Here is a 72,089-nt window from a genome sequence, read left to right as displayed (position 1 = left end):
ACACATGGTTTTTTAACCTTTTCCAGCCTGATGAGCATCAACAACTCTCCTTCTGAGCTCATCAGAAATTTCTTTTGTTCATGCGATGAAACACTTCTACAAACTTGTTTTGTGAAGATCAGACTTTAATAGATGCCTGTTCTTTAATTAGAACAGGTCATGCACTCACACCTGATTGTCAATTTCACCTTCAAATTATCTGCTAATCCTAAAGGTTCAGAAATTTGTGGCACTCATAGATGTGATATTGAATCATTTTCCTCAATAAATAAATGAGCAAGTCTAATATTTTTCACTCATTTGTTTGACTTGGTTATTCTTTATTCTACTTCGGATGTGGTTCTAGGTCAAGTTTATGCAGAAATATGGACAATTCTGAAGAGTTTGCAAACTTTTAAGCAACTGTAAGCAACAGAAATATATAAATTTAGCCTATTGTAAAATGTATTGTGTTTTGAAGTGCAAGCCCAATATGTGTTTGGATCAGTACAAAAATATGGATAATATAGTATTTAGAATTAGGGTCACATTACCTACTTAACCATGGATGTGACCTACACACTCAAATGCCCATGCAAAAGGCAGAGGACAAAACACCCCTAACATGAAATCAAAATTGATGGATTACAATTCTTAGGTATACAAAAAGTGCAAGAAAGCTGTAGAAAAGAAGACTACATAAGTTACGTGGTTGACTTGCCTTTTGGGGTACTCTTTCGGGATGCTCTTTATTATTAGAGAGACTAACAAATAAGCTTGAGTATTTTATGCCAGGCGACACTACTCCTGTTTTCTACAAAAAGTATTTGCAACTTACATATGTTAACTTGGCTGGCATGAGAAAAAATTTGCATTCTTTTCTGTTTTGGAAAAAAAGTTTATTTGAATATCTTTTACTAGAAAGCCAAAGGAAATGCAAATGCTAATGGCGCAGCAGATCAATTAGGTACACAGACTTATATTTTAGACCACCTGTTGGAACTAAGTCTGATGCACAGTCAGTTTACATATGACAGAACAGATTAATAATGAATGGCAAAGCAGTGGAACAAGATGCACAGGGTGATTACATAGAGCCTGCACTGTCTCTGCAGTCTCTCTGTGCTCTCCCTACACTGTCCCAATCCAATATTCTACAATTAAAAGATTGTTAAAACACTGTCCCTAGCATTTGCCATGTCTCACAGTAAAATGGTGGAGTCCAGGCAGGATTAGGCTTTTTATAGGGCTGTGACATCATAGGCTTTAGCTGTCTGTATGACTTTATGGGTCATATCTCGTTACTGGCTTCTTACTTTCATTTTGTAACACCTGCAGCTGCCATTTTAGGGAAAAAAATTGTTATTCATGGCAAATCAAAGTTTTCCTAAAATTCGATTTAATTGGTTTCACATCAATTTGCTCAACGATAGTGATGACCTATGCTCAGGATAAATCAATATCAAATCAGTAGGGGTCCAACACCCTGCTCACCCACCTAACATCTGTTAACAGCAGCTGCTGGCTCTAGAACCACCACTGAAAACAGAGCTGGAAGCACAACTTCATTCAAAGTGTAATGGCCATGTTGGGCTGTTGCAGCTCAGCTCTCATTGGGACATTATACGATAAGTAGCCTACAATTTGAAAGTGTTACAATAATAGTGCTGTCTCTGGATGAAAAGCAGATCTACAGTCGTGGCCAAAAGTTTTGAGAATTACATAAATATTGGAAATTGGAAAAGTTGCTGCTTAAGTTTTTATAATAGAAATTTGCATATACTCCAGAATGTTATGAAGAGTGATGAGTGAATTACATAGTCCTTCTTTGCCATGAAAATTAACTTAATCCCCCCAAGAACTTTCCACTGCATTTCATTGCTGTCATTAAAGGACCTGCTGAGATCATTTCAGTAATAGTCTTGTTAACTCAGGTGAGAATGTTGAAGAGCCCAAGGCTGGAGATCATTATGTCAGGCTGATTGGGTTAAAATGGCAGACATGACCTGTTAAAAGGAGGGTGATGCTTGAAATCATTGTTCTTTCATTGTTAACTATGGTGACCTGCAAAGAAACGCGTGCAGCCATCATTGCATTGCATAAAAATGGCTTCACAGGCAAGGATATTGTGGCTACTAAGATTGCACCTCAATCAACAATTTATAGGATCATCAAGAACTTCAAGGAAAGAGGTTCAATACTTGTTAAGAAGGCTTCAGGGCATCCAAGAAAGTCCAGCAAGTGCCAGGATCGTCTCCTAAAGAGGATTCAGCTGCGGGATCGGAGTGCCACCAGTGCAGAGCTTGCTCAGGAATGGCAGCAGGCAGGTGTGAGCGTATCTGCACGCACAGTGAGGCGAAGACTTTTGGAAGATGGCCTGGTGTCAAGAAGGGCAGCAAAGAAGCCACTTCTCTCCAAAAAAAACATCAGGTACAGATTGATCTTCTGCAGAAAATATGGTGAATGGACTGCTGAGGACTGGGGCAAATTCATATTCTCCGATGAAGCCTCTTTCCGATTGTTTGGGGCATCAGGAAAAAGGCTTGTCCGGAGAAGAAAAGGTGAGCGCTACCATCAGTCCTGTGTCATGCCAAAAGTAAAGCTCACTCACAATTTTGCTCACTCACAGCCATGAATAATTAGAAAATATAAGGTACAATTCCTGTTCAGATATTTTACCCTCTAGCACTGCAAAATCCAGGACACAAGTGAGTAGAAATAGTCCACACAATAAAATAGGAAAAAAGGATTGCGCTGCAGGAGAGTATGCTTAATAATTAAAGTCCAAAAATTATTTGTGTTCTATTGTCTATGAAAATCTTCAGTCAAATAGGTTCATCCAAATACATCAAACACAGCTGCGGTGTGGAAATCTGAAATAAAATAGAAACCGCACTATGGTGTAGTAACTTCTCAAAAGGAGTGTCACCTGAAAACAGGTTATACTCACAAGACTCAGATGATATTAGGCGTAGAAAGCAGGCTCAGCGCTGTCATCCAACCAGGAACTGCACACCTTGGATGTCGTTCACTAGATCACACGGACGGACAGGGTGCTTAACCGCTTATGTGAAATCCTGCACAAGCACAAGCAGGATCCCAAAAATGTGCACCACTTTGGCAGGATATCACCGAACTCCGCACTCTTCAAGGTCTCGGAGAAAAGATGTCAACCAATAGTGAAGTACGTACCACAGTGTTGAATAAAAAGGATTTATTATACTCACAAAGAAAGCAAGTTTTGGAGCAAGTTAAAACACACATACCCCACATCCCCTGACGAAGCCACCGAGCGTGGCGAAACATGTCGGGAGGGGTGGTATGGCGTCTTGTGTTTTAAACAGTGTCAGGCATGTTTAGGGAACAGCATCCAAACAGTACGCTGCAGAGGCAGCACTAGACATTGAGGAGTGGAGTAAAGCGAGCCACAGCTATCAAATAGTGACCTCTATGGAGATAATAGAGTAGTCAGAAACAACAAAAAGCGGAGTGTACAGCTCAGAGAGAGTGATCTGAGTGAATCAGAGGCAGCCCTGCAAATAGTTACAAGACTAGCAACATTGTTTAACTAATGTTCTACCTGAGCATAAAGGCTGAACGATTATAGGACCCCAGCAGGAGTGTAAAATCTGCCACTACACCGCTTGTGCTTATAAACAAAGTATCAGCACGAGGATTGCAAGTGTTAACATTACCCCACAAAAATAAGTGGGAGGAACTGCACCCCACAGGGGTTACACTTAATAAAAGGCGAACGCAATTACACACTCTAATTGTGTCCCATGCAATACCTGACACTGACAATTTTAATAGGTTATTTTTCTGTAAAGTGTTTGTTTCTTTCAAAATGAATTTTAAACTAATAATTAATAAATAAATATTTTTATTTTCAGTTAGGGACTAGGGATGAGCGAACTCGAACTGTATAGTTCGGGTTCGTACCGAATTTTGGGGTGTCCGTGACACGGACCCGAACCCGGACATTTTCGTAAAAGTCCGGGTTCGGGTTCGGTGTTCGTCGCTTTCTTCGCGCTTTTGTGACGCTTTCTTGGCGCTTTTTGAAAGGCTGCAAAGCAGCCAATCAACAAGCGTCATACTACTTGCCCCAAGAGGCCATCACAGCCATGCCTACTATTGGCATGGCTGTGATTGGCCAGAGCACCATGTGACCCAGCCTCTATTTAAGCTGGAGTCACATAGCGCCGCCCGTCACTCTGCTCTGATTAGCGTAGGGAGAGGTTGCGGCTGCGACAGTAGGGCGAGATTAGGCAGATTAACTCCTCCAAAGGACTTGATTAACTGATCGATCTGCAGCTGTGGATCATTGAGCTGCTGATCCTCAATTGCTCACTGTTTTTAGGCTGCCCAGACCGTTTGTCAGTCACATTTTTCTGGGGTGATCGGCGGCCATTTTGTGTCTTGTGGTGCGCCAGCACAAGCTGCGACCAAGTGCATTTAACCCTCAATGGTGTGGTTGTTTTTTGGCTAAAGCCTACATCAGGGTGAAGCTGTCACACCAAGTGCATTTAACCAGCAATAGTCTGTTTATTTTTTGGCCATATACTACATCAGGGGCAAGCTGCGCCTGTCACCAAGTGCATTTAACCCTCAATGGTGCGTTTGTTTTTTGGCTAAAGCCTACATCAGGGTGAAGCTGTCACACCAAGTGCATTTAACCAGCAATAGTCTGTTTATTTTTTGGCCATATACTACATCAGGGGCAAGCTGCGCCCGTCACCAAGTGCATTTAACCCTCAGTAGTGTGGTTGGTCAAGCTGTGACACCAAGTGCATTTAACCAGCAATAGTCTGTTCATTTTTTGGCCATATACTACATCAGGGGCAAGCTGCGCCCATCACCAAGTGCATTTAACCAGCAATAGTGTGGTTATTTTTTGGCCATATCCCAGTCTAATTCTGTCACTAAATCCATACCGGTCACCCAGCGCCTAAATACTAGGCCTCAAATTTATATCCCGCTAAATCTCTCGTTACCGCTGTCCTGTTGTGGCTGGGAAAGTTATTTAGTGTCCGTCAAAGCACATTTTTTGTTCTGGGTTGAAATACAATTCCCAATTTAGCAATTTAAAAATTTAGTGGTTTCTGCTGTATCAGAGCTATTTGAAATCTATCCCTAAAAGGGTATATAATATTCAAGGTGCACATAGGGTCATTCAGAATAACTTCACACACCCGCTACTGTGCATTTCCAAGTCTAATTCTGTCACTAAACCCATACCTGTCACCCAGCGCCTAAATACTAGGCCTCAAATTCATATCCAGCTAAATCTGTCGTTAGTGCTGTAGCTGGGCGAGTTATTTAGTGTCCGTTCAAGCACATTTATTGTTCTGGGTTGAAATACAATTCCCAATTTAGCAATTTCATAATTTAGTGGTTTCTGCTATATCAGAGCTATTTGAAATCTATCCCTAAAAGGGTAGATCATATTGAAGGTGCACATAGGGACATTCAGAATAACTTCACACACCCGCTACTGTGCATTTCCAAGTCTAATTCTGTCACTAAACCCATACCTGTCACCCAGCGCCTAAATACTAGGCCTCAAATTTATATCCAGCTAAATCTGTCCTTAGTGCTGTAGCTGGGCGAGTTATTTAGTGTCCGTTCAAGCACATTTCTTGTTCTGGGTTGAAATACAATTCCCAATTTAGCAATTTCATAATTTAGTGGTTTCTGCTATATCAGAGCTATTTGAAATCTATCCCTAAAAGGGTAGATCATATTGAAGGTGCACATAGGGACATTCAGAATAACTTCACACACCCGCTACTGTGCATTTCCAAGTCTAATTCTGTCACTAAACCCATACCTGTCACCCAGCGCCTAAATACTAGGCCTCAAATTTATATCCAGCTAAATCTGTCCTTAGTGCTGTAGCTGGGCGAGTTATTTAGTGTCCGTTCAAGCACATTTCTTGTTCTGGGTTGAAATACAATTCCCAATTTAGCAATTTCATAATTTAGTGGTTTCTGCTATATCAGAGCTATTTGAAATCTATCCCTAAAAGGGTATATAATATTCAAGGTGCACATTGGGTCATTCAGAATAACTTCACACACACACGCTTCTGTGCATTTCCAAGTCTAATTCTGTCACTAAATCCATACCGGTCACCCAGCGCCTAAATACTAGGCCTCAAATTTATATCCCGCTGAATTTGAATACAATACATTGGGCCAAATAATATATTTGTTGTTGTGGTGAACCATAACAATGAGAAAAACATCTAGTAAGGGACGCGGACGTGGACATGGTCGTGGACATGGTCGGACATGGTGGGTGACGTGAAGCCTCATTCTCTGCTATGACATGCAGACTGATTCTCTGCTGTCATGAAGCCAGATTGTCTGTTACGGGACCTCTCTGCTCTGCCTGTGTGCTAGGCCTAAATATATGCCAATGGACTGTTGCAGTGGTGGGTGACGTGAAGCCTCATTCTCTGCTATGACATGCAGACTGATTCTCTGCTGTCATGAAGCCAGATTGTCTGTTACGGGACCTCTCTGCTCTGCCTGTGTGCTAGGCCTAAATATATGCCAATGGACTGTTGCAGTGGTGGGTGACGTGAAGCCTCATTCTCTGCTATGACATGCAGACTGATTCTCTGCTGTCATGAAGCCAGATTGTCTGTTACGGGACCTCTCTGCTCTGCCTGTGTGCTAGGCCTAAATATATGCCAATGGACTGTTGCAGTGGTGGGTGACGTGAAGCCTCATTCTCTGCTATGACATGCAGACTGATTCTCTGCTGACATGAAGCCAGATCCTCTGTTACGGGACCTCTCTCCTCTGCCTGGGTGCTGGGCCTAAATTTATGAAAATGGACTCTTACAGTGGTGGGTGACGTGAAGCCTGATTCTCTGCTATGACATGAAGACTGATTCTCTGCTGACATGAAGCCAGATTGTCTGTTACGGGACCTCTCTCCTCTGCCTGGGTGCCGGGGCCTAAATATCTGAGAATGGACTGTTCCAGTGGTGGGTGACGGGAAGCCAGATTCTCTGCTATGGAACCTCTCTCCAATTGATTTTGGTTAATTTTTATTTATTTAATTTTTATTTAAATTAATTTCCCTATCCACATTTGTTTGGATTTACCTACATGTTGCTGCCTTTTGCAGCCCTCTAGCCCTTTCCTGGGCTGTTTTACAGCCGTTTTAGTGCCGAAAAGTTCGGGTCCCCATTGACTTCAATGGAGTTCGGGTTCGGGACGAAGTTCGGATCGGGTTCGGATCCCGAACCCGAACATTTCCGGGATGTTCGGCCGAACTTCTCGAACCCGAACATCCAGGTGTTCGCTCAACTCTATTAGGGACCCCTACAGGGATTTTGGTCCCAACAGACCATTGATGCATTATTATTAATAATATCCCGAGGGTTCCTAAAAGGGACTTTGGTTAATAAAAAGTTAAAACAAGTACACAGTGCCCTGAACGCAAGTTTTGGAGCAAGTTAAAACAAGTACATACTTGTTTTAACTTGCTCCAAAACTTGCGTTCTTTGTGAGTATAATAAATCCTTTTTATTCAACACTGTGGTACGTACTTCACTATTGGTTGACATCTTTTCTCCGAGACCTTGAAGAGTGCGGAGTTCGGTGATATCCTGCCAAAGTGGTGCTCATTTTTGGGATCCTGCTTGTGCTTGTGCAAGATTTCACATAAGCGGTTAAGCACCCTGTCCGTCCGTGTGCTCTAGTGAACGACATCCAAGGTGTGCAGTTCCTGGGTGGATGACAGCGCTGAACCCGCTTTCTACGCCTAATATCATCTGAGTCTTGTGAGTATAACCTGTTTTCAGGTGACACTCCTTTTGAGAAGTTACTATACCATAGTGCGGTTTCTATTTTATTTCAGATTTCCACACCGCAGCTGTGTTTGATGTATTTGGATGAACCTATTTGACTGAAGATTTTCATAGACAATAGAACACAAATAATTTTTGGACTTTAATTATTAAGCATACTCTCCTGCAGCGCAATCCTTTTTTCCTATTACAGCCATGAATAAAGAATGGCACCAAAACACCCTCCAACAGCAACTTCTTCCAACAATCCAACAACAGTTTGGTGAAGAACAATGCATTTTCCAGCACGATGGAGCACCGTGCCATAAGGCAAAAGTGATAACTAAGTGGCTCGTGGACCAAAACGTTTACATTTTGGGTCCATGGCCTGGAAACTCCCCAGATCTTAATCCCATTGAGAACTTGTAGTCAATCCCCAAGAGGCGGGTGGACAAACAAAAACCCACTAATTCTGACAAACTCCAAGAAGTGATTATGAAAGAATGGGTTGCTATCAGTCAGGAATTGGCCCAGAAGTTGATTGAGAGCATGCCCAGTCGAATTGCAGAGGTCCTGAAAAAGAAGGCCCAACACTGCAAATACTGACTCTTTGCATAAATGTCATGTAATTGTCGATAAAAGCCTTTGAAATGTATGAAGTGCATGTAATTATATATCACAGAAACAACTGAAACAAAGATCTAAAAGCAGTTTAGCAGCAAATTTTGGCCACGACTGTATATTTCTAATTATAGACAACTCCTTTAAGGCTTTAGGAGATGTTTTAATTGAAGATTTGCATGTCCCTTTTATCTTTTTTTATTATAGAAAGGTTTTCTTTTTTATTAGTTGGCCATTTGTTATATTTGGAGTTTTTATGTTTGCTGATATGTCTCCTGCTTTAGCTTTGGCAAGCATATTGTTTTTGCTTTATATTTATGTTTAAAAATAATGCAAAAATGTATGTTTTTATCTGATTGTGAAACATAAGCAATAGGCTATTGTGGTGTAGAGTTTGAAACAAGTAAAACTGATTATATTTCCATTACCTTCCTAAAAGATCAACATAGTCATAACCCTCTCTGTCAGAAGTGATTGTGAAACTCATTACTCACGCAGATTCCACATGGACTGATGTGAATAATGGTGGGAATAGACTTGACATCTTGCTTGACTAATGTTTTACCTTTACAATCTAGATTGAGCAACAACGACATTGGCATCATACAGCAGACAGCACAAAATTATATTTATAAAGTGAATATCAGCTCATCTGTTTACATTATTCAATTTAATGCAGCTATGTTCTATTCATTTCATGTTATTAATGTGGTGCCTTAGAGATGCTGAGGATTAGTTATGAAAACTAATACAAAGACAATGTGGAAGAGTTGACACTAGCTTTCATTTTCTATGGCTAGTTTCACACTAGTGTTAAGGAGATCCAGCAGGCTGTTCCGACAAGGAACATCCTGCCAGGTCTCTTTGGATCCGGCATTGCAGCTACATGGATGCCGTCCAGCCCCATTAACCATGCACACAATTATTTGTCTGGCCAATTCTAGTCATATTTGCCGAGCTGTGGCTGGATGTCAGCTGGCCCCCATTATAGTTAATGGGGACAAATGGCTTCCATGTAGCCTCTGGCAATGCCGAATCCAGGGACACCTGGCAGTCTGGTCTCGGCTAGAACAGCCTGCCAGATCTCCCGAATGTGAAACTAGTCTAAACTGCTCTACAAATTGAGAACCATTTTATTTTTTCTATTAAAAAAACTAAATTTAATAAATGCAATACATTCGCCACGGGCCTGCACAAGCACTGCTTTACTCACCCATTTGTTGCCTTTCCATTGGCCCATCCACCAGAATAGTCTATGGTTGCCTCTTGTAGACTAAGGCCTCTTTCACACAGGCGTCATGGATTTGGGCCGGATAGGATGCGGGTGCGTCGCGCCAAAATACGCGATTCTTCTGCACGAGTGCAAAACATTTTAATGCGTTTTGAACGCGTGTGAAAAAAATCGGCATGTTTGGTACCCAAACCTGAACCCGGACTTCTTCAGAGAAGTGCGGGTTTGGGTTAGGTGTTGGATAGATTTTATTATTTTCCCTTATAACATGGTTATAAGGGGAAATGATAGCATTTTTAATACAGAATGATTGGTAAAATAGGGCTGGAAGGGTTAAAAAAAACTATAAAAAAGAATTTAACTCACCTCATCCATTTGTTCGCGCAGACCGGCTTCTCTTCTTTCTTCTTCTTTGAGGAAAATGACCTGTGGTGATGTCACTGCGCTCATCACATGGTTTGTCACATGATCCATCACCATGGTGATGGATCATGTGATGGACCTTGTGATGAGCGCAGTGACGTAAAAAATTTTATTTTATTTTTTAACCTGTAATAACCTTTTTAACTGTCTGTAATAAGAATGCTATTATTTTCCCTTATAACCATGTTATAAGGGAAAATTATAATGATCGGGTCCCCATCCTGATTGTCTCCTAGCAACAGTGTGTGAAAATCGCACCGCATCCGCACTTGCTTGCGGATGCTTGCAATTTATACGCAGTCCCATTCACTTCTATAGGGCCTGCTTTGCGTGAAAAATGCACAAAATAGAGCATGCTGCGATTTTCACGCAACGCACAAGTGATGCGTGAAAATCACCGCTCATGTGCACAGCCCCATAGAAATGAATGGGTCTGGATTCAGTGCGTGTGCAATGCGTTCACCTCACGCATTGCATTAATGTCCTATCCTCAGGATAGGTCATCGAATAACAGATCGGCGGGGGTCCGATGCACTGAACCCTCACCGATCATCTGATTGAAGAGAAGATGCGCACCATGTCAGCGCAGCCTTCTCTTCAGAGTTTACCTGCTCGCCTTCGTAACAGCAGCGTAACTACAAGAAGCAGTGCCATTCACATTATTAGGACAGCTCGTTTCTATTTGCGCCTTCTCTTCAACCAGCTGATTGGCATGGGTGCCTGGCGTCTGACCCCCATCGATCTGAAATTGATGACCTATACTGGGGATAGGTCATCAATAAAAATAACTGACAACCCCTTTAAGGCACCTTACCTTATAGGAGGGTTCCTGAACAATAGGTTATCTAGCTTGCTAGATCCCTCTAAAGGTGTGCTGTATATGTTTGTCTACCTGTAAAACAAAACAAGTGATGCAACAGCTCACTGCATATCAAATAAAAGTACAAAAATAGCATAGTAATTGCATGTACCATGCTACTAGGTTAGAGATGCTTGGCAAATCATCTTGTACAAAATTATTTGAGCCCGTCTGCCGCATGTCAAGGCGATCTCTGTAAGACAGGTTCCTAACACTAAATACTACCTGTTATGTGCCATGACGGCTACCATACAATCCAGGAAGTGTAGGTTCCACATGCATGCCGGGCCTGCTTTAATTTCTGTCATTTTTGGGGGACATTTTTGCAGTGTCTTTTTACATATACCCATGCTGGGTGAGAGAAATATCCCTCTAAAATGACAACTTTGTATAATTTTTTTTGAAAAGTTGACTTTTAGAGATATATTTCTCTCACCCAGCATGGGCATATGTAAAAAGACACCCCAAAACACATTGCCCAACTTCTCCTGAGCACGGCGATACCACATGTGTGACACTTTTTTGCAGCCTAGGGGCGCAAAGGGGCACAAATTCCTTTTAGGAGGGCATTTTTAGACATTTGGATTCCAGACTTCTTCTCACGCTTTAGGGGCCCCTAAAATGCCAGGGCAGTATAAATACCCCACATGTGACCCCATTTTGGAAAGAAGACACCCCAAGGTATTTCGTGATGGGCATAGTGAGTTCATGGAAGTTTTTATTTTTTGTCACAAGTTAGTGGAATATGAGACTTTGTAAGAAAAAAAAACAAAAAACATAATTTTCCGCTAACTTGTGACAAAAAATAAAAACTTCTATGAACTCACTATGCCCATCAGCGAAGACCTTAGGGTGTCTTCTTTCCAAAATGGGGTCATTTGTGGGGTGTTTGTACTGCCCTGGCATTTGAGGGTCTCCGCAATCATTACATGTATGGCCAGCATTTGGAGTTTCTGCTATTCTCCTTATATTGAGCATACAGGTAATGAGATTTTTTTTTTCCGTTCAGCCTCTGGGCTGAAAGAAAAACTGAACGGCACAGATTTCTTCATTTACATCGATCAATATGGATGAAAAAATCTCTGTCAAAAAAAAAAATAAAGGAGGGGAAAAGCGTCTGCCAGGACATAGGAGCTCCGCCCAACATCCATACCCACTTAGCTCGTATGCCCTGGCAAACCCGATTTCTCCATTCACATCAATCGATGTGGATGAATAAATCATTGCCGTTTTTTTTTTTATATACAAAGTGTTTGCCAAAGCATATGAACACCACTGCCCCCTCAGCTCATAAGCATCGGCAAACATATCTTTTTTACTGCAGAGGAGAAATCTCGTCTTGCAGCGCAACGCAATAAATTTATTAACATAAACTTTATAATAACTTTTGAACAGAACATTAACTTTTATAAACTTTGGAAACAGAACATTAACTTTTTTGCTTACCGGTGTTTTTTTTTTTTTTTTACCTTTATAGGACAAACCTCTCCTTCCCCATGGGACAATGTGCAAAGCGCAAATCACCCAGAGATGTGGCGAAGTACATTATGCACTTTGTCTCAGGTGAAAGGAGAGGTTTGCAGCAGCTCTGTGTGAATGGGCCCTAATAGCCCTGTGCGCCTGTCCTGTGAGATGCAATCCCTATGCTAAGTGTACCTACAGACGTGGACAAAATTGTTGGTACCCTTTGGTCAATGAAAGAAAAAGTCACAATGGTCACAGAAATAACTTTAATCTGACAAAAGTAATAATAAATTAAAATTCTATAAATGTTAACCAATGAAAGTCAGACATTGTTTTTCAACCATGCTTCAACAGAATTATGTAAAAAAATAAACTCATGAAACAGGCATGGACAAAAATGATGGTACCCCTAGAAAACACAGAACATAATGTGACCAAAGGGACATGTTAATTCAAGGTGTGTCCACTAATTAGCATCACAGGTGTCTACAACCTTGTAATCAGCCATTGGGCCTATATATATGGCTCCAGGTAATCACTGTGTTGTTTGGTGATATGGTGTGTACCACACTCGACATGGACCAGAGGAAGCAAAGGAAAGAGCTGTCTCAAGAGATCAGAAAGAAAATTATAGACAAGCATGTTAAAGGTAAAGGCTATAAGACCATCTCCAAGCAACTAGATGTTCCTGTGAGTACAGTTGCACATATTATTCATAAGTTTAAGATCCATGGGACTGTAGCCAACCTCCCTGGACGTGGCCGCAGGAGGAAAATTGATGACAAATCTAAGAGACGGATAATCCGAATGGTAACAAAAGAGCCTAGAAAGACTTCTAAAGAGATTCAAGGTGAACTTCATGCTCAAGGAACATCAGTGTCAGATCGCACCATCCGTCGTTGTTTGAGCCAAAGTGGACTACATGGGAGACGACCAAGGAGGACACCATTGTTGAAAACGAATCATAAAAAAGCAAGACTGGAATATGCCAAACTACATGTTGACAAGCCACAAAGCTTCTGGGAGAATGTCCTGTGGACAGATGAGACAAAAATCGAAGTTTTTGCCAAGGCACATCAGCTGTATGTTCACAGACGAAAAAATGAAGCATATCAAGAAAAGAACACTGTCCCTACTGTGAAACATGGAGGAGGCTCTGTTATGTTCTGGGGCTGCTTTGCTTTGCCTTGTCTGGCACAGGGTGTCTTGAATCTGTGCAGGGTACAATGAAATCTCAAGACTATCAAGGAATTCTAGAGAGAAATGTACTAGCCAGTGTCAGAAAGCTTGGTCTCAGTCGCAGGTCATGGGTCTTGCAACAGGACAATGACCCAAAACACACCGCTAAAAACACCCAAGAATGGCTAAGAGGAAAAAATTGGACTATTCTAAAGTGGCCTTCTATGAGCCCTGACCTCAATCCTATTGAGCATCTTTGGAAGGAGCTGAAACATGCAGTCTGGAAAAGGCACCCTTCAAACCGGACACAACTGGAGCAGTTTGCTCATGAGGAGTGGGCCAAAATACCTGCTGAGAGGTGCAGATGTCTCATTGACAGTTACAGGAAGCGTTTGATTGCAGTGATTGCCTCAAAAGGTTGCGCAACAAAATATTAAGTTAGGGGTACCATCATTTTTGTCCATGCCTGTTTCATGAGTTTATTTTTTTACATAATTCTGTTGAAGCATGGTTGAAAAACAATGTCTGACTTTCATTGGTTAACATTTATAGAATTTTAATTTATTATTACTTTTGTCAGATTAAAGTTATTTCTGTGACCATTGTGACTTTTTCTTTCATTGACCAAAGGGTACCAACAATTTTGTCCACGTCTGTATGTGTGGTACTTCCAGAAACACTCCCCCAAGCATAGGGCAGGGTGGTCAGGGCAGTCAGGACAGAAATAGCGGGTGTCACGCCTTATTCCACTCCTGCTACAGACACAACATTTTTTTTCGGAGTGGCGGTTGGTTTGAGGTACCGGCAACGACACTGGGGAAATGTCGCTCATGTAGACGGCTCACTACACTGGTGGTTGGGGCCACGGAACCTCCTGGATACAAAACTATTATATACAACCAATTGAATCAAATATACAGACACCTTCTTATACCAGCGTCTGGTTCTGCGGGAAAGTAAATAGGGAGCCAACATCTGGTCATTGAAGTCCACCCCTCCCATGAGCGAATTATAGTCGTGGACACAGAGGGGCTTTTCAATGACACTGGTTGCTTGTTCAATTTGGATCGTCTGTGTGAATGGAGGAGAGCATGTAAACATCATGCTTGTCTCTCCATTTCACCGTGAGCAGTTCTTGGTTACACAAGGCAGCCCTCTCTCCCCTTGCAAGACGGGTGGTAACGAGCCGTTGAGGGAAGCCCCGGCGACTAGGTCGCGTGGTGCCACAGCAGCCAATCTGTCCTAGGAACAAATGCCTGGAGAGGGGCACACTTGTGTAGAAATTGTCCACATAAAGATGGTACCCATTGCCAAATAAGGGTGACACCAAGTCCCAGACTGTCTTCCCGGTCCAGGGTCTGATCTTTACCCTCATAGATCCGAAATTTGTGGGTATAGCCTGTGGCCCTTTCACAGAGCTTATACAATTTGACCCCATACCGGGCGCGCTTGCTTGGGATGTATTGTTTGAAGCCAAGGCGCCCGGTAAAATGTATAAGGGACTCGTCTATGCAGATGTTTTGCTCAAATTTGGTGTTAAAGTGGTCTATGAGGGACCAAATTTTGTGGAGCCGGTCAAAAGCTGAGTGGCCTCTGGGACGGGAGGTGCTGTTGTCGCTAAAGTGCAGGAAATGCAGGATGGTCTCAAATTGTGTCCTGGACATGGCAGCAGAGAACATGGGCATGTGATGAATTGGGTTCGTGGACCAATATGACCGCAATTCATGCTTTTTTGTTAGGCCCATGTTGAGGAGAAGGCCCAGAAAAGCTTTAATTTCGGAAACTTGGACGGGTTTCCACCGGAAAGACTGGGCATAAAAGCTTCCCGGGTTGGCGGCTATAAATTGAGTGGCATATCGATTTGTTTCTGCCACAACTAAGTCCAACAGCTCCGCAGTCAAGAACAGCTCAAAAAACCCCAGTGCCGAAACGATCTGAGCTGTCTCAACCCGAACTCCAGACTGGGCGGTGAAAGGGGGAACTACTGGTGCAGCTGAAGTTGGGGGCTGCCAATCAGGGTTTGCCAACACCTCAGGGACTCTAGGGGCTCTACGGGCCTGCCTGTGCGGTGGCTGCGTGCCACTACTGCACGTGCCACCGTACCAGCTTCAACTGCCCTTCTGGTGCTCGCCACTTCACCATGTTCTACGGCAGTGCTGGTACTAGGTCCAGGATGGGCTGCGCTGCTGGTGTATGCCTCACCACGTAATTCAACAGCGCTAGCCCCACTCTGCTGCCCTTGAAGTGGATCCTGCGCAATCTGTGGTCTAGCAACACGGGGCCGGGTACGCCTGGTGGTATCAGGGACCTCAACCTCCTCGTCCGAACTTTGGGTCAGACTGCCACTGCTTTCTACAGGTTCATATTCTGACCCGCTGGATTCGTCAGATGAGGGTTCCCATTCCTCATCCGACTGGGTCAGAAGCCTGTAGGCCTCTTCAGAAGAATACCCCTTATTTGCCATTTAGACTACTAAATTTAGGGGGTATTCCCTGAGACTACCCAAGAAAAAAAGCAAGCCTGTCTTACAAATGGGAGGCTAGCGAAGTACCGGAGGCCGCTGCGATTGATAAAATATATCAAAACTGATTTTTTTTTTATCGCCGCAGCGCTTGTAAAGTGATTGTGCAGTGATAAAAAAAAAAAAAATTGTCACTGCGGCGGGGCGGGCGTGGGTGAACGCACATGTGGGCGACCGATCAGGCCTGATCGGGCAAACACTGCGTTTTGGGTGGAGGGCGAGCTAAGGTGACACTAATACTATTATAGATCTGACTGTGATCAGTTCTGATCATTTACAGATACCATAACAGTACAAATGCTGATTAGCGATACGCTAATCAGCGAATCAATGACTGCGGTGCGGTGGGCTGGGCGCTAAACGATCGCTAACTACCTAACCAAGGAGGCTAAACTATCCTAAAACTATCAGTCAATACCAGTGAGAAAAAAAAAGTGACAGTTTACACTGATCACTTTTTTCCCTTTCACTAGGTGATTGACAGAGGCGATCAAGGGGTTAATTGGGGTGATGGGGGGTGATCTGGGGCTAAGTGTAGTGTTTGGTGTGTACTCACTATGATGTCTGCTCCCCTGCTGGAACCAACCGACGAAAAGGACTAGCAGAGGAGCAGAGAAGCCATTTAACACATTATATTTATAAATATAATGTGTTAGATGGCTTCTGATTCGATTTTTTTGAAAATCATCAGCCTGCCAGCGATGATCATTGGCTGGCAGGCTGATGACGAAATTGTGCTTTAACTTTTGCCGGCCCGCGATGCGGATGCGCGGGCTGGCTCTGACCGAAATCTCGCGTCTCGCAAGATGACGCGCCGGCGCGTCCAGGAGGAATTACAGACCCATCTCTGCGTGCAGGCGGTCCTGAGGAGGTTAATAAATACATTCTGAAGAGCAAGCACGTGTGCTGGGATCATTTCGTATCCATCATATGGGGATTGCTCCTTTCCCGTGCAGGCATTGAAAAGGTCGTGAGCTGTCTTATTTGGGAACTGCCATTACAAAAAGGGAGCAAAAGGAATTTTATCATTGAGTCCATATGGTGTTTGTGTCTTGAGCTTCACTATTTACTTGCTTTCTACTCATTCCAGACATTTGAAGATATCGCCTCCTCTTAGGCTGGGTTCACACCTGAGCGTTTTACAGCGCGTTCAAACGCGCTGTAAAACGCTCAACACATAAAAACCAATGCTTCCCTATGGCCCTGGTTCACACTTGAGCGTTTTTACAGCGCGTTTGAAAGCGCTGAAAAACGCCCTACGCTCAAAAAAGTTCTTGAGCTTCTTTGGGGCGTTTTGTTGCGCGTTCCCGTACATAGACTTTCGGGAACGCGCGACAATGGGCGTTCGCTTGTCTCTGTATGCGCGATTGTAAACCCCTCTACAATCGCGCATACAGAGCGCTCCTTTCAGAATGCTCAGGTGTGAACCCAGGGTAAGGCCTAGATTTACTCTATCGATCCCACGAAATTTCCTCCCAGACTCCACCAACATACTGATAAGTACAGTGTGGTCCTATAGAGTTGACCCTGGTGTGTGTGTATGTCTGAGATAGCATACTTTGACAATATATGAGCAGCAGGAATAAATAAGCAAAAGCAAATTAACTTTACCAAATTATTATTCGGTCTGCAGGATTTAAAGAAACTTCAACAGGATAATTTAATCCAGGTGACTTTTGTTCTTATAAGCTAAAAAAAAAACTGAAATAATGAAGTTGGCTGTGGGTGAACAGGAAATAAAATGTTCTACTCACAACTACTTTTTGAACTAAGGTTTTTTCAGCCATTATAGTGCATAGTGGCTCTAACTTCAGAACGAAGTACAGTATTTCTTATACATCTCATAATGAATATGTGTTTTTTCATAGCAACAGGTCTAGAAGCATTTCCCAGTACTTTCTTTGTAATTAACACTTGTCCTGAGAATGCCAGTACAAGACTGTATGTAACTCAACCATACATTGTTGTTGTGGCTCTCTGCTGGACTCCAAATCAAAATCTGTGGCACCTGTCATTCATTACGGTCTTACATTGTATATTCAGAAAGTATTCCTACCCCTTCACTTTTTACAAATCATGTTAGTCTAAAATGGATAATCTCACGTTTACATTAGTTTTTGCAGTATAATCAGTAATTTACTGCAAAAACTATGTTCATAGTTATCTTTAACAGCAATTACAGCCTTGAATATTCTTGGAAATATCATTACAAGTTGGTATGCCTGTATTTGCAGATTCTCTGAGGCACTGCCAGGTTGGAGATGGTTGATCCGGTTAAAAGGGTTCTCTGGTTTCTAGAAACTGATTATATATACTCAGGAATTGTAGCTGCAATACACTGGCATGACCACTACACAATGAACAGAACCTTCTGCTATTGGCTCCATCCATTGTTTTGCTGCTGGTGTAAGTATAATTCCCCCACCCATCTGATATTGATGACCGGTCCAATATATATAAACCAGAGAACCCTTTTAAAGTCCAGTTTCTAGCTAGGCCACTGAAGGACATTCACAGATTTATCACAAAGCCACTCATGAATTGTCTTGACCATGTGCTCAGGATCCTTGCCTGGTTGTAAGGTGAAACTTCACCTTAGTCCAAGGTCCAGGTCATCTGAAGAAGGCGTTCATCAAATGTCTTTCAGCTTTGCTCTTTCAATTTGACCAGGTTCCCAATAAAACTCCAAGCAGACTGTCATGTGTGGGCATGGGGAGACCAGAATAAGATGCATCTGACAGAAGTTTAGCTCCTGTGGGGAGAAAAAACATTGTTTATGTTCAAACACAAAATACCTGATCCCTCTCTAAAATATGCTTTTGAGGGACAATGGGGAAGCCTACATACACATTAAACTGCTAGCGGATCCCAATAAAATTAGTGAACTTGAACGATTTTGATCTATGTGTCATGTATATGGTCATTTTTAGGACATTTTCTTTTTGAAATTGTAATAATAACTTTAATAATTTTATTACTAAAGTCATACACCCATCAGTGCTGCTATTGCTCTGAGAAAGACTTTGAATGGGACTGAACTGCGCCTAGTTCACATGACTGATGAATATGAAGTCACTGGCCTAGGAAGAGGCATGAGTGCTCACTGGTGCATTGCAGCCTATTCAAACAGCTGAATGGTGGGAGTGTCAGACTCCTGCCAATCTGATATTGATGACCTATCCTGAGGATAGGTCATCAATGTCAAAATCTTGGACAACCTGTTTAAATTGACTTAGTCTGCTATTACAAAACCATAGTGGACCAATTTCCTTTGAGTTTAATTCTAGTTCAGATTTAGTTGTACTAACACCTTGTTTTGACCTCTGGCTATTTTTCTAGGCTCTGATTCAATCCGGTTCCAGTACTGTGCCTACTTTTACCTCTGGGTATGCTTAATTGTTCTGCTACTGACTTCTGTTCTAGTTCTGCCGTTACAGCTGCAGCTCTGTTAGTCTGCCATTGATCACAGACTGCTGGTATTTCTCCTTGGGTGTTAAGTTTATAGAAAGAAGAATTTCACAAACAGCTTTATTTTTAAAACATAAATTCCCTATTCATTTTTATGGCATCATCTTTTAGTGTCATTGCATTGTGAGAGTTTGTTAGCCTACATGAAAAGAAGGAAACCATTCAAATATCATGGAGTGACCGACTGGAAAAGCTGCAGAATCAACCATGTGCCACCAATAATCCATAAAAAGCATGATTAATTGCACAAATATATGCAATCAAATATTTACCTTTTACTACTACCTATGAATAGCACTTTAGAAATTGAGTTTTGGGATATCTTTATAACAGAACTTTATTCCCACCCAAAATCCCCCTCTCGCGCGGCTATTTGTGATGTATAGAGTATTCACCACCAGTACTGCATTATTTAAAAGAAGTCACAGTTAACAGCGTTACTAAGCATACATTTTTCTATTACAGCCCAAACAAGTCAGCAGAGATGTAGGTCCTCAGGCAATAAAGGGAATGAATTATTGAACCTGTTCCTTCTTCTCCACTTGCACGGTTTATAAATAGTTCAATATGAGAGATTTCCAAATATGATAAAAATCATTCAGAGTCTTACAAGTATTATATTTTGGTGTAATACTGCAGATACTATATGAAAAATGTGAGTACACTGCAGTCTATTACATTAACTGTATGTTTTCTATATGTTCTAGAATACAATGTCCTATTAAAGTCATTGATAGGGTTAAAATTCTGACTCGTGTGAAAGATTGTAATTTCCAAAAGAGGCATTATAGATCATCATCACATTTATAGTGTTGATTACTTTTTCAACTCTGTTTAATTAACATGGTATCACTTGCGTTAAGTGAGAGAATTGAAGTTTCACATACGATCTCAAAATAGCACAACTCCATTAATGCTATGGGAAGGATTTTGCCTTTAGGTGAGTTGTCACACCACATTGGGTGAGAGTTGCGTACGTTGATCAAATGTGGCGCTTCTTTAATTAGGTTTCATATACCGTACAGTATGTTACCGTACTGTATCTTATGTACTGTTTTTTCTCCTAAAATGGTCTGATGACAGTACCCAGATCAGCCCAAGGAGTGTGGTATCTGCTGTTGCTGCCTATTCCGAGATCTCTAATGTCAGTGGTGGCGAAGTGTGTCTGGAGCAAGCCATCCATCATGCACGGTCTTATCTTGCGCTCCCAGGACGCCTACACATGGCTCCGCAGTGTGGGCTTTTATTAACATGTCAGCTGCTAACAATAGTGTTGCCATCTGCAGCCTGTGCTGTCAACGCATAAGTCGCGGAAAGCCCGACACTCACCTAGGGACGACCACCTTAAGAAGGCACCTGGCCTCCCATTACCAAGCCCAGTGGGAGCAACGCCGTCAGAACCCACAAAGCCACACTCCCGGCGCTCCACGTCCTGCTTCTTCTCCTTCTTCTCTCTCCTTCCATTTGTCCTCCACTCCACCATCCACCGTGCAGTCATTGCATTCATCTGGCACAAGGCAGACTTCCGTGGCCCAAATTTTTGAGCGCAAAAAAATGATGACGCTGGATAATCCTTTTGCCCAACGGCTGACCGCTGGCTTGTCGGAAATGCTAGCCCACCAACTACTGGCCTATAAATTGGTGGACTCGGAGGCCTTTAGAAAATTTGTGGCCATTGGCACACCGCAATGGAAGGTGCCCGGAAGGAAATATTTCTCCTTGAACTATATGGCTACGTTCAGCGTCAAGTAAATATATCTCTGGCACACAGTGTCGGTGCCAAGATACATCTGACCACAGACACGAGGTCTAGCAAACACGGGCAGGGAAGGTAGATAACCTTTACTGTCCACTGGGTGAACCTTCTGACGGCCGCCAAGCATGCAACCCGTGGCACCCGTGTGGATTTGGTGTTACCACCACGGATTGCATGCAGGCCTGCCTCTTCTTCTCCTTCTCCTACTCCATCCTCCGTCTCCTCCTTGGCTGACTCCTCCTTTTCCACTGCTACCGCCTCTTCCACTGCACCCATCAAGCTTCCCGGAACCTATTCGACGTACCAGGTGACACGTTGCCATGCTGGGCTGCGGCTGTTATGCCTGGAACCAAGAGCCACACTGGTCCTGCCGTCCTTTCAGCTCTGCTATCACAGGCCGATCAGTGGCTAACCCCGCTCAATTTGACAGTTGGTAAAGTGGTGTGCAACAACGGATGCCAATCTGCTGAGCACACTGAAACAGGGCAAAATGACACACGTGCCGTGCGTGGCACACATCCTGAACTTAGTCGTGCAGTGATTCGTTGCCAAATACCTCGGGGTCCAGGATGTCTTGCGGCAGGCCAAGCAAATCTCTGGCCATTTTAGAAGATCTAACACGGCCATGGCTCGCCTTGATGACATTCAGCGGCGATACCACTTGCCCATCAGACGTCTGATTTGTGACTGCCCGACGCGCTGGAACTCCACCTTGTATATGCTTGATAGGCTGCTTCAGCAGAAACGTGCCGTTGACGACTACCTGTATGAACTCTGAGGCAGGACAGGTTCTGGGGAGCTTTTTTTTTTTTTTTTCACCACGCCAGTGGCTGCTCATGCGCGACGCAGACTTCTGCGGCCATGTAATGAGATCACCAAACTGGTCAGTCACAGCCAGGGCACCATCAGTGACATCATACCTTACGCCTTCTTCCTGGAGCGTGCATTGCGTTGTGTCATTGATCAAGCTGCAGGAGCTGGAAGATGAGGAAGTCGCAATGCTGAATAAATTCCCAGGGGGGGCTACACCATGGTGCCTGGGGGGAGGAGGAGGAGCAAGAAGAGCAGGCTTTAAATATTTATGGGATCCCTGTTGTCTGGGGATAAGGAGAGGAGACCGAGGACAACATTCTCCTGGACAATGAGCAGGAGCCAGGCTGCTCCACCGCTTCCTTCATGCTCCAGTGTTTAAAGAGGGACCCCCGTATAAAAAGCATAAAGGGCAAGAACTAGTACTGGGTGGCAACGTACTTAGATCACCGGTACAAACACAGAATGGCAGACATGTTACAAGCATCACAGAGGGCTGTCATAATGCAGCATTTTCAGGCCTTGCTTCGAAAGATGCTGCATTTTGGTTTTGCTGGCGCTGGCAGAGGAATTTCCACCCACAGAGAAACAGTTGAGAGCACCAATCCTGCAATAAGAGGCCGGTTTGAAGATGTGTTGGTCACTTCAGATTTGAGATCATTCTTGTAGCCAACCCATCAACAGCCGCACTCCGGATCCAGCCTCAGGGAACGCCTAGACCGACAGGTGTCAGACTACATTGGGTTAACGGCCGATGTGGATGCTTTGAGAAGCGAGGAACCCCTGGACTACTGGGTGTGCAGGCTTGACCTGTGGTCAGAGCTGGCAAAATTTGCCAAGGAACTCTTGGCTTGACCCTCGTCGAGTGTCCTGTCCGAAAGGACATTCAGCGCAGCAGAGGGGATCGTGACCGAGAAGCGCACTTGCCTAGCTCATGACAGTGTGGACTACCTCACATTTTTAAAAATGAATGAGGCATGAATCTTGGAGGAATTCAACACCTGTGACGACCACGTTTAATTTAATTTCCTCATGCCAGCCCACACATATCCGTCCCCACACAGAACACATAATGGTCCCTGTCTTATGTAAATACAGCGGCATAAAAGGCCTTTTATGTTCAGTGAATGCCTAATGTTTGGGACCTCGGAGGAATTCAACACCTGTGACGACCACGTGTTATCTAATTTCAACTATTATCATTAGGGTTTTCTTTTTTCAAAAGGGGGGGATTTCGTTAGCCAGGTTTTTAATCCAGTTTTATATTTTTTTATTCTTTCAAACATATGGATTAGACATGTATTTGTACTGGCCTGCAGTAAAATTGATATCATAGTAACATAGTACATAAGGCCGAAAAAAGACATTTGTCCATCCAGTTCGGCCTGTTATCCCGCAAGTTGATCCAGAGGAAGACCCCTCTCTAGTAGCTATAGCCTGTAATATTATTAAGCTCCAGAAATACGTCCATGGCCCTCTTGAATTCCTTTATTGTACTCACCATCACCACCTCCTCAGGCAGAGAGTTCCATATTCTCACTGCTCTTACCGTAAAGAATCCTTTTCTATGTTTGTGTACAAACCTTCTTTCCTCCAGACGCAGAGGATGTCCCCTCGTCACAGTCACAGTCCTGGGGATAAATAGCTGATGGGATAGATCTCTGTACTGACCCTTGATATATTTATACATATTAATTAGATCTCCCCTCAGTCGTCTTTTTTCTAAAGTGAATAACCCTAATTTTGATAATCTTTCAGGGTACTCTAGTTGCCCCATTCCAGTTATTACTTTAGTTGCCCTCCTCTGGACCTTCTCCAGCTCTGCTATGTCTGCCTTGTTTACAGGAGCCCAGAACTGTACACAGTACTCCATGTGTGGTCTGACTAGCGATTTGTAAAGTGGTAGGACTATGTTCTTATCACGGGAATCTATGCCCCTTCCGATGCAACCCATTATCTTGTTGGCCTTGGCAGCAGCTGCCTGACACTGGTTTTTGCAGCTTAGTTTGCTGTTTATTAAAATTCCTAGATCCTTTTCCATGTCAGTGTTACCGAGTGTTTTACCATTTAGTATGTACGGTTGACTTGCATTTTTCCTTCCCATGTGCATAACTTTACATTTATCAGTGTTAAACCCCATCTGCCACTTATTTGCCCAAGCCTCCAGTCTATCCAGATCCCTCTGTAGTAGTATACTGTCCTCATCAGTGTAAATTACTTTACACAGTTTAGTGTCATCTGCGAAAATTGATACTTTACTATGCAAGCCTTCTACAAGATCATTAATAAATATATTGAAGAGAATAGGGCCCAATACTGACGCCTGAGGTACCCCACTAGTGACAGTGACCCAATCTGAGTGTGTACCGTTAATAACCACCCTCTGTTTTCTATCACTGAGCCAGTTACTTACCCACATACAGATGTTTTCTCCCAGTCCGAGCATTCTCATTTTATATACTAACCTTTTATGTGGTACAGTGTCAAATGCTTTGGAGAAGTCCAGATATACGACATCCATTGATTCGCCGCTGTCAAGTCTAGAACTTACCTCCTCATAGAAACTGATTAAATTAGTCTGACATGACCGATCCCTCACGAAGCCATGCTGATATGGCGTTATTTGCTTATTTCTGTTGAGATGCTCTAATATAGCATCTCTCAGAAAACCTTTAAACAGTTTACCCACAACAGATGTTAAACTTACTGGCCTATAGTTTCCAGGGTCTGTTTTTGGCCCCTTTTTGAATATTGGCACCACATATGCCATGCGCCAATCCTGTGGGACATTCCCTGTCAGTATAGAGTCTGCAAATATCAGAAATAAGGGTCTGGCTATGACATTACTTAATTCCTTTAGGATACGGGGGTGTATGTCATCCGGTCCTGGCGATTTGTCTATTTTAATCTTTTCAAGTCGCTGATGTACTTCTTCCTGGGTCAGACAGGACACTTTTAATGGGGAATTTATTTTTGCATTCTGCATGTCATCTGACAATTTATTTTCCTCAGTGAATACATTGGATAAAAAAATATTTAACAGCTTTGCTTTCTCCTCATCGCTCTCTGCGACTTCCCCCTCATTACTCTTTAAAGGGCCGACACCTTCAGATTTATACTTTTTAACATTTATATAATTGAAGAATATTTTAGGGTTAGTTTTACTCTCTTTGGCAATTAATCTCTCGGTCTCTAGTTTGGCCGCTTTTATTTGTTTTTTACATGTTCTATTTTTTTCCTTATAGTTTTTCAGTGCTTCCGTGCTCCCCTCCTGTTTCAGTGAATGATATGCTTTCTTTTTGTCATTTATTGCTTTCGTTACAGTTCTATTTATCCACATTGGTTTCTTTTTATTCCTTAACCTTTTATTACCATACGGTATGTACCTCTCACAATGAGATTTTAGGATGTTTTTAAAGATATCCCATTTTGTGGCTGTATTTATATTTTTGAGGACTTTGTCCCAGTTAGTATGGCCTATGGCCTCTCTTAGTTGGCTAAATTTAGCTTTTTTGAAGTTTGGTATTTTTGTTCCTCCCTGTAGAAACGCTCTTTTGAATGATAATTGGAAGGTTATTACTTTGTGGTCACTATTTCCCAGGTGTCCCCCAACCTGCACGTCTGTTGTTCTGTCCGGCCTATTGGTTAATACTAAGTCCAGTATGGCCGTCCCTCTAGTCGGGTCCTGAACCAGTTGGGAGAGGTAATTGTCTTTGGTTATTGCCAAGAACCTGTTTCCTTTATAAGATATACAAGTTTCAGTTTCCCAGTCTATATCTGGGTAGTTGAAGTCCCCCATAATAACCACCTCATTATGATTTGCCGCCTCGTCTATCTCGTTTAGTAATAGATTTTCTGTGGACTCTGGTATATTAGGTGGTTTATAGTAAACTCCTATTAGTAATTTATTGTTGTTTTTAGCTCCATGTATCTCTACCCACAGTGACTCCACATGTTCATGTCCCTCATTTATATCTTCGCGGAGTGTGGGCTTTAGACCGGACTTTACATAGAGGCAGACCCCTCCTCCTCTCCGGTTTTGACGATCCTTTCTAAACAGACTGTAACCTTGTACATTAACCGCCCAGTCATAGCTATCATCCAGCCATGTCTCAGTTATTCCCACTATGTCATAGTCCCTGGTTTAAACACTCCTCCAACCTTCTAGCCATCTTTCTCCCCAGCACAGCTGCCCCTTCCCCATTGAGGTGCAGCCCGTCCCTACGATAGAGCCTGTAGCCGATAGAAAAATCGGCCCAGTTCTCCAGGAACCCAAACCCCTCCTTCCTACACCAGTTCTTGAGCCACTTGTTAATCTCCATAATCTCCCGTTGCCTTTCTTGTGTGGCTCGTGGTACAGGCAGTATTTCGGAAAATACTACCTTTGAGGTCCTTGCCCTCAGCTCTTGACCTAAATCCCTGAAATCATTTTTAAGGACTCTCCACCTACCTCTAACTTTGTCATTGGTTCCGATATGGACCATGACCGCTGGATCTTCTCCAGCCCCTCCCAGTAATCTGTCAACCCGATCCGCAATGTGTCGAACTCTAGCGCCAGGAAGACAGCACACTGTTCGGCGATCACGGTCTTTGTGACAGATTTCCCTATCTGTTCCCCTAATAATGGAGTCGCCCACTACCAGCACCTGTCTGGCCTGTCCTGCGCTCCTGGTTCCCTGCTTACTGGAGCTGACATTCCCCTGACTGGCAGAGGAAGTGTCCGGCTGCAGCAGTGCCGTCCCCGGACTGACATCCCCCTCATCTGCCAAACGTGCAATGACCGTCTAATATACCTCCAGCCACATAATCACTTGGTCTTTTATGAACGTTGAATGAATAATTTTTGGGGCCTGTAGTCCACTAGCCTGCAGTAAAATTTATCTCCATTGACCGTCTAATATACCTCCAGCCACATAATCACTTGATGTTTTCTATCTGGTGAATAAATCATTTTTGGGGCCTGTAGTCCACTGGCCTGCAGTAAAATTGATATCCATTGACCGTCTAATATACCTCCAGCCACATAATAACTTGTTCTTTTATGTAGGGTGAATGCATAATTTTTGGGGCCTGTAATCTAACTGGCCAACAGTAAAATTTTTATACAGTGAACGCCTAATGTACCTCCAGCCACATTATTAATTGTTCTTTTCTGTACGGTGAATGAATCATTTTTGGGGCCTGTAGTATCCATTGAGCGTTTAATACCTCCAGCCACATAATCACTTGAACTTTTCTGTACGGTGAATGCCTAATTGTTGGGGCCTTGGAGGAATTCAACATTTGGGGTTTATTCAAGAGGGGGGATTTCATTAGCCATGTTTTTAATCAAATTTTATATTTTTAGTTCTTTTAAACATATGTATTTGACATGTATTTGTACTTGCCTGCAGTAAAATTGATATCCAATGACCGTCTAATATACCTCCAGCCACATAATCACTTGTTCTTTTCTGTATATTGAATTAATAATTTTTGGGGCCTGTATCCACTGGCCTGAAGTAAAATTGTTATCCAATGACCATCTAATATACCTCCAGCCACATAATCACTTCATGTTTTCTGTCCAGTAAATGACTAATGTTTGGGGCCTGTACTCCCGTGGCCTAAAATAAAATGGTTCTAGGCTCCAGCAGGCCACATTTCTGACAGTTTCCATTTAAGACGCATAAAATGGCTCCTGATTAAAATACATATTTTTTAGTGGGAATTTTTGCCATTGATACCGCTCTAGTATATCACTGTCCATGTTGTGGGATGATTTGTGCACTTCTTGTAAGTATTTGGCGGCTGCACTAATGACCTGAAGGTTTTTCAGGTTCGCTTGCCACAAAAATGAATGGGGCCCGCCGTGAACTTGCTTGATTAAGTTTGCGCGATCGCGTTCGCGAATCGTGACGGACGATGTACGTCCATCAATAGTGCCAAATTTAGGGAGAGCTGTAGCTTTCGAGTGGTTTACTGTGGGCCTGGGGGAGATGGCCTAACTTATTTATGCTGGAATGTGTGCATCCATCTGCAGTTTGCACTAGTGATAAGGGCTGGTCACCATCCAGTGGGACCTTACTTGGAATAGGTTGTGCCCGGCTGGTTGATAGTCTGATATTTACTGGCACAAAAAGTTGCACTTTTTATCAAACATAAAACATTGGCTATTGCAAAATTTTTTAAAATACATATACAGGAGGACATTTACTGTTCTATTTACAGTCTACTTTTGCAGTATAATAAAGTCATAGATTTTGTTGAACACAATATTTGCATCAAAATCTGCACCTTTTCCCCTTTGATGCAAATTTTTAAAAGTGGTGAGAAAAGGAGGTGTCTCGAGAGCGGAAGGAGGGATTTTCACTGCAGGTCTACCACATTTATCATTATTCCCGCCAGACAGAAAGCTACGGCAGCTAGGAGGCTGCTGTAGATTTTAGACTGTCACACGGAACGGCACCTCTACATAAATTTGCCACAGCTTCCCATGGAGCAGAGGACATCCAAACCGGCGTGAAAAACATTGGTTTTTGATAAATGTCCCCACAATGTGTTTGTACCAGTTCCACTGAAATAAATGTCTTGTTTCTGCAGGAAAACCAGCAAAAAACAGCTTTAAAAATGGAACAGATTAAATATCACAGCCTGCTGCTTCAGTTTTCATCATCATGAAATTGCCTTACAGTCTAGAGGATTATATAAGAACAGCTCACACAGTCAGTAACCTATGACTGGATTTTTATTATCTATTTCAGCTGTTTACCTAGGGGAATCCCACAAACATGATCTTGCTACTAAATAGGTTGAAGCCAGGCTATGCGAGCTTAACACTAACTGACTAAATATATGTAATAGACATTAAGCAAGCCTACCATATTAGAAATCAACTTCTACCTTTCCAAACATACATAATCATTTTCAGAAAAATTGAAGCATATCCTATGTGTCTGAGCGAATATATTTTCTTTTATTAACAACATTGATTGATATGTTAAAACTGTATTTTAATAATTCAGTATTTCTAGATACAGTACAGACCAAAAGTTTGGACACACCTTCTCATTCAAAGAGTTTTCTTTATTTTCATGACTATGGAAATTGAAGATTCACACTGAAGGCATCAAAACTATGAATTAACACATGTGGAATTATATACATAACAAAAAAGTGTGAAACAACTGAAAATTTGTCATATTCTAGGTTCTTCAAAGTAGCCACCTTTTGCTTTGATTACTGCTTTACACACTCTTGGCATTCACTTGATGAGCTTCAAGAGGTAGTCACCTGAAATGGTCTTCCAACAGTCTTGAAGGAGTTCCCAGAGATGCTTAGCACTTGTTGGCCCTTTTGCCTTCACTCTGCGGTCCAGCTCACCCCAAACCATCTCGATTGGGTTCAGGTCCGGTGACTGTGGAGCCCAGGTCATCTGGCGCAGCACCCCATCACTCTCCTTCATGGTCAAATAGCCCTTACACAGCCTGGAGGTGTGTTTGGGGTCAACTAAACGCAAACCGGATGGAATAGCATGCCGCTGGAAGATGCTGTGGTAGCCATGCTGGTTCAGTATGTCTTCAATTTTGAATAAATCCCCAACAGTGTCACCAGCAAAGCACCCCCACACCATCACACCTCCTCCTCCTTCACGATGGGAACCAGGCATGTAGAGTCCATTCGTTCACCTTTTCTGCATCGCACAAAGACACGGTGAATGGAACCAAAGATCTCAAATTTGGACTCATCAGACCAAAGCACAGATTTCCACTGGTCTAATGTCCATTCCTTGTGTTCTTTAGCCCAAACAAGTCTCTTCTGCTTGTCGCCTGTCCTTAGCAGTGATTTCCTAGCAGATATTCTACCATGAAGGCCTGATTTACACAGTCTCCTCTTAACAGTTGTTCTAGAGATGTGTCTGCTGCTAGAACTCTGTATGGCATTGACCTGGTCTTTAATCTGAGCTGCTTTTAACCTACAATTTCTGAGGCTGGTGACTCGGATGAACTTATCCTCCGCAGCAGAGGTGACTCTTGGTCTTCCTTTCCTGGGGAGGTCCACATGTGAGCCAGTTTCTTTGTAGTGCTTGATGTTTTTGTGACTGCACTTTGGGACACTTTTAAAGTTTTCCCAATTTTTCGGACTGACTGACCTTAATTTCTTAAAGTAATGATGGCCGCTCGTTTTTCTTTACTTAGCTGCTTTTTTCTTGCCATAATACAAATTCTAACAGTCTATTCAGTAGGACTATCAGCTGTGTATCCACCTGACTTCTGCACAACGCAACTGATGGTCCCAACCCCATTTATAAGGCAAGAAATCCCACTTATTAAACCTGACAGGGCACACCTGTGAAGTGAAAACCATTTAAGGTGACTACCTCTTGAAGCTCATCAAGAGAATGCCAAGAGTGTGCAAAGCAGTAATCAAAGCAAAAGGTGGCTACTTTGAAGAACCTAGAATATGACAAATTTTCAGTTGTTTCACACTTTTTTGTTATGTATATAATTCCACATGTGTTAATTCATAGTTTTGATGCCTTCAGTGTGAATCTACAATTTTCATAGTCATGAAAATAAAGAAAACTCTTTGAATGAGAAGGTGTGTCCAAACTTTTGGTCTGTACTTTAGATAAGGAGATATCCAGCAACCAGATGGGAGTCCACGTCACCTTTATTTCAATGGATAAAAAAAATACAGCGGGGGAGATTTATCAAACTGGTGTAACGTAGAACTGCCTGTGTTGCCCATAGCAACTAATCAGATTTCTCCTTTCATTTTCCAAAGGAGCTTTGATCAATGAAAGGTGGAATCTTGCTGCTATGGCCAACTAATCCAGTTTCCTTTACCCTCAGTTTTGATAATATATCCCCCATTGTACTTTATGGTAAGGTAATTTTGAGTCAAAATGTTTTACCTTTCTTTATAAAAAAGAAATCCAAAATTGAAAAATTCACTACTTTCTAAATTAGAATTTGTCTGCTTTTACAAATAATGATACAGTACCTCATAAAAATTTTATCAATTAACAATCACCATACGTCTACTTTATGTTGGCATCATGTTGTAAATTTCATTTTATTTTTTTAGGACATTAGAAGGCTTAGAATTTTAGAAGAAATTTTTCATACTTTTACCAAAATTTCCAAAATCCACCTTTTTAAGGACCAACTCAGTTATGAAGTCACTTTGTGGGGCTTACATTGTAGAAACCACCCATACACCATAAATAACACAATTTTAGAACCTACACCCCTCAAGTTATGACTAGGTTTGAGCGAACCCGAACTTTAAAGTTCGGGTTCGTACCGAACTTTTGGATTTTTAGACCCCAGGCCCGTACCTGAACTTTTCAGTAAAAGTTTGGGTTCGAGTTCGGTGTTCATCGATTTATTGGCGCTTTTTGAAAGGCTGCAGAGCAGCCAATCAACAAGCGTTTAACTTGTGTGCCCTTAGAAGCCATCACAGCCATGCCTACTAATGTCATGGCTATGATTGGCCAGTGCAGCATGTGACCCAGCCTCTATATAAGCTGGAGTCACGTAGCGCTGCACGTCACTCTGCTCTAAATAGTGTAGGGATAGGATTCTGCTGTTGTGAGGGAGAGAATAGGAAAGAATCTTTAATCAGAAGTGCTTGTTAACTCAGCGATCTACATAGATTTAGTTTTGTGGGTGCAGTGCACAATCTTTTTACCCTGCCCTAAATCCAGTAACACAGAAAAAAAAAAATTATTCGTCTGTTAGGTGTGTGGCGGCGGCCATTTTATTCAAGTTCAGTGCACCAGCACAGCATATGTGCATTTGTGACATTCAAATCCAAGCTTGAAATACTGCAATAATAATCTGGGTTTAAAAAAACACCAATTTTTGGCAATATCCTACATCTGATGCCTTTGCACCATTTGTCAGTGTGAAATACAAGCTTGCAATACTGCAATAATTTTCTGGGCTAAAAAAACACAAATTTTTGTCAATACTGGGGCCTATTCTGCAATTTTTTGTGTGAAAAACAAGTTTGAAATACTGCAATAATAATCTGGGTTTAAAAAAAAACTACAAATTTTTGGCAATATCCTACATCTGGTGCCTTTGCAGCATTTGTCAGTGTGAAATACAAGTTTGCAATACTGCAATAAAAAAAAAACATTTTCGGCAAAAAACTAAATTTAAAGCCTTTGCTGCATCTGTCAGTGTGAGATACACGCATTAGATACTGCTGTTCTATTCTGTTATAAAAAAACACCCAGTTTGGTCAAAAACTAAATTTGCAGCCTTTGCTGCATCTGTCAGTGTGAGTTACACGCGTTACATACTGGTGTTATACTGGTGTTATAAAAAAACACCCAGTTTGGGCTAAATACTACATTTGCAGCCTTGGCTGAATCTGTCAGTGTGAGATACAAGCTTGAAATATTGCAATAATATTCAGGGTTAAAAGAAACACCCATTTTTGGCAATACCCTACATCTGGAGCCTATGCTGCATTTGTTAGAGTGACATACAAGCTAGAAATACTGCAATAATATTCTGGGTTTAAAAAACACCCATTTTGGGCAAAAAACTTAATTTGCTGCCTTTGCTGCATCTGTCAGTGTGAGATACAAGCTAGAAAAAATGCAATAATATTCTGGGTTTAAAAAACACACCCATTTTGGGAAAAAAACTGAATTTGCTTCCTTTGCTGCATCTGTCAAAGTGAGATACATGCGTTAGATACTGCTGTTCCATTCTGTTATAAAAAAAAAAACATTTTGGGAAAAATACTAAATTTGAAGCCTTTCCTGCATCTGTCAATGTGAGATACACACATTAGATACTGCTGTTATATTCTATTATTAAGAAAACACACATTTTGGGCAAGAAAAATTTGAGAAATATGAGGAGAGTGTCAAATATGGGACGTGGCCCTGGTCGTGGTGCTGGTCGATCTGTGCCAGCTACACGCACAAGTAAAACACCTTCCTCAGGTGTGAGTAGGTGACAAAACCTTCATTGTTATTTGATCAGGCCTAATGCGGCTCTACGAATGGTGAGGCCAGAACAAGTATAGGCGATAGTAGATTGGCTTTGCTGACAGTGCCTTCTGTTCCTTTACATTGTCTCTCACCCAGTCTCCTGCTGAGAGATCAGAGTTGGCACCTGCAGCTGATGTCCATCAGTCTTTTACCTCACCACCCTTGCAAAGTCTGAGCCCCCAAGTCATGCAGCAGTCTCTTCTGCTTTTTGATGACTCTGCTAGCAGGGTTCCCAGGGTCATCCACCTAGTCCTGCCCCAGAAGTGAAAGAGATTGAGTGCACCAATGCCCAACCACTTATGTTTCAAGATGAGAACATGGGAGGACCACCGCAGAACGTCTCAGATGATGACGAAACACAGGTGCCAACTGCTTTGTCTTTCTGCAGTGTGAAGACCGACAAGGAGGGCAGGGGTGAAGACTGGGTGGAAGATGATATGGAGGACGATGAGGTCCTCGACCCCACATGGAATCAAGGTCATGCGAGTGACCTATGTAGTTCGGAGGAAGAGGCGGTGGTCGAACAGAGCCAGCAGCACAGCAGAAGAGGGAGCAGGGTGCAAAAGCGTGCTACTTCCTGCTACTTCCCACTGCAGCAAGGGACCGAGCACACCAAAGCCAGCTCCAAGGAGTTCCCTGGCGTGGCAGTTCTTCAGACAATGTGCTGACAACAAGGCATAAACGTTCTAAACCTGAGCACAACCTGCATGACCAGAAATCTAAGTGCAAAGCACGAGCTGCAGTGGAGTAAACACCTCAAAAACAAAGAAAGGTCTCTGGTTCCTCCTGCTTCCTCTTCTGCTGCAGTCTCGGCCTCTTCATCCACCTCTGGAGTGACAGTGGCACCTGCCACCCTGCAAACAGAGGATCTGCCAGCAACACCACCACCTGGGTCACCAAGCATCTCCACAATGTCCCACGGAAGCGTTCAGGAGTGTGAAATACCTTCTTTCACAAAATACTGATTGAGGGCTGCAATATACCTGTTTCCACGAAGTATTGATTGAGGCCTGCAAGATACCTGCTTCCACAAAATACTGATTATGGGGTTCGATATACCTGTTTCCACCAAATAGTGACTCAGGCCTATGATATAACTGGTTCCACAGAATACTGATTAAGGGGTTTGATATAACTGCTTTCACAAAATACTGATTTAGGCCTGCAAAATACCTGCTTCCACAAAATACTGTTTAAGGGGTTTGATATACCTGCTTCCACAAAATACTGATTAAGGGGTTCGATATACCTGTTTCCAAAACATACTGATTAAGGCGTTCAATATACCTGCTTCCACCAAATATTGATTGAGGCCTGCAATATACCTGCTTCTACAAAATACTGATTGAGGGCTGCAATATACCTGTTTCTACAAAATACTGATTAAGGGGTTCGATATACCTGTTTCCACCAAATATTGATTGAGGCCTGCGATATACCTGCTTCCACAAAATACTGATTAAAGGGTTTGATATATCTGCTTGCACAAATATTGATTGAGGGTTGAAATATACCTAAATACATATAAACAAAACTATAGTGGCCAATATGGGGGAACCGCCCAAGCCCCAAACACTGTAGCGTGTTTCTCATTGGGCAAGCAGTCCCACCACATATGGACCACAGAAATACAGTGGCAAGTATGGGGGAGCTGCTCAAACCCCAAACACTGTAGCGTGTTTCTCATTGGGGGAGCAGTCCCACCGCATGTGGACCGCAGCAAACGACCATCCCGAGCAAATAATGCATACAAAGGAGGATGCCAGCGCGGTCCACATGCACCACAAAAGCATTCTACACAGACTGGAGCATTGTGCGGATGAAAATACAATTATATAAATCACTGAAAAAAATGCCCCAAACAGATATGTCACTGACTATACTAGCTGGTCATACAAGCAGATATTAAAAGCTGAGACTTTTGCCAATATATTCCTGTCAGGAAGATATCGGAGCCCATCATGCACCACGTCATGGTCACTCAGCATGGCAAGGGGTTCTACCACTGCGCTAACTCTGGTGCACTAACTATGGTGTGAACACGGTCTGAAGGTGATGAAATCCAGCTCACAGCCAAGCTTCCACACAACCGCATAGCAGGACAACTAATGCAATGTAAACAAAGCAAGACTGTGAGCCACACCCATATAAGACCATGTGATGGAGGTCTCCAGGTGCAAAAGAATGCACACATTAAATACATATAAACAAAACTATAGCGGCCAATATGGGGGAACTGCCCAAGCCCCAAACACTGTAGCGTGTTTCTCATTGGGCGAGCAGTCCCATCACATATGGACCACAGAAATACAGTGGCAAGTATGGGGAAGCTGCTCTAACCCCAAAGACTGTAGCGTGTTTCTCATTGGGGGAGCAGTCCCACCGCATGTGGACCGCAGCAAACAACCATCCCGAGCAAATAATGCATACAAAGGAGGATGCCAGCGCGGTCCACATGCACCACAAAAGCATCCTACACAGACTGGAGCATTGTGCGGATGAAAATACATATTCCTGTCAGGTAGATATCGGAGCCCATCATGCATTGAAATATACCTGCTTCCACAAAATTCTGATTAAGGGGTTCGATATACCTGCTTCCACAAAATACTGATTGAGGGCTGCGATACACCTGCTTTTACAAAATACTGATTAAGTGGTTCGATATACCTGTTTCCACCAAATACTGATTGAGGCCTGCGAGATACCTGCTTCCACACAATAATGATTAAGGGGTTCGATATACCTGTTTCCACCAAATATTGATTGAGGCCTGAGAGATACCTGCTTCCACAAAATAATGATTAAGGGGCTTGATATACCGGCTTCAACACAATACTGAATGAGGTCCACGATATACCTACTTCCACAAGATACTGATTAAGGGTTTGATATACCTGTTTCCACCAAATATTGATTGAGGGCTGCGATATACCTGCTCCTACAAAATACTGATTAAAGGGTTTGATATAACTGCTTCCACAAAATGCTAATTGAGGGCTGCGATACACCTGCTTCCACAAAATACTGATTAAGTGGTTTGATATACCTATTTCCACCAAATACTGATTGAGGCCTGTGAGATACCTGCTTCCACACAATAATGATTAAGGGGTTCGATATACCTGTTTCTACCAAATATTGATTGAGGCATGCGATATACCTGCTTCCACAAAATTCTGATTGAGGGCTGCGATATACCTGCTTCCACAAAATACTGATTAAGGGTTCGATATACCTGTTTCCCCCAAATATTTATTTATTCCTGCGAGATACCTGCTTCCACACAATACTGATTAAGGGGTTCAATATACCTGTTTCCACCAAATATTTATTGAGGTCTGCGATATACCTGCTTCCACAAAATACTATTTAAAAAAGTTTGATATACCTGCTTCCAGAAAATAATGATTGAGGGCTGCGATATACCTGCTTCCACAAAATACTGATTAAAGGGTTTGATATACCTGCTTCCACAAATTACTGATTGAGGGCTGCGATATACTTGCCTTTACAAAATATTGATTAAGGGGTTCGATTTACCTGTTTCCACCAAATATTGATTGAGGCCTGCGAGATACCTGCTTCCACACAATTATGATAAAGGGGTTCGATATATACCTGTTTTCACCAAATATTGATTGAGGCCTGCGACATACCTGTTCTCACAAAATACTGATTAAGGGATTTGATATACCTGCTTCTGCAAAATACTAATTGAGGGCTACGATATAACTGCTTACACAAAATACCGATTAATGGGTTTGATATACCTGTTTTCACTAAATATTGATTGAGGCCTGCGATATACCTGCTTCCACAAAATACTGATTAAAAGGTTTGATATACCTGCTTGCACAAAATACTTATTGAGGGCTATGATATACCTGCTTCTGCAAAATACTGATTAAGGGGTTTGATATACCTGCTTACACAAAATACTGATTGAGAGCTGCGATACACCTGCTTTTACAAAATACTGATTAAGGGGTTCAATTTACCTGTTTCCACCAAATACTGATTGAGGCCTGCGAGATACCTGCTTCCACACAATAATGATTAAGGGGTTCAATTTACCTGTTTCCACTAAATATTGATTGAGGCCTGCGATATACCTGCTTCCACAAAATACTGATTAAAGGGTTTGATATAACTGCTTGCACAAAATACTGATTGAGGGCTGCGATACACCTGCTTCTACAAAATACAGATTAAGGGGTTCAATTTACCTGTTTCCACCAAATACTGATTGAGGCCTGGCAGATACCTGCTTCCACACAATAATAATTAAGGAGTTCGATATACCTGTTTCCACCAAATATTGATTTAGGGCTGCGAGATACCTGCTTCCACAAAATAATGGGGTTTGATATACCTGCTTCAACACAATACTGATTGAGGTCTGCAATATACCTACTTCCACATGATACTGATTAAGGGGTTTGATATACCTGCTTCCACAAAATTCTGATTGAGGGCTGCGATATACCTACTTCTACAAAATACTGATTAAGGGTTCGATATACCTGTTTCTCCCAAATATTGATTTATTCCTGCTAGATACCTGCTTCCACACAATACTGATTAAGGGGTTCAATATACCTGCCTTAACCAAATATTGATTGAGGCCTGCGATATACCTGCTTCCACAAAATACTGATTAAGGAGTTTAATATACCTGCTTCCACAAAATACTGCTTGAGGGCTACGATATACCTGCTTTCACAAAATACTAATTAAGGGGTTTGATATACCCGTTTCCACCAAATATTGATTTAGGGCTGCGAGATACCTGCTTCCACACAATATTAATTAAGGTGTTCAATATACCAGTTTTGACCAAATATTGATTAAGGCCTACGGTATACCTGCTTCCACAAAATACTGATTAAAAGGTTTGATATACCTGCTTCCACAAAATACTGATGAAGGGGTTTGATATACCTGCTTCCTCAAAATTCTGATTGAGGGCTGCGATATACCTACTTCTACAAAATATTGATTAAGGGTTCGATATACCTGTTTCCCCCAAATATTGATTTATTCCTGCTAGATACCTGCTTCCACACAATACTGATTAAGGGGTTCAATATACCTGCCTTCACCAAATATTGATTAAGGCCTACGATATACCTGCTTCCACAAAATACTGATCAAAGGGTTTGATATACCTGCTTCCACAAAATACTGATTGAGTGCTACGATATACCTGCTTCCACAAAATACTGATTAAGGGGTTTGATGTACCTGTTTCCACCAAATATTGATTGAGGCCTGCAATATACCTGCTTCCACAAAATACTGATTGAGGGCTGCGATATACCTGCTTCAACAAAATACTGATTAAGGTGTTTAATATACCGACTTCCACAAAATACTGATTGAGAGCTGCGATATACATGCTTCCACAAAATACTGATTAAGGGGTTTGATATACCTGTTTCCACCACATATTGATTGAGGACTTTGATATACCTGCTTCCACAAAATACTTATTGAGGGCTACGATATAACTGCTTACATAAAATACTGATTAAGGGGTTCGATATACCCGTTTACACCAAATATTGATTGAGGCCTGCAATATACCTGCTTCCACAAAATACTGATTAAGGGGTTTGATATATCTATTTCCATCAAATACTGATTGAGGCCTGCGAGATACCTGCTTCAACACAATCATGATTAAGGGGTTTGATATATACCTGTTTCCACCAAATATTGATTGAGGTATGCGATATACCTGCTTCCACAAAATTCAGATTGAGGGTTGCGATATACCTGCTTCCACAAAATACTGATTAAAGGGTTTGATATAACTGCTTCCACAAAATACTGATAGAGGGCTGCGATACACCTGCTTCCACAAAATACTGATTAAGGGGTTTGATATATCTATTTCCATCAAATACTGATTGAGGCCTGCGAGATACCTACTTCCACACAATAATGATTAAGGGGTTCGATATACCTGTTTCTACCAAATATTGATTTATTCCTGCGAGATACCTGCTTCCATACAATACTGATCAAGCGGTTCAATATACCTGTTTCCACCAAATATTGATTGAGGCCTGCGATATACCTACTTCCACAAAATACTATTTAAGGGGTTTGATATACCTGCTTCCAGAAAATAATGATTGAGGGCTGCGATATACCTGCTTCCACAAAATACTGATTAAAGGGTTTGATATACCTGCTTCCACAAAATACTGATTGAGGGCTGCGATATACTTGCCTTCACAAAATACTGATTAAGGGGTTCGATATACCTGTTTCCACCAAATATTGAATGAGGCCTGCGATATACCTGCTTCCACACAATAATGATTAAGGGGTTTGATATGCCTGCTTCCACAAAATACTGATTAAGGGCTACGATATACCTGCTTCCACAATATACTGATTAACCACTCCAGGACCGCCGTACGCAGGATTGCATCCTGCCGGCGGCCCTGCTCTTCTGGGTGGACACATATACGCGTCCTCCCGCGAGAGCCGAGATTTCCTGTGAACGCGCGCACGCAGGCGCGCGCGCTCACAGGAACGGAAGGTAAGAGAGTGGATCTCCAGCCTGCCAGCGGCGATCGCTCGCTGGCAGGTTGGAGATGTGATTTTTTTAACCCCTAACAGGTATATTAGATGCTGTTTTTATAACAGCGTCTAATATACCTGCTACCTGGTCCTCTGGTGGTCCCTTTTGTTTGGATCGACCACCAGAGGACACAGGCAGCTCAGTAAAGTAGCACCAAACACCACCCCCTGTCACTTATTAACCCTTTATGAACCACTGATCACCCCTGATCACCCCATACAGACTCCCTGATCACCCCCCTGTCATTGATCACCCCCCTGTCATTGATCACCCCCCTGTAAGGCTCCATTCAGACGTCCGTATGATTTTTACGGATCCACGGATAGGATCCGCAAAACACATACGGACGTCTGAATGCAGGAATATCAAGTAGACACGGAATACCTTGGCGTGTCTACTTTCTAAAATGGGGTCCCTTGTGGCGTAGTTATACTGCCCTGGCATTCTAGGGCCCCAAATGCGTGAGAAGTACTTTGCAATCAAAATGTGTAAAAAATGGCCTGCGAAATCCGTAAGGTGTACTTTGGAATATGTGCCCCTTTGCCCACCTTGGCTGCAAAAAAGTGTCACACATCTGGTATCGCCGTACTCAGGAGAAGTTGGGGAATGTGTTTTGGGGTGTCATTTTACATATACCCATGCTGGGTGAGAGAAATATCTCGGCAAATGACAACTTTTCCCATTTTTTTTATACAAAGTTGGCATTTGACCAAGATATTTCTCTCACCCAGCATGGGTATATGTAAAATGACACCCCAAAACACATTCCCCAACTTCTCCTGAGTACGGCGATACCACATGTGTGGCACTTTTTTGCAGCCTAGGTGGGCAAAGGGGTACACATTCCAAAGTGCACCTTTCGGATTTCACCGGTCATTTTTTACAGATTTTGATTTCAAACTACTTACCACACATATGGGCCCCTAGAATGCCAGGGCAGTATAACTATCCCACAAGTGACCCCATTTTGGAAAGAAGACACCCCATGGTATTTTGTGATGGGCATAGTGAGTTCATGGAAGTTTTTATTTTTTGTCACAAGTAAGTGGAATATGAGACTTTGTAAGAAAAAAAAAAAATCATCATTTTCCGCTAACTTGTGACAAAAAATAAAAAGTTCTATGAACTCGTTATGCCCATCAGTGAATACCTTAGGGTGTCTACTTTCTGAAATGTGGTCATTTGTGGGGTGTTTGTACTGTCTGGGCATTGTAGAACCTCAGGAAACATGACAGGTGCTCAGAAAGTCAGAGCTGCTTCAAAAAGCGGAAATTCACATTTTTGTACCATAGTTTGTAAATGCTATAACTTTTACCCATTTTTTTTTTTTTTTTTACCCAAACATTTTTTTTTTTATCAAAGACATGTAGAACAATAAATTTAGCGAAAAATTTATATATGGATGTCGGTTTTTTTGCAACATTTTACAACTGAAAGTGAAAAATGTCATTTTTTTGCAAAAAAATCGTTAAATTTTGATTAATAACAAAAAAAGTTAAAATGTCAGCAGCAATGAAATACCACCAAATGAAAGCTCTATTAGTGAGAAGAAAAGGAGGTAAAATTCATTTGGGTGGTAAGTTGCATGACCGAGCAATAAACGGTGAAAGTAGTGTAGTGCAGAAGTGTAAAAAGTGGACTGGTCATTAAGGGGGTTTCAGCTAGCGGGGTTGAAGTGGTTAAGGGGTTCGATATACCTCTTTCCACCAAATATTGATTGAGGCCTGCGATATACCTGGTTCCAAAAATATTGATTATGGGGTTTGATATACCAGCTTCCTCAAAATACAGATTGAGGGCTGCGATATACCTACTCCTGCAAAATAGTAATAAGTGGTTTTATATACCTGCTTCCACAAAATACTGATTGAGGCTTGTGATATACCTGCTTCCACATGTACTGCTCTTCTCTAGGGACTTAGGCACAGGGTCATTTTGAAATTGACAGGCAGAGGAAGAGGCAGACCGTTCCGCAGGGGTCGGGCAGGTGCACCAGGCCGGAGCCTAAGTGGGAAGTTGGAGAAGGGGCATGCAATTATTTCAAAGGGCGCACCAGAGTTGGTTGAGTGGTTCAGTCACTTTTACGCTTCTGCACCCTCCTCATCCTCTGTATCTGCACCCTCCTCACTCTCTGCTGTGTTGACCCCCAAATACACCACCACCATAGCCCCTTTGCTTGAGTCAGATAAATTATTTTCCCATACATTCTTAGACCTTACCGATGCGCAGTCATTCTTGACATCAGATGAGGAAGAGTAGGTAGCAACAGCCGCCACCCAGCGGTCTGACAACAGTACAGAGATCAGCCCAAGGAGGGAGGTCCCCGCTGTTGCTGCCTACTCCAAGATCTCAAATATCAGTGGTGACAAAGGTGACGATGATGACGTGTCGATGGACGTCACATGGGTGCCCACAAGAGAGGAAAAGGAGGGGTGTTTAGAGGCAGAGACAGAGCAGCAGAGAGGGAGGAGAAGAAGGCATAGCTCACAGGGCCCAGGAGGCAAAAATCAGACTGCAAATGTATCTGGAGCTCCCAGGGCGCTGGCACATGGCTCCGCAGTGTGGGATTTTTTTTAATGTGTCAGCTGCTGACAATAGTGCTGCCATCTGCAGCCTGTGCTGTCAACGCATACGTCGCGGTAAGCAGGTCGGTCTTTAATGCGGGACAGCTGCCTAGGGCCAAGTTGCTCCTGGGGGCCCAAGGCAGCTGCCTCTTGAGCCCCGCTGGCCACTAGTGACATCGGGGGTGGCTGCAGGGCACAGGGAGATGAGCGCTTCCATTGTGGAAGCGCTTATCTCCATAGTCATCTGTATCGCCGTCCTCAGGACAGTGATACAGAGGGAAGTGCTGCGGCGGGGCAGGGGAGAGGTGTCTCCCCTTCTCAGTTCCTTTCATAGGCTGCAAGTACTAGGTCTGCAGCCTATCAGAGACCGCTGCAGGTGGCGCGATTACATCAACGCGCCGCCTGAGCCGTACAGCGCTGGACACAGGCCGGAAGAGGCCTGCATTGCATGGCTGCCAGCCTGATGAAGGTAAGTATAAGTGTTTATTTACTACTACTGGCACATGATTGGGGGAATCTATGGGGGCACCTGTTACTGGAAAAGATTTGGGGACATCTTAGGGGGGCTCTTGTTACTGGCACATGATTAGGGGGCATCTATGGGGGTACTTGTTACTGGCACATTATTGGGGGGCACTATGGGGGCACTTGTTACTGGCACATGATTGGGGGGCATCTATGAGGCATTTGTTACTGGCACGTGATTGGGGGCATCTATGGGGACACTTGTTATTGGCACATGATGGGGGGCATCTATGGGGGTACTTGTTACTTGCACATTTTTGGGGGCATTTATGGGAGAACATCTTACTGGCACATTATTGGGAGGCACTGTGGGGGCATCTATGGGGGCACTTCCTACTGGCACAGTATTGTGCCACTTTTCACTTGCAAATTATTGGGTGGCACTATGGGGGCACTACTTACTGGCACATTATTGGGGGCACTATGGGGGAATCTACTGAGGCCACAAAGAAGGGGTATTTTATATGGGGGAAGGAGGGAGAGGAACACTATGGAGGCTTCTACTGAGGCCACATAGAAGGGATATTTTATATGGGTGGCTATGTATAGGGGTATTTTATACTGGGGCACATTATGATGGGTACTAAGGGGAAGGGGAGAGAGGAGTACTATTGGCTCATTTATGGGGGACACTAAGAAGGGGTATTTTATACTTGCAAATTATGAGGGACACTTAGGGCATCTACTGGGGCACTATATATGGGGAATTTTATACTGGTACATTATGGGGGCCACTAGGAAGAAGGGGGGAGAGTAGTACTATGGGGCATTTACTGGGGGCACTATATAGGGGTATTTTATACTGGCACATTATGGGGGCACTATCGGGACATTAGCTCAACTGGGGGGCATTAAAAGGGGGTATTTTTTGCACTGGCACATTATAAGGATAATTATTACTACTGGGGGCCATTATGATGGGCTTTATTAATACTAGTGTCTATGGAAAACATGATTACTAGTATGGGAACTATGGGAGCATTATTACTTCTGGGGTACAGTGGGGACATGTTGGGGGCACTGTAGGAGCACTATTACTACCATGTGTGCTTCAGCAGAGAATTATTCCTATTGGTAGGACTTTTGGGAGCACTATTACTGTGAGGCACCTTGGCACAGAATCAGCTTACCACAAATATTTTTGGGGGACGTTATGTTTACACTTAGTGTCAGGGGCACTATTTGCTGGGCGCAGTTATTTTAGGGCACTGTGTGCCAATAGTTATTGAAGGGCACTATCTGCAAACTACTATTATCAAGGGGTTTATCTGTTTCTGCAGTATAGTATTGGGGAGCACAACGGCATGGTATTGGGGGTGGTAGGATTATTTGTTCAGAAGATGGGAGGATGATGGAAAAGTAGTAAACTAAGATTTTGATTGTCAAACTGCAAAGACAAGAAATGGCTAAAAAATTGTGGTCTGGTCTAAAGGTCTGAAAGGAGAAGATGAGGAAAGAGGACATCTACATCAAAGAGACGTCACTGGATGTAAGAGGTATGTGGCGCTGTATTCCCCTGTATGCAAGATTGTTAATGTAAACACTGCTTTTTCAGAAAAAAAGGCAGTATTTACATCACTGCCAAGGAACACCTCTAGTGGCCAATCATCATTATTAAAGTTTACTACTCTACGAGGTGTGTGGATTTTTATTTTTTTGTATGTGCTGTGGTGGAGGGCGTGATTGAATGCTAGGTTGTGGGAAGGCGGGATCCAGGGGGCCCAAGTAAATTCTTGCCCACGATTTAATCAATATTAAAGACAGCCCTGGTGGTAAGCTCAACACTCACGGTAGGGATGACCACCTTAAGAAGGCATCTGGCCTCCCATCACCGAGCCCACTGAAGCAACGTCATCAGAACCCACAAAGCCACATTCCCGGCGCTCCACGTCCTGCCTCTTCTCCTTCTCCTCTCTCCTCCCATTTGTCCTCCACTCCACCTTCCACCATGCCGTCGTCGCGTTCATCTGGCACAAGGCAGGCTTTCGTAAAACCAAATGTTTGAGTGTAAAAAGTTGATGATGCCGGATAACCCTCATGCCCAATGGCTGATCGCTGGCTTGTCGGAACTGCTAGCCCGCCAACTACTGCCATATAAACTGGTGGACTCGGAGGCCTTTAGAAAATTTGTGGCCATTGGCACACCACAATGGAAGGTCCCCGAAGGAAATATTTCTCCCAGAAGAGCATCCCAGAGCTATATGGCCACGTTCAGTGGCAAGTTAATATATATATCTGTAGCACACAGTGTCGGTGCCAAGATACATCTGACCACAGACACGTGGTCTAGCAAACACAGGCAGGGAAAGTACATAACTTTTACTGCCCACTTGGTGAACCTTCTGACGGTCGTCAAGCATGTAACCCGTGGCTCTCTTGTGGATTTGGTGTTACCGCCAAGGATTGCATGCCTGCCTGCATCTTCTTCTTCTCCTCCTAGTCCATCCTCCGTCCCCTCCTTGGCTGACTCCTCCTTTTCCACTGCTACCGCCTCTTCTGCTGTGCCCCCCAAGCTTCCCAGAACCTATTCAACATCCTAGGTGAGACGACCACACAGAACAAAGCATGGTACTTGTCTTATGTATACATAGCGGCATAAAAGGTATTTTCTGTATTTTGGGGGCCTCTTCTCCAGTGGCCTACAGTAAAATATTTATCCAGTGACCGCTTAATGTAACTCCAGCCACACAATCACAAGTTCTTTTCTGTCAGGTGAATGCCTAATTTTTGGGGCCTGTACTGGCCTACAGTAAACTTTTTAGCCAATGACCACCTAATGTACCTCCAGCCACATCATGACATATTCTTTTCTGTCAGGTGTATGCCTAATTTTTGGGGCCTGTACTGGCCTACAGTAAAATTTTTAGCCAATGACCACCTAATGTACCTCCAGCCACATCATGACATATTCTTTTCTGTCAGGTGTATGCCTAATTTTTGGGGCCTGTACTGGCCTACGGTCAAATTTTTAGCCAGTGACCGCCTAATGTACCTCCAGCCACATCATCACAAGTCCTTTTCTGTCAGGTGAATGCCTAATTTTTGGGGCCTGTACTCCAGTATCCTACAGTAAAAATGTTATCCAGTGACCGCCTAATGTACCATACCTCCAGCCACATAATCACAAGTTCTTTTCTGTCAGGTGAATGTCTAATTTTTGGGGCCTGTACTCCCGTGGCCTAAAATAAAAAAATTCTAGCCTCCAGCAGGGCACATTTTTGAGAGTTTCTCTTTAAGATGCACAAAAATGGACCCTGATTAAAATTCATATTTTTTTGTGGGAATTTTTGCCAATGATCCCCCACTGGTATGTCACTGTCCAGGTTGTGGGACTATTTGTGCATTTCTAATAAGTATTTGGTGGCTTCAAATATGACCTGAAGGTTTTTCGTGTTCGCCTGCCATTAAAGTCAATGGGGCCTGCTGCGATCGCGTGGTTCAGTGAACATTTGATCTTGAGCGCACGTTCGCGAACTGTCCCGCCCGATGTATTGTCTTATGGGGCAGAGATTCCTTCAGGACCCCTCAAATAGCAGCCCTTCATTTTAACTGTTACGTCTGCCCTCCCTATAGCTAAATGATCTACCCTTTGAATGTGCCTTTAGGCTTCTTGATGGTGGATGCATGGTTACACTGATAGTATACAAACACCCTTTTTGGCCATCCTTTTCTTTCTTCCAACTATTCTAAGCATAAAGAGCATCTGCCACTTTGATCAACCCTATTAAACCAGACTTCTATAGCTGCAAGCTGATGTACCATTGCAGCAGAATTGTTTCCCCTTTTTTAATGCAAATACTGTGATCAAAGCCCTGAGGGAATGGAATATCCCCTCAGAGCATCGCTTCATCTCCTCTTCTCCCCCATTGCTACTTCCACTCATGGCCTGATTAACAGGGCCAGGCATCCTCACTGTTCGGATGCCCGTTCCTGAAATCTGCCACTTGCGAGGGTTGAGACTTCATCAGTGCATGTGCAGTTGATTTAGTAGGCTACCTCCACTGAGATCTGCACTATGCAGTGGCACAATTTAATATTCTTTACCAGGGCTGGCCAACCTGCGGCTCTCCAGCTGTTGTAACACTGTAACTTCCACCATGCCCTGTTGTAGGCTTATAGCTGTAGGCAATCTGTCAATGGGCAGATAGAAGGGACCAATCAGTACCTATAACAGTTTGAGCCCTCTCAGATCAATGCACAAGATAATTAATTATTTTGCCATGGATAGAATTTGCCCCTAATAGCCGTATATCGTCAAGCAAGTCTATTTCTGAGGTGCTTTGTGGACTCCAGCCTGGTTCTCTTCCTTTAACCTGTCAGTCCGCAGCAGACATTTTTAATGCCCTCTGCAAGAATCTAAACCCTTTCTTTAGGGAAGTACATCTGGAAGTACATCTGGGGCAGCAACAGGCTATTGTTCAGGCTAGACAATATCAGACTAAGAGCACCCTCATTTAAGCTATGAAGTCGATACTTTTTATACATATACATCAACATTCTTGTTGTCATGTGTGTGAACTGAATTGTTAGATTGCAGGTTCAGTATAAGGTTCATTACAAGGCAGTTCCTATGTCACAAACATACCATGTGGTGGGATTCTGGTGATGCCTCCCTTGTGATTTGGACTCTGCTAGGTTGGCAATTCTAGCAGTTGCTGCTAAATAAGGATTATTTTTCTCCAGCCACAGTGTCCCTGTGTATGATCAACCAGATTGTCCAGTAAAGCCCACAGTTGAGTTGGAGACTGTGGAGAGCTGAAACTGACACCACTAGCCGTTGATGGTTTAGGAGGAACATTGGCCATGTGAAGAATGAAAGAAGGAATGAGACTGTGGTGTGACTCTCGGACTATAAGGCCCCATGCACACGGCCGTTGTTCACAGCCGTGTGCGGGCCGTGGAACCGCGGCCTGGATCCCTCCTGAGAGCAGGAGCGCACGGCGTCACTGGTTGCTATGACGCCGTGCGCTCCCTGCTGCCGGCACAGTACAGTAATACACTGGTATAGATCATACCAGTGTATTACTGTATTGCGGCGGCAGCAGGGAGCGCACGGCGTCATAGCAACCAGGAGGAATCCAGGCCGCGGTTCCACGGCCCGCACACGGCTGTGAACAACGGCCGTGTGCATGGGGCCTAACAAGCAGGTCTAATTAAAGAGTTTGCTGTATCGGCCATGAATACTCTTTTCACCTCCTGCATCAGGAAAAGTCTGTAAGTTGATAGACCATCAGAGACGATCACCTTTGCCACCTTTGCCACTGTCTCACAACACATTTGTCAGTTTAGATTGTTTAATAACATTTGACTGTATCTCTCCTGTAAGAAGAACTTGAATATTCCTATAAATAAAACAGAATAATGTTTAAAGTCTTTCTAGTTAGCCCAATTAAATTGACTCACCAGACCACCTCTGTGTCATGACTTACCTTCTTTTTGGGGGTAGCTGTTCACCAGAAACATCTTGTACAAGGCAATGTCAAACATAATGCTTGGCCAGCCTTTGATTTATGTATTATTAGCCAATATAATTACCCTATGATTTATGTATTATTAGCCAATAAGATTTTATTAAAGATGTTGTCCAGTCATTTTCAGCAAGTTATATCACCTCACCAATTCTCCTCTGTTGATGCATCTGATACAACTGCATCCAAGGCATATAATATTCAACTTTAAGGTTGCACTTAGTGCTTACCTTTGCCTCTTCTAAACTGAACCAAGAAATTTATGGAAGTATATTTTTAATGAAAAAGCGGGATAGCATGACCTAGTGACAGACAAGCTTAGCCAAGCTTAGTGTTAGCATTCTGTCTGTACAGATGTCCCTTATGTAATCTTACATATTTATACCAAAGTTTGAGCATAACTGGAGGTCTTCCAAGGAATGTATCTAATAATGAATTTAATTGAAAATTATGCACTTTAAAGCTAGGCCTGGTCTCACGATTTCAATAACTGCAATTTTCATGTTTATATTTTAAGTAGGTAATGCAAAATCTAGTAATGGAAAACTAATGTAAACAGTATCATGCTAAACCCTGCCAGTAAAACTCAATAGAAATTTATCATGAGGGACATAGCCAAGTACAAGAAACTGCGGCTCTATTCAAAAGCGTGAACAGAGGCCCCAGTTCTAGTGATTAGAGGAGGCCTCGGTGGTCGGATCAGAAACATCCTATTTTCTGTGGATAGGGAATAAATTGTTGTCATGGACAACTCTTTTAAAGCTGTGCTGTTAGTACCATGTCTGGCAGTGAAACAAATGACACCAGGACAGTAAGCAAATAAATCATTGATGTTGAGGTGTGATTCCATATATCTGAACCACCAGTAACTGCAGACAAGACAATAATATAAGACATTTTCAGGGCTTCGGCAATGTGGTTTTATTTACAGGATTGGTCATCAATATCAGATCGGCAGGGGATCCGACACCCAGGACCCCTGGTAATCCGCTGTTTTACGCACTCTGGTGAGTCCTGCGGCCTCCTCACGGCCTACCAAGCACAGAGCCATCTATTGGATAGTAGTTGCGCTTGTTATTGCAGCTCAGCCCTATTCATTTGAATGGGACTGAGCTGTGTCTCGACCATGTAACTGATGAACGTGACATCATTAGCCTAGGAAGAGGCTGCGGCGCTCGCTGGAACACCGCAGTCTCTTCAAATAGTCCTGAGGATATATCATCAATATCAGAATCTTGTATAACCCCTTTAAGGATGTTTTGGGCTTTAAAGAGGATGTGTCACTACACATGAGATGTCTGTTTTAGTAATTACTTGCATTCCCCATGCACTAACCATTGTTATTGGTAGTGTCCAGGTTACCATATGCCCACTATTATAATTTTGGTGACAGTTGTGATTTGTAACACCTTAACCATTTACTGTATAATTCTGTTGCATTTTAAATTTATATATTTGATATTTCAGTAAATGATGTGGCCGACCCAAGTATTACTCCAAAATCTGATCTTGCATCTTTATTATATGACACATGTGCAATGTCTCTGGGAGGAGCTGGGGCAGATTATGGGAATGGTAGTGGCTCTGACTGTCACAGGCAATTACAGTGGCTTTTGTCCCACCGTTGCTCCCTAGGGCCATGCAGTGATAGAAGGGTACACCCTTTCTTCCCCTGTGGCAGACCCTAATGTTGGGTCTCCTGCCTGATGGTAGTTGGGGTGCCTGTGATGTTTATTTGTATGCTGCAGAGTGCTTGGATTAAAGCTTCTGCCCCTGCCCTGCTGCTGTCATGGACAGCATACAGTGCAGTAATGCCGGCAAGGGACCAATCAGAGTGGTCCCTTGCTGGCAATCGATCCGATTGGTTAGTCTATGCAGACTAACCAATCGGATCACGGCAGTGAAAAAATGCCTGTTCCAGGCTCTGATCTGCGCTCTGCAGATCAGAGCCTGAAATCAGGTAGTGTGCTTGTACCCCCCGATCTGTGCCCCCTTCCTGTGCGTCTCCAACCCCCCGTCCCTGCCTGCCCCTGATGCAGTTCTCCCCGCTCCCATCCATTTTCATGCAGCCTGCCCCTGATGTGGTCCGCCCCCTACCCGCCCCATACATTCATCCTTCCCCCATTTGTGCTCCCTCAATGCTGGCCATACCTTCCCCCTCCCCTTTCCAGCACTGCCATCTGCCCTCTGCCCCCGATGCGGTCCCCCTGCTGTGTTTGATGGCGGCAGCGGCATCCATGGGGTTAATAGAGGGAGGGGGCTCCCTCTCTCAACCATCGGGGCTGCCGCACTGCGATGGCGGCGCCCGATGGTTGTCATGGCTACCGGACACTTTGCAAAAGCGTCCGGTGTTGCCACCTACAGGACATCTGATAGTATTATACTTTGCAATGCAAGAGCGTTGCAAATTATAGTACAGCCATCAGCCCCACTGGATCTTTATGATCCAAGAGGGACTTGTTAAAAAAAAAAAGTCCAAATAATAAAAGTAAAAAAAAATAAAAAATGTAAATGTAAATTAAAAAAATTAATTGCCTTTTCCTATAAAAAAAAAAAACGACACATATTAGGTATCACCGCGTCTGTAATGACCGTCTCTATAAATATATCACGTGATAGACCCCGTACGTTAAACACCATAAAAAAATAAAATTAAAACTGTGTAAACAAAGACAATTTTGTCACCTTACATCACAAAAAGAGCAACACGAAGCGATCAAAAAGGTGTATATCAAACAAAATGGTACCAATAAAACCGTCACCTCATCCCACTAAAAATGAGACCACATATAAGAAAATCTCTCAAAAAAAAAAAAAACTATAGTTCTTAGAACATTGAGACACTAAAGCATAATTTTTTTATTTCAAATATGCTAATATTGTGTTAAAGTAAAATAAATAAATAAAATACACATATTAGGTATCGCCGCATCCGTAATAACCTGCTCGATAAAAATATCACATGACCTAACCCCTCAGGTAAACACCGTAAAAAAAAAAAGCTATGGCTCTCAGACTATGGAGACGCTAAAACATATTTTTTTTTGGTTTCAGAAATGCTATTATTGTGTAAAACATAAATAAATAAGAAAAAGTATACATATTAGGTATTGCCACGTCCATAACGATCTTCTCTATAAAAACTGTCACATGACCTAACCCCTCAAATGAACGCTGTAAAAATAAATAAATGAAAACTGTTCTAATTTTTTGGTCACCTTGCCCCATAAAGTGTAATAATGAATGATCAAAAAATCCTATGTACCCAAAAATGGTACCAATAAAAACCTCAACTCTTTCTGTAAAAAATGAGCCCCTGCACAAGACGATCGGCAGAAAAATAAAAAACAAATGCCGTTCAGAAAATGGACACACAAAAACATAATTTATTTTTCAAAAATGCTTTATTATGTAAAACTGAAACAAACAAACAAATAAAGTAGACATATTTGATATCATTGTGTCCGTAACAACCTGCTCTAAAATAGTACATGATCTTACCCTGTCAGATGAATCTTGCAAAAAAAAAAACGGTGCCAAAACAGCCATTTTACAGTTACCTTGCCTCACAAAAAACGTAATATAGAGCAATTAAAAATCATATGTACCCCAAAATAGTACCAATAAAACTGACACCTTATCCCCTAGTTTCCAAAATAGGGTAACTTTTTGGGAGTTTCTACTGTATGGGTGCATCAGGGGGGCTTTAAATGGGACATGGCATCTAAAACCAGTCCAGCAAAATCTGCCTTCCAAAAGCCATTGTCACGGCTATGGCCATGACCGTGACTCCTTAACCGCATGCGGTTGCCTGCGGTTTGTTTTTAGTTGTTCAACCACAGGTGAGGGCTGCTTGTGTGTTGCCTCACTTGTGGTTGCCGCGGGCAACAAGTGTTTGGAGTTTGTCGCAGATAACAGCCTGAGCTGGTGCTAGGCAGCTTGCGGCATCTTCATGCGGTTACACCTAGCAACCTTTCTGTTAGGTGTGTATGTATGTATGTATGTCTGGTGTGCACTGTGTTTTATGTATTGTGTGCACTTCCCTTTTAAGTGGTGTTTTTCCCTTCTCTGGTGCTGGAAGGGTTAACTCCCTTCCCAGTGTGTGTGTGTGTGTGTGTGTGAGACACTGGGTGTGTCTTTGTGGGTGTGGCCACTTAGGCCTATATAGCCTTGGTGTTTGGCATGGCTCAGGAGGTTGCTTCAGTCATGCTTTGCTGGAGCAGCCTCCTGTGCATTCTACCTGCCAGTGAGAGCCACTCCTGTGGTCATAAACAATCTGTGATTCTCTAGTTTATGTTATGTCCACTTTTCCCTGTTATGTTTTGCACCTATGGATTGCTGGTGTTTGGGTGTGGACACTTGCTGTATTGCACGGGATCCAGTCTGTGTGTCTGTGGCAGGTAGGTGTGGAAGTTCTCTTCAGCCTCCTGCTATATCCATAGGCGGTTCATGTTAGTTTCCCAGCAGCTTGGCCATTTAGACCCCTGTCCGTCCGTATCCAGGAGGAACAGGGTGTCTACTCAGCTCCTAGCTCAGGGATCTGTGGAGGGTAAGTCAGGGCTCCGAGGTTCCTGAGCATGGGCCCTCCTACCATCAAGGTCGGCCCATGCAGGTAGGAGTTAGGGTCAGGTTAGGGACGCTGTAGGAGGTGACCTGCTCCCTAATCCTGTTATCCTGGCCTAGCAGCCTAGCATCATTTGGGCATCGCATGGCTGAGGGTTTCCCCCATCCTCAGCCGTGACAGCCATACGGCGTTCCTTTCTTTCTGCGCCCTGCCGTGCGCCCTTACATCAGTTTACGATAACATGTGGGGGTTTTCTGTAAACCTCGGAATCAGGGTAATAAATATTAAATTTTGTTTGGCTGTTAACCCTCAATGTGTTAAAAATTTTTTAATAAAATGGAAAATCTGCCAAAAAAGTGAAATTTTTAAATTTCATCTCCATATTCCTTTAATTCTTGTGGAACACCTAAAGGGTTAACAAAGTTTGTAAAATCAGTTTTGAGTAACTTGAAGGGTGTAGTTTCTAGAATGGGGTAATTTATGGGGGGTTTCCACTTTGTAAGCCCCACAGAGTGACTTCAGACCTGAACTGGGCCTTAAAAAGTGGGTTTTGGAAATTTTCATAAAAATTTTAAGAATTACTTCTAAACTTCTAAGCCTTCTAACGTCCTAAAAAAATAAAATTAGATTTCCAAAATGATGCCAACATAAAGTAGACATATGGGGAATGTAAAGTAATAAATATTTTATTAGGTATGACTTTCTGTTTTAGAAGCAGAAAAATAGAGATTTAGAAAATTGAGAATTTTTAAACATTTTTGGTAAATTTGGGATTTTTTCATAAATAAAGGTAAAATATATTGACTCAAATTTATGACTATCATGAAGTACAATGTGTCACAAGAATAAAAAAAAATGTGTTCTAAAGCTATTACCACATAAAGTGACACATGTCAGATTTGTACATTTTGACCTTGACATTGGGGGCATCAATGACCCTTGGTCATGAAAGGGTTAAACACTGATCCTTTACTTTTTTCAAAATACTATGTAGCTCCGTGTGGTACTTTTCTGTTGGATTTCTTGTTAAAATGTTATATATTTTATCATCCATTAACAGTCGCTCCACCATCTTATCATATTCCATGCTATTTTGGACCACTATTCATTCTTAATACCTCTAGTGCACTTCCTCAGGCATTAAATTCACTGGATTTTTGTCAGTTTTTATTCTAAGATTTCCTGAGTGACCATTTCCACAAAGGTTTCTATATTTTTAAATTGTGAAAAGGCTGGAGTTCATTTCGACCTTGATTTAAGATCTGTTAGTGGGGGTTCGACCTCTGACAGATAACCTTCACTTTCTGCATGGAGACTCTCCAGAATCTTTACTGTTTCCTGTTCTTTCTGGATCAGTTTTAGTGTCATACAAAGTGCTCAAGTGCTGTTTGTGCAGTGCCAATTTCCGTGCAAATAAATTAATATCCTTCACCCAATTGAACTTACCAAATCGTGGTTCTGGTGTAAACGTGATTCCTTTTTGTAATAATTTAATTTGTGTTTCCATTAAAGGTAATGATGACAGATTTACTTTTTGAGTATTATTTGGTTCTTCAACCAGTATATCTACAGTCCCCTCTCTCACTGCTTGAATGTTTTTTTCCTCTTGTGTGGGGAGCCATTCAGTCCGATTCCTCAGCTTTCCTTCCACATTCTTTGTTATTTGACATTATATCCCCATTTTTCCCATCTCTCAGTTGGACACCATTTTGTCCTAAAAAAAGAGGAGCTATGGGTGGCGTTGCAAATAAGCTTGTGCTTGACTGTCCTGCCAATGTGGGGCCCAAATTCTGCTGTCCTGGTATTGTATTGGTATTCTGCCCTGGATTTACTGACAAATCCGCTACTGTAGCCAAAGCTGTCTGCATATTTGTTGCGGTTTTCATAGCCATTTGAGCTGGGGTCCCCATATCCCGTGGCAATTGCATTCCAGCAGCAGAGGTACTGGAAAATGCAAAACCACCCAAAACTGAGGGTTCTCCATTTATCGGTAAACGGGTACATTCCGAAGGGTTATTCGTTTTTTTTGGAGATACGGTGTTTATTGTATCTGCTCTTTCTTTTTGTCCCCCCTGTATTTGAACCCGTGACACTTGTAGTTTCTGTGCCAGAGGTTTCATATTCACAAAAATCTGTGTATCTAGTATTTCTCACTGCAAAGTTATTCCTATTTTTCCATGTGTAAATACGGTTTGTATCAAAGTCCAATTTATCACGGATGTATTTACAGTGTTTTTTTTCTTTTCCTCTTTTAGGGTATCTAAGCTTTTTGCAACCTGGATTCTTGATTTTTAAATTCTGAATGTTGGTTAAAGGTAAGTATCTCTTTTATCTCTTGATCTAATTTTTCTGAGATGCGTTCAAAATATCGTTTCTCATAGTCAACCATGTATCTCATGAGTCTCAAAGAACTTTCAGTGAGAGTCCTATCCCATCCTTTGATAAATTCCAAGTCATCTGTATGAGTGTTAGGTCTTAGAGGGCTTCACAGGCCCCTGTATACTAATCCTTGGCCTATATATGTTTCTAGACTAGCTATTTCCCACCATGAGTGATAGTACTGTATATAGGTTTTGCTTAAATTCTTGAAACCTGTTTCTATATCCGCATTATTTAACGGAAACGCCTGATTTGAAAATACTTGACTTGCTTCCAATGGAAAATGATCCTTTTTGAGTCCTTGTGACAAAAAACCTGCCATCACACCAGTATAATTTTGGAAATTATTTTTCTCTTGCAGGGTGAAATTGTTGGGGGGTAACCCCTAACTGAGAACACTAAACTTCTGTGCCCTTGTTGGGACCCTCGGGATAAATCCAAAACAACAATCACGGTTAATTGACCACCAAATCCCTTTAGGGGTCCAAACCTGTGTATAATAAAACTACATACTATATTATAATTTATTAAAAACTACAAACCGAAAATGAACCAAACGTGTAAATTGAAAACTGTCAGGGTGAAACTGGGGACAGTTGTTGATTTCACTGGTAGCGGCAGTGCTAGGGTCAGTGTTTTATATCTCAGCATTGTGCTATTTATAAACACTTGTGTGAATTGTGTGTTTTTATTTATTTCCACAACTTTTCATTTATTGACCGTGTGCACTATGTGCACTGCCATTTATTAACGTGTCAATGCTTTATGGAGTTTATTTTCTGTATGGCAGTTTCCTGTGGAGATGAGATGGGGCTTACTGCAATGCTCCTACTTGCTGCAATAGTACACCATCGTTCTGTTTACTTTTCTACCCACATTGTTCATTTAGATACAATGTGGTTGTAAATGTATCCACTGCTGGAACTTCCCTGCTTTGAACTGACGGTATAACTTCTGATATAATAATGGAGCTAACCCACTATCTCATACAGACACATAAACAGCTGTAACTGTGCTTACACGCTGTTAACTTAGCCCACACAATTCTGCTTCAAACACTGTTTGTTGTATGTGATAGTAACTGACCCTATACACTTTCCCTGCTCAATAATTGATGGCGTCCTTCTGCTCAGCCCTGGCTAAAAACTAACAGACACTACACCTCCCCATATGTTTCACCGCATGTGCGGCTTCGTCAGTTATGGCCATCTTTCCTCTTTATCTTGCTAAAGTCACTTCTAGCGGATCCTATGGCTGGCAATAGTACTTGTGTAATCATTTCAGCAGTGTCCACTGTGGGATACAGGGTTTTGGAGGTGCTGACCAGGATGTGTCCAGGTGTTAAGGGTGTCTTAATGGTGTCCCTCACAGTAGTAAAGTCTTAGCAGTTTCCGGTAGCAGGTTAGGTTATCTAACTGACTCCAATGTACAGCCATGCAAGTTCTAGTTCTCCAATTCTTTCTTTGTCTTTCTGCTTCTATCCTTCTGTAGATCATGCAGAGATTGGTGAGTTTCTGTAGCTTTTTGGGCCTGAGAAGAAGAAGCATAGGCCACTGCTATCTTCCTCTTAAAATACTCACTCCTAACTCACTAAGCTGGGGACAGATCTTGGATCCTCGCCCAACCTCCTGCAAGGGCTGAGCCAGCATAGTTAACCCTGACTGCTCCATCCATACACAGCTATACTGGGCATAATACATTACCTGACATTACATAAGAATACAATGCATTAAATAACAAGCCATTTGTAAATTTCCCATGCTCTGGATACTGCACGTGTTATAAGGTGTATATATGGTAGTTGTTTATTGATATTGGTTAATTAAGTTATGAGTGTAATTTTTCAGCTGGCCCAAAAGTAATGAAAATATATAGTACCATCAGCAGACAGCCACACTGTACTCTTAGGAAACCATTGGTGTAAAGGGAATCCAAACAGTTGCACCTTCAATAATATATTACCACATTTTGGGATTTAGATGCAACATTTGTTCAATTAGACTATATTTGTGAGCATACCCATAATTTCCTTTTTTGATATGATTAAACTTTGTGACTTGCAAAGCACTTGGCACCACTTGAGCTACAACTTCTGGCAGCGAAAAATTCATATATCGCTTGGTGGCCTCATTTGTATAGATAGCAACCTGTGAGAGTCCTTCAGAAAGCAGCAGGTTTGGGCAAATGGGATTAGCTTTTTCAGATGTGTAGCTAAATATGTAAACCCCTTTTATCAAAATCACATCCCCTAAATTTGACCCTAAAAACCCTTTCTCAATCCCTAGACCATACCCACTCTATTAACATCAACACTCTTCTCTTAAAAGGGGACTGTGGCTTGCTCTTTGATATGAGCATAGCATTTGTCTTTATTACAGACACACACTGTGGCTGGCTTTATTATAAGTGCAACATGGAGGTACTCTAGAAGGCTTTAGGTGCACGGAGGCCAATGATCAGTAGATACTAATAATGCTGAGTGTATATAGGTAAAGGCTGTATTACATATGACCACCATGCACATACACAGCATGATCTGCAGCTGGCAAACAATGGTTTTAAACCTGTTGAAAGACTGGAATTGCCCGATGAACGAGCAATTGAGTAGGGAACCTGTTGTTAAAAATATGAATCCAAGCCAAGGGTGGTCACAACAAATTGATTTGATTTAGATTTATGTTTTATTCATTCTCTTTGCATTTTGTTAAACGATAAAAACAAACTATTAACTTGTATTTTTCAAGGCATTCTAACTTTGCATCATTTTTTCCACTCCACCTAACGTTTTTGTACAGTCCTGTAGATCTCTTTCAATATACTATATGCATACATAAAAGACTACTCTGCAAATCATGGAGACATATAAAGGTCATGTCCACATACTGTAAAGAAACCAGTGGTCACCAGCCTGACCAATGCTTCTGGTTGATTCAAAATAATCACTGAGCACAGTGCTGACATGACACCCATCACATATCATAAGATTTTAAAAGCTTGAGGTTAAACATCATGCATACAAATGTACCTACACTACATTTCAAATTTGATTTGTGATGAATTACTTCGCTGCAAAGCGCATTTCTTTGTAGTAGTGCAATTGCGCCACTCCCCGTCATTGTACCCCTCAGATGCTGTGTTCATAGCCGATCATGGCATCTGACAGTAATAACAAAGTGTAAAATAAAGAAAAATTAAATCATACTTACCTCATCTATTTGATCCAGAGGCGCCGGCCGCCGCCATCTAGATTGAAGATCTAGCATGAAATCTTGCGTACCACATGATGGCGTCATCACGTCGGCCAGTGTTGTGATGTCATACATCACCGTGCTCTGAATCTTGTACAAGATCTTCCATGAAGATGTCAGTGGCCGGCTTATTGCGATCAAGTGAATGAGGTAAGTATGATTTTATCGATTTTTTTTTTTTTACAGCCATTCAGGGAAAAGCGATTCGCTACCATGAAGCATAACAAAATTCGGCTTCGCAGTAAATCGAATTTCACCTCAAATTCAGATCGAAATCCACTCAACACTAGTAGTTAGCCATATTTCTGAAGACCCTGTAACTACTCATTGTACTAGGCACCCTCTGTAGGACAAGGGAAGAAAAGGATGGTCAGGAGAGTTAATTGTGAAGTCTTGATGTGAGTGATTGATAGTTTACATTTATTAAACAGCAATGATAAAGTTAACCATATCAGGCCCACAAAACTCTGGCTAATATGTATGCAGCACTCCATCCCTTGCAACTGGGTGAAAACTGCATATCTGTCATGTTCTAGGGGTCAACAGAACCCCTGAACATATCACAATTCACAAGCATACAAACAAACAGTAATAAAATGGATCACAGAAGACAAACAAGACTTTATTAAACATGACCAAACACAAAATAAATAATCCTGGACAAACAGGCGAGGTAAACAGTCGCAGATGGATCACCACTGGAACAAGTGCACTGGTTCGACTTGGGGCCAAACCCTAAGGTTATTGTCTAAGTGCTCCCTCGATGTTTACAGTACCCCCGATAGTATAACTAGACTTTCCTGAGAGTTCACCAGGTCACTACCTCCTGGGATGGTCCTGGTGCAATTGGCCAAAACCTGCAAGATAACCGACACAGCATTCCAGTCACAGAAACAAAACAGGAACTAGAACCCAAACAACCAGAAACATAGGACACAGTTCAGACATAAACCACATACTGAACAGAATGCAGGACATAAAGCAAACACACACAAAGATAGATGCCTGGACCCCATGCAAAACAGATGCATGGTGGTCACAGACAGAGCTGTTCAGACTTGAGATAGGTAGATGAATGGACCTCATGTAGAACAGATGCATGGCGGTCACAGACAAAGCTGCTCAGACATGAGACAGGCAGAGGACTGGACCTCATGTAGAACAGATGCATGACGATCCCAGACAGAGCTGCATGGACATGACTCCAGAACCCATGAGGAATAGTGTTCCAAGTCAAAAAAGGCCAAAGACATTGAGATGTGGTGATATTAATGAATTACCAGGCAACCACACAGATCAGGGTGGAATGGCAAACACACAGGTCAAGAGCATACACTCTGAACACAGCAAGCTGGAGACAGACTGCCTCAGGCACACAGCTCACAGGTCTATTTAGGTGGTTAATTAGAGTACCTGACCAATTGGTAATCAAGATCAGAGATCAGGAAAACATTAACCCCACACTAGGCACAGAACACCGTAGCCAGCAAGCACCACAAGCAACCAGCATACATGGGAAACGCCCACAGCTGGTATGCAATATCGCAGGCAGCCAGCCAACACTGCAACACAGAGAACTGTCCTGTGATACAAACACAGGGAATGCCCACATACACAGGCCCACCTTCAGACACAGAAGACCGCAGCCAGCATGCAGCCACCCAAGCAACCAGCACACACAGGAAACAGTCTGCAGACAGCCTGCACAGGAACAAGTGACACAGTGAACTGCACTGTGACAATATCACTGGGTGATCGGGTGAGGGAGGCTAAAATTCAGGTGACCCCCAGTAAATCAGTTAACATCTCTGCATTTGACATCTCTAGCATACAGGGCTTTTTATAAGCAGATAGATGACACTTTAATTTCATGGTGTTTTACTAATGACTACATATTAAGAAAATGTTAAGCCAAAAGGAATCCTTTGGGCTTTCTCTAAGCTATCAACCAAATCATCTAGCTTTTTTTAATTACAACAATCTTAACAACATCATTAGTGCTTCCATGAAATTGAGGTTTTATAATGAGAAATCTAAGCAAATACAAGAGAACTAGCCAGTCATTCTTATTACACTGTTAGAATTTTTTTATAGTTTAACTCTAATTCTACCAGGAACTATTTTACTAAAATGTTTTGGTTGGTTAAAGGGGTTGTACACCTTCTGGATACTTGTGTTAAATGTGTATGTAAGATGACTATTTGGCATTTTCCAATATAGCCTTTGTTGATATTCTGTGCTGTTTGTCATATTTCATAAGTAGAGTTGAGCGAACACCTGGATGTTCGGGTTCGAGAAGTTCGGCCGAACATCCCGGAAATGTTCGGGTTCGGGATCCGAACCCGATCCGAACTTCGTCCCGAACCCGAACCCCATTGAAGTCAATGGGGACCCGAACTTTTCGGCACTAAAACGGCTGTAAAACAGCCCAGGAAAGGGCTAGAGGGCTGCAAAAGGCAGCAACATGTAGGTAAATCCCCTGCAAACAAATGTGGATAGGGAAATTAATTAAAATAAAAATTAAATAAATAAAAATTAACCAAAATCAATTGGAGAGAGGTTCCATAGCAGAGAATCTGGCTTCCCGTCACCCACCACTGGAACAGTCCATTCTCAGATATTTAGGCCCCGGCACCCAGGCAGAGGAGAGAGGTCCCGTAACAGACAATCTGGCTTCATGTCAGCAGAGAATCAGTCTTCATGTCATAGCAGAGAATCAGGCTTCACGTCACCCACCACTGTAAGAGTCCATTTTCATAAATTTAGGCCCAGCACCCAGGCAGAGGAGAGAGGTCCCGTAACAGACAATCTGGCTTCATGTCAGCAGAGAATCAGTCTTCATATCATAGCAGAGAATCTGGCTTCCCGTTACCCACCACTGGAACAGTCCATTCTCAGATATTTAGGCCCCGGCACCCAGGCAGAGGAGAGAGGTCCCGTAACAGACAATCTGGCTTCATGTCAGCAGAGAATCAGTCTTCATATCATAGCAGAGAATCAGGCTTCACGTCAGCCACCAATGCAACAGTCCATTGTCAGATATTTAGGCCCAGCACCCAGGCAGAGGAGAGAGGTCCCGTAACAGAGGATCTGGCTTCATGTCAGCAGAGAATCAGTCTTCATGTCATAGCAGAGAATCAGGCTTCACGTCACCCACCACTGTAAGAGTCCATTTTCATAAATTTAGGCCCAGCACCCAGGCAGAGGAGAGAGGTCCCGTAACAGACGATCTGGCTTCATGTCAGCAGAGAATCAGTCTGCATGTCATAGCAGAGAATGAGGCTTCACGTCACCCACCACTGCAACAGTCCATTTTCATAAATTTAGGCCCAGCACCCAGGCAGAGGAGAGAGGTCCCGCAACAGAGGATCTGGCTTCATGTCAGCAGAGAATCAGTCTGCATGTCATAGCAGAGAATCAGGCTTCACGTCAGCCACCACTGCAACAGTCCATTGTCATAAATTCAGGCCCAGCACCCAGGCAGAGGAGAGAGGTCCCGTAACAGACAATCTGGCTTCATGTCACCAGAGAATCAGTCTGCATGTCATAGCAGAGAATGAGGCTTCACGTCAGCCACCACTGCAACAATCCATTGGCATATATTTAGGCCTAGCACACAGGCAGAGGAGAGGTTCATTCAACTTTGGGTAGCCTTGCAATATAATGGTAAAATGAAAATAAAAATAGGATTGAATGAGGAAGTGCCCTGGAGTCCAATAATATATGGTTATGGGGAGGTAGTTAATGTCTAATCTGGACAAGGGACGGACAGGTCCTGTGGGATCCATGCCTGGTTCATTTTTATGAACGTCAGCTTGTCCACATTGGCTGTAGACAGGCGGCTGCGTTTGTCTGTAATGACGCCCCCTGCCGTGCTGAATACACGTTCAGACAAAACGCTGGCTGCCGGGCAGGCCAGCACCTCCAAGGCATAAAAGGCTAGCTCTGGCCACGTGGACAATTTAGAGACCCAGAAGTTGAATGGGGCCGAACCATCAGTCAGTACGTGGAGGGGTGTGCACACGTACTGTTCCACCATGTTAGTGAAATGTTGCCTCCTGCTAACACGTTGCGTATCAGGTGGTGGTGCAGTTAGCTGTGGCGTGTTGACAAAAGTTTTCCACATCTCTGCCATGCTAACCCTGCCCTCAGAGGAGCTGGCCGTGACACAGCTGCCTTGGCGACCTCTTGCTCCTCCTCTGCCTTGGCCTTGGGCTTCCACTTGTTCCCCTGTGACATTTGGGAATGCTCTCAGTAGCGCGTCTACCAACGTGCGCTTGTACTCGCGCATCTTCCTATCACGCTCCAGTGCAGGAAGTAAGGTGGGCACATTGTCTTTGTAGCGTGGATCCAGCAGGGTGGCAACCCAGTAGTCCGCACAGGTTAAAATGTGGGCAACTCTGCTGTCGTTGCGCAGGCACTGCAGCATGTAGTCGCTCATGTGTGCCAGGCTGCCCAGGGGTAAGGACAAGCTGTCCTCTGTGGGAGGCGTATCGTCATCGTCCTGCCTTTCCCCCCAGCCACGCACCAGTGATGGACCCGAGCTGCGTTGGGTGCCACCCCGCTGTGACCATGCTTCATCCTCATCCTCCTCCACCTCCTCCTCATCCTCGTCCTCCTCGTCCTCCAGTAGTGGGCCCTGGCTGGCCACATTTGTACCTGGCCTCTGCTGTTGCCAAAAACCTCCCTCTGAGTCACTTCGAAGAGACTGGCCTGAAAGTGCTAAAAATGACCCCTCTTCCTCCTCCTCCTCCTCCTCCTCCTGGGCCACCTCCTCTTCCATCATCGCCCTAAGTGTTTTCTCAAGGAGACATAGAAGTGGTATTGTAACGCTGATAACGGTGTCATCGCCACTGGCCATGTTGGTGGAGTACTCGAAACAGCGCAACAGGGCACACAGGTCTCGCATGGAGGCCCAGTCATTGGTGGTGAAGTGGTGCTGTTCTGTAGTGCGACTGACCCGTGCGTGCTGCAGCTGAAACTCCACTATGGCCTGCTGCTGCTCGCACAGTCTGTCCAGCATGTGCAAGGTGGAGTTCCACCTGGTGGGCACGTCGCATATGAGGCGGTGAGCGGGAAGGCCGAAGTTACGCTGTAGCGCAGACAGGCGAGCAGCGGCAGGATGTGAACGCCGGAAGCGCGAACAGACGGCCCGCACTTTATGCAGCAGCTCTGACATGTCGGGGTAGTTGTGAATGAACTTCTGCACCACCAAATTCAGCACATGCGCCAAGCAAGGGATGTGCGTCAAATTGGCTAGTCCCAGAGCTGCAACGAGATTTCGCCCATTATCACACACCACCAGGCCGGGCTTGAGGCTCACCGGCAGCAACCACTCGTCGGTCTGTTGTTCAATACCCCGCCACAACTCCTGTGCGGTGTGGGGCCTGTCCCCCAAACATATGAGTTTCAGAATGGCCTGCTGACGTTTACCCCGGGCTGTGCTGAAGTTGGTGGTGAAGGTGTGTGGCTGACTGGATGAGCAGGTGGAAGAAGAGGAGGAGGAAGCCGAGAAGGAGGAGGTGGCAACAGGAGGCAAAGAATGTTGCCCTGCGATCCTTGGCGGCGGAAGGACGTGCGCCAAACAGCTCTCCGCCTGGGGCCCAGCTGCCACTACATTTACCCAGTGTGCAGTTAGGGAGATATAGCGTCCCTGGCCGTGCTTACTGGTCCACGTATCTGTGGTTAGGTGGACCTTGCTACAGATGGCGTTGCGCAGTGCACACTTGATTTTATCGGATACTTGGTTGTGCAGGGAAGGCACGGCTCTCTTGGAGAAGTAGTGCCGGCTGGGAACAACATACTGTGGGACAGCAAGCGACATGAGCTGTTTGAAGCTGTCTGTGTCCACCAGCCTAAATGACAGCATTTCATAGGCCAGTAGTTTAGAAATGCTGGCATTCAGGGCCAGGGATCGAGGGTGGCTAGGTGGGAATTTACGCTTTCTATCAAATGTTTGTGAGATGGAGAGCTGAACGCTGGCGTGTGACATGGTTGAGACGCTTGGTGACGGAGGTGGTGGTGGTGGTGTTGGTGGTACATCCCCTGTTTGCTGGGCGGCAGGTGCCAACGTTCCTCCAGAGGCGGAGGAAGAGGCCGAGGCGGCAGCAGCAGAATAGGCCGAGGCGGCAGCAGCAGAAGAGGTAGCAGGGGGAGCCTGAGTGACTTCCTTGGTTTTAAGGTGTTTACTCCACTGCAGTTCATGCTTTGCATGCAGGTGCCTGGTCATGCAGGTTGTGCTCAGGTTCAGAACGTTAATGCCTCGCTTCAGGCTCTGATGGCACAGCGTGCAAACCACTCGGGTCTTGTCGTCAGCACATTGTTTGAAGAAGTGCCATGCCAGGGAACTCCTTGAAGCTGCCTTTGGGGTGCTCGGTCCCAGATGGCGGCGGTCAGTAGCAGGCGGAGTCTCTTGGCGGCGGGTGTTCTGCTTTTGCCCACTGCTCCCTCTTTTGCTACGCTGTTGGCTCGGTCTCACCACTGCCTCTTCCTCCGAACTGTGAAAGTCAGTGGCACGACCTTCATTCCATGTGGGGTCTAGGACCTCATCGTCCCCTGCATCGTCTTCCACCCAGTCTTGATCCCTGACCTCCTGTTCAGTCTGCACACTGCAGAAAGACGCAGCAGTTGGCACCTGTGTTTCGTCATCATCAGAGACATGCTGAGGTGGTATTCCCATGTCCTCATCATCAGGAAACATAAGTGGTTGTGCGTCAGTGCATTCTATGTCTTTCACCGCTGGGGAAGGGCTAGGTGGATGCCCTTGGGAAACCCTGCCAGCGGAGTCTTCAAACAGCATAAGAGACTGCTGCATAACTTGAGGCTGAGACAGTTTCCCTGGTATGCATGGGGGTGATGTGACAGACTGATGGGGTTGGTTTTCAGGCGCCATCTGTGCGCTTTCTGCAGAAGACTGGGTGGGAGATAATGTGAACGTGCTGGATCCACTGTCGGCCACCCAATTGACTAATGCCTGTACCTGCTCAGGCCTTACCATCCTTAGAACGGCATTGGGCCCCACCATATATCGCTGTAAATTCTGGCGGCTACTGGGACCTGAGGTAGTTGGTACACTAGGACGTGTGGATGTGGCAGAACGGCCACGTCCTCTCCCAGCACCAGAGGGTCCACTAACACCACCACGACCATGTCCACGTCCGCGTCCCTTACTAGATGTTTTTCTCATTGTTATGGTTCACCACAACAACAAATATATTATTTGGCCCAATGTATTGTATTCAAATTCAGCGGGATATAAATTTGAGGCCTAGTATTTAGGCGCTGGGTGACCGGTATGGATTTAGTGACAGAATTAGACTTGGAAATGCACAGAAGCGTGTGTGTGAAGTTATTCTGAATGACCCTATGTGCACCTTGAATATTATATACCCTTTTTGGGATAGATTTCAAATAGCTCTGATATAGCAGGAACCACTAAATTATGAAATTGCTAAATTGGGAATTGTATTTCAACCCAGAACAAAAAATGTGCTTTGACGGACACTAAATATCTTGCCCAGCAACAACAGTACAGCGGTAACGAGAGATTTAGCAGGATATAAATTTGAGGCCTAGTATTTAGGCGCTGGGTGACAGGTATGGGTTTAGTGACAGAATTAGACTTGGAAATACACAGTAGCGGGTGTGTGTGAAGTTATTCTGAATGACCCTATGTGCACCTTCAATATGATCTACCCTTTTAGGGATAGATTTCAAATAGCTCTGATATAGCAGAAACCACTAAATTATGAAATTGCTAAATTGGGAATTGTATTTCAACCCAGAAGAAAAAATGTGCTTTGACGGACACTAAATAACTTTCCCAGCTACAACAGGACAGCGGTAACGAGAGATTTAGCAGGATATAAATTTGAGGCCTAGTATTTAGGCGCTGGGTGACAGGTATGGGTTTAGTGACAGAATTAGACTTGAAAATACACAGTAGCGGGTGTGTGTGAAGTTATTCTGAATGACCCAATGTGCACCTTGAATATTATATACCCTTTTAGGGATAGATTTCAAATAGCTCTGATATAGCAGAAACCACTAAATTATGAAATTGCTAAATTGGGAATTGTACTTCAACCCAGAACAAAAAATGTGCTTTGACGGACACTAAATAACTTTCCCAGCTACAACAGGACAGCGGTAACGAGAGATTTAGCGGGATATAAATTTGAGGCCTAGTATTTAGGCGCTGGGTGACCGGTATGGATTTAGTGACAGAATTAGACTGGGATATGGCCAAAAAATAACCACACTATTGCTGGTTAAATGCACTTGGTGACGGGCGCAGCTTGCCCCTGATGTAGTATATGGCCAAAAAATAAACAGACTATTGCTGGTTAAATGCACTTGGTGTCACAGCTTGACCAACCACACTACTGAGGGTTAAATGCACTTGGTGACGGGCGCAGCTTGCCCCTGATGTAGTATATGGCCAAAAAATAAACAGACTATTGCTGGTTAAATGCACTTGGTGTGACAGCTTCACCCTGATGTAGGCTTTAGCCAGAAAACAACCACACCATTGAGGGTTAAATGCACTTGGTGACAGGCGCAGCTTGCCCCTGATTTTGTATATGGCCAAAAAATGAACAGACTATTGCTGGTTAAATGCACTTGGTGTGACAGCTTCACCCTGATGTAGGCTTTAGCCAAAAAACAACCACACCATTGAGGGTTAAATGCACTTGGTGACAGGTGCAGCTTGCCCCTGATTTTGTATATGGCCAAAAAATGAACAGACTATTGCTGGTTAAATGCACTTGGTGTGACAGCTTCACCCTGATGTAGGCTTTAGCCAAAAAACAACCACACCATTGAGGGTTAAATGCACTTGGTGACAGGCGCAGCTTGCCCCTGATTTTGTATATGGCCAAAAAATGAACAGACTATTGCTGGTTAAATGCACTTGGTGTGACAGCTTCACCCTGATGTAGGCTTTAGCCAAAAAACAACCACACCATTGAGGGTTAAATGCACTTGGTGACAGGCGCAGCTTGCCCCTGATTTTGTATATGGCCAAAAAATGAACAGACTATTGCTGGTTAAATGCACTTGGTGTGACAGCTTCACCCTGATGTAGGCTTTAGCCAAAAAACAACCACACCATTGAGGGTTAAATGCACTTGGTCGCAGCTTGTGCTGGCGCACCACAAGACACAAAATGGCCGCCGATCACCCCAGAAAAATGTGACTGACAAACGGTCTGGGCAGCCTAAAAACAGTGAGCAATTGAGGATCAGCAGCTCAATGATCCACAGCTGCAGATCGATCAGTTAATCAAGTCCTTTGGAGGAGTTAATCTGCCTAATCTCGCCCTACTGTCGCAGCCGCAACCTCTCCCTACGCTAATCAGAGCAGAGTGACGGGCGGCGCTATGTGACTCCAGCTTAAATAGAGGCTGGGTCACATGGTGCTCTGGCCAATCACAGCCATGCCAATAGTAGGCATGGCTGTGATGGCCTCTTGGGGCAAGTAGTATGACGCTTGTTGATTGGCTGCTTTGCAGCCTTTCAAAAAGCGCCAAGAAAGCGTCACAAAAGCGCCAAGAAAGCGACGAACACCGAACCCGAACCCGGACTTTTACGAAAATGTCCGGGTTCGGGTCCGTGTCACGGACACCCCAAAATTCGGTACGAACCCGAACTATACAGTTCGAGTTCGCTCATCCCTATTCATAAGCCATGTCCCCATGTTCACATAGAACTCCTGGCACCTGCCCTTAACTTCCTGCAGTAAAGTGCAAGTAGCAGGTGTAGTATATTTGAACGGACGTCACATGATCCTCCATCAGCAGCCATTTTTTGGACAGGACCTCTTTGTGGACAGCACAAAAGACTTGGCAAACAAGGAGGAATAACTTATGAAATATTGAAAATGATGCAGAATTTAAAAAAAGGTTAAATTAGTAAGTGTCATCTTACAAACTTGTTAGTCAACAGTAACTAGAAAATGGCCAACCCCTTTAAGCTTTTATTTTTCATTGGTATATTCTGTACTGTATTTATTGTTGAATTGAGTATTTGTTATTTCTAGAGATACTGTTTTAGAGTACATAACATGTTCTTTCAGATATCGTATATGTTCTGTAATTTTTAGTCAGTGGTACAAAATGCTGATCCATGGCTGTATGCATTGCATATTTTTTTTTAAAGTGTGTAATCAGAAAATGACCTATTGTTTAAGGCAGGAGTCTGAAACCCAGCTGGATATATAGGTTGCACATAGAAAACATGTCTAGGTGATGAGCCACATGATTTTCAAATATGATACAATACAGGCGTGTCATACTCATCGCCCCTGATCTTCACCTCAGCCAGTCACATCTGGGAATTACGCTAAGATATCCTATAGTGATGGGAACAGTGGGATGAGAGAAGTATCATTACTTTTTTGTGGCATTCTAATCAGTTTTCAAAAATAAATTTCCCATGACTGGATAGACCCCTCTTAATATAGACCCCAGTTCAGATCCCAAAATGAATACAGACTCACAGACCAGACCTCAGAATAAATACAGACCCGAGACCCTAAATTTAATACAATCCCCCAAATTTATACAAACCCCAGATCAGCTCACAAATTCATACAGTGGATATAAAAAGTCTACACACCCCTGTTAAAATGTCAGGTTTCTGTGCTGTAAAAAAATTAGACAAAGATAAATCATTTCAGAACTTTTTCCACCTTTAATATGACCTATAAACTGTACTAATCAAGTGAAAAACAAACTGAAATATTTTAGGTGGAGGGAAGAAAACAAACAAAACTAAAATAATGTGGTTGTATAAGTGTGCACACCCTCTTATAACTGGGAATGTAGCTGTGTTCAGAATTAAGCAATCACATTTAAAATCATGTTAAATAGGTGTCAGCATACACCTGCCATCATGTAAAGTGCCTCTGATTAACCCTACATAAAGTTCAGCTGCTCTAGTTGGTCTTTCCTGAAATTTTCCTTTTTGCATTCCATAGCAAAAGCCATGGTCCACAGAGAGCTTCCAAAGCATCAGAGGGGTCTCATTGTTAAAAGGTATAATTTAGGAGAAGGGTACAAAAGAATTTCCAAGGCATTAGATATATCATGGAACACAGGAAAGACAGTCATCATCAAGTGGAGAAAATATGGCACAACAGTGACATTACCAAGAACTGGACGTCCCTCAAAAATTGATGAAAATACGAGAAGAAAACTGGTCTGGGAGGCTACCAAGAGGCCTACAGCAACATTTAAGTTGCTGCAGGAATATCTGGCAAGTACTGGCTGTGTGGTACATGTAACAACAATCTCCTGTATTCTTCATATGTCTGGGCTATGGGGAAGAGTGGCAAGACGAAAGCCTTTTCTTACGAAGAAAAACATCTAAGCCAGGCTACATTTTACAAAAACACATCTGAAGTCTCCCAAAAGCATGTAGGAAAAGATGTTATGGTCTGATGAAACCAAGGTTGAACTTTTTGGCCATAATTCCAAAAGATATGTTTGGCCCAAAATCAACACTTCACATCACCAAAAGAACACCATACCCACTGGGACTGGGGCCTTAGTTAAGCTAGAGGGAATTATGAACAGTTCTAAATACCAGTCAATATTGGCACAAAACCTTCAGTCTTCTGCTAGAAAGCTGAACATGAAGAGGAACTTCATCTTTCAGCATGACAACGGCCCAAAGCATACAGTACAGACCAAAAGTTTGGACACACCTTCTCATTCAAAGAGTTTCAGTTCATTCAATGCTTGTTCAGTATGCCTTCAATTTTGAATAAATCCCCAACAGTGTCACCAGCAAAGCACCCCCACACCATCACACCTCCTCCTCCATGCTTCACGGTGGGAACCAGGCATGTAGAGTCCATCCGTTCACCTTTTCTGCGTCGCACAAAGACACGGTGGTTGGAACCAAAGATCTCAAATTTGGACTCATCAGACCAAAGCACAGATTTCCACTGGTCTAATGTCCATTCCTTGTGTTCTTTAGCCCAAACAAGTCTCTTCTGCTTGTTGCCTATCCTTAGCAGTGGTTTCCTAGCAGATATTCTACCATGGAGGCCTGATTCACACAGTCTCCTCTTAACAGTTGTTCTAGAGATGTGTCTGCTGCTAGAACTCTGTTGATTTCAGTTTGTTTTTCAATTGAGTTGTACAGTTTATAGGTCACATTAAAGGTGGAAAAAGTTCAGAAATTATTTATCTTTGTCTAATTTTTTTACATCACAGAAACTTGACATTTTAACAGGGTTGTGTAGACTTTTAATATCCACTGTACAAAACCCAGATCACCCCCCAAATTTTTACAGACCGCAGATTAAATCTCCTAAATTTAGCCCCCAGATCTGCCCCCAAATTTACAGACTCAAAATCTGACCACTGCTGCTCCTTATACCCCTCACCTAAGCCCTCTGTCCCCTAAATATAGACCTCAGGGCAGACAAAATTATCATTCACCTCTTTTCTCCTCATCTGGATGTTGCCATGCCACCACTCTATCCTCTTTCAGGACAGCGGGCAGTGCCAGCGCCCAGAGAAGAGGACCAGGGAGAGATGAGTAATATCAGCGCAGAGTTAGCAGAGCCATATCGCTCCCTGGTCCTCCTATCCTGCTCTAAAGAGCACTTTCATAATGGAAGTGCTTATTAGTTTCTAGTGTCCACCCCGCCCTTGAGGTATCGTGGGCTGCAGATAATTGCCTCAAGGGTCACAGGTGGCCAGCGGGTGCTGTGTTTGAGACCTCTGGTTTAAGGGCCTGTTCCCATCTGTGTTGGAAGTTAAGTTCAGGACTTCCATTGCAGATTCCATCAAAAAGACCAGATAAAAAATACTTTTTTGTCCGAAAAATGCAGGATCCCAAATGGAAACTGAACAGACTCTATTGTAGTCAATAGAGTTAGTACAGCTCTGATCGGCACACTTATGTGACTGATCTGGCCCCTCCATTATTTTTGTTATTCTGCTTCTCTAACGGAGTAGAGAAAAGGAAATGAGGACATAGGTGTAAAATAGTTTTTTTTATATAAAACATATTTTTAAAGATTTTTTATGTTATTTGCAACTTTTCATGTCAATATCTATATTTCTACAAAATTGAAAAAAAATATGCAGTTTTCACACTAGCCACCAAACCTAATAATAGGTGACATTTCTTGATTTGGTCAGATTACTTTTCAGCAGTCATCTCATTATCACATACAGGGATGTAACTAGAAAATACTGAGCCCTATAAGACATTTTTGTTGTTCAATAACTTTTATTGTAACATATTCAAACAATAGCAATGGTAACATACCTAAATTACAAGTACACAGTGTTTTGTAAAATCAAGGTTGCAAAGGACAAACCTATGAAGCACAAAATGAAGCAGCATACTAGGTATTATAATATCGTAAAATGTAACAACACAAACAGCGGAAAAACAGACCAGACACAAACAGACAGAACCTGGTTAAGTTGTTGGAGGGAGACTCCATAGAAAATGTGGAGATTCTGCCAAAAGAAGGAAGAAAGCTACAGAGTTGACCATACTGCTATTAATCTCCCCCCTAACCTCCTTTCCAGGGAAAGACTCCAAAGGTCGAATCAAGGAAGTATACACAGTGCTGCACCCTAGGATCATTTGCTGAGTGCATGCC

The sequence above is a fragment of the Bufo gargarizans genome, chromosome 1 (genome assembly GCF_014858855.1).
Source record: "Bufo gargarizans isolate SCDJY-AF-19 chromosome 1, ASM1485885v1, whole genome shotgun sequence".
Classification (NCBI taxonomy): Eukaryota; Metazoa; Chordata; class Amphibia; order Anura; family Bufonidae; genus Bufo; species Bufo gargarizans.
This window is presented reverse-complemented; position numbering follows the sequence as displayed.